Genomic DNA, 72,089 nt, shown 5'->3' on the forward strand with positions numbered 1-72,089 from the left:
CATATATTGAAGAAATATGTGTATTGTCAAGATTTTACCATAATATATCTTTTGCTATTTTCTCAAGATGGACGAGCGCGGCAACGCTCGCCTTAATGATCTAGTGTGTCAATAAGGCACCAGGAGTGTTGATATAGAATGTGGCATTGCTATCGACGGGCATTCTAAGATTGTGTTGCATTTTGTATGCTACGTTCTACTACTTGTTGCTCCTGCTAATACACAGTTCTGTGTCGTGTCATGGAAATTCTATTTGACGCTTAGTGCGTCAAGATGTTGCTCAAACACTAACATTTACGCATGCCTCGTCGGCCCATTCCTAGTTTAGCTGGTTTTTGTGTGTGTTTTTCCTCTTCTTTCAGTTTCTGCTTCCTTCCTGTTTTCAGTTGGTCATTTTCTTTCTTTGTTTTCTACCTTTCATTTTTTAAATGCAAATTTCACTTTTCCACTTCCTTTCTTTGATATATGTTTTGTACTTCATTTTGGACTTGAACTTCACTACACACTATATGAAACATGTATGCATAACTTTTCAAAAACACTGAATTTTCTAGAACATATCTAATCTTTTTAATGCATGAATATATATACTTTTGTATAGATTTTTTTGTGATGTATAGTTAGTTATATACATATGAATCTTTTCTAAATCCATGGTTTTTAGAAAAAAATATGTACAGTTTTAAATACGTGAATATATACTTTTTGCACACACAAACATTTTCAAATAATTACAACATTTATATGTACATAGGTGACATTTCTAATTTACGCAATACTTTTTAAATATTCAAAGTTACTCTAACAATCTTTTAATAATATGTTTTTGAAAAATACATTTTTTGCATAAATGAGAAACATAGCAAATTGATAAAAATAGCGATCTCATTTGGGTCGTGCTAGTGAGCTGGCCCATATAGGAGGCTTCTCGTGTCATTCTTTCTGTCTTTTTCCTTTTTTTGTTTCCTTCCCGTTTTTAGTTAGTCCTTTTTATTTTCCTTTTCTTCATTTATTTTTCTTTTTATGTAAGTTTCACCTTTTTTTACTTCTATTCTTTGATGTATGTTTTTTTTACTTCATTTTGTACTTGAACATTGTTTCACACTATATGAACATATATCCATATATGTTTGAACAACTTTTGTAAACTTTGATTTTTCTAAAACACAGGTAATCTTTTTAATGCATGAATACATTTTTTGTATAGATTTAAGAAACATGTAATGTATATTTAGTTATGTATGTATGATATTTTTTAAATCCATGATTTTTTTAGAAAACTATGTAAACTTTTTAATACGTGAATATAATATTTTTTATACACAAACATTTCAATACACTATGAACATTTATATGTACATAGGTGACCTTTTATAATTTAGGTAATGATTTTTATTATATTCAAAGTTACTCTTACAATATTTAATAAAATATTTTTGAAACAAGTAATTACATAAATGAGAAATAAAACAACTTAATAAAAGAGTGATATCATTTGGGTCATGCTAGTGAGCTGACCCACATAGGAGGTCTCTCGTGTCACTATGCTCTTTCGCCTTCCAGCCTCCTAAATATATCATGTGTTGCATTTTTTCTAGACTAACCACGAGACAATGACCACATCCTCCAGCACGTGCACGCTTGGTACGTGTTTATTATATGGTTGTTAGGGACAAGCTTCACAAGCGTTGTAAATTGTTTCTTGGTTTGAGACTGCACATCACATATGCTGCGCAATGAAGGAATTGTGAAATGTAATCCCTCTTGATTGACGACTTTTATCTGGTAGAGAAGCATAAGATAAAATAATGGTATAGTCAAACCCCCTTAGGCCTCTTCTCTTTAATTAATGAATCAAAAGTGGGTTATGCTTGATATTTCTATCTCTAATAGATGTTATTCTTGGGGAAATAACCAAAACAATCCTATTTTCGATGATAGGGTATTTGCCTCGGTTGATTGGGATTATCATTTCCCCCTTTCTTCTCTCAAAGCACTTCCCACAGATATTGACTCTCCGAGGGTAACCCCCCTAAAGGCTTTTAGATTTGATAAACAGTGGTTTTCCCAGCACCCCTGACTTTTTTCCTTGTATTCATAAAACTTGGGGCATCCCTTCTACACGCTCATGTCCCATTGACACCTAGCAATTCTATCTAGACACTTGAGAAGGGGGAACCAAAGGATGGGCATTTAGAGGTTTCTCTTAAGAAAATTACAAAAAGTCTTGAAAGAATATGGAATCATGGATGTATTTGCGTAACAAAATTGCATCTCTGATTCTAAAAAGGGAATGAAGCATTAAATCTAAACTGGAATCTACTTGGAGAAAGGAAGAAACCATCATATGATAGGAAATTTAAAGAAGGGGTGATGGTCATGTCTACTCCACTGTCGAGATGCTTGAGATAGCTACCTCTTTTTATAACAACATTTTTGGTTATGAACCAAACCTGAATGTTCACCTTGGTGTTGGCTTTGGGAACCCTGATGATATGGTCACTAGTGCTGAAAATGCCTGTCCCAGAACCTTCTCCTCAAGTTGAAATCAAGGAGGCACCGCAAGGTCTTATGCCCATGGGGCCCCATACACTTATGGACATTCCTTCCTTTTATCAAAATTCTTGTAACCTCATGGAAAATGAATTTATGGCCCTTTGTCAAGGACTTGAAAATGGCGCTTTGGATGTCTTTATGTTCAACTTTGCAATTGCTTCTCTTGTTCCAAAAGAAAAATGATGTGACAGAGATGAAGAAAATCATGCCTATTAGCCTTAGCAATTATGCTTTACATACTTTTTTTTACTAAAGCTATGACTACCGGATCTCTTATGTTAGTGATAGACCGATTTCCCCCGACAATTTTTTAACCCGTGATATCTTACTAAACGACGCCTAGTAGATGACATGACTTGCTTATTTTGGAAGGAACTGTAGAATGTGCAATACCTATTAATTGAATTTGTTGCTTAGACTGTCTCATAAATCCTTTATGGTCTATTCAATTTGGATATCGCAACATGCTTGTTTGATTGGCTGCAAAGGAAGAAAATGGGTATATGTAATCCTTTTCGTTTTGCTGATGTTTAGACCTTACGAAATGGACTCTTTTTACAGGCCAGCGTATGGAGAAGTATTTCATGTGTCATTGGGAAGCTAAGCGTGCACTTTACCAATGAAAGATCTCAATGTGAAGATGCTCAACCGGCATTGATGTTGCGGTGTTTATGTCTCCTGAATAATTGTTGGGGGAACTCCAGATGATCAATTTTTTCTAAACAAGATGATCATTTGGGGTTGATCTTCCCGCCAGGTGCAACCAAAGAATAACGACGCCACTGGGCTGCAAATTGATCTAACTTCTGACCTAGGCTTTGTAGCGTTTTGTGCTTGTGTTGCCTTTCCAATTCGGATGGTAATAACTAATAAGCAACAATTCTTTCTGATCAGCTACTCCTTTCATGCCGTTGTGGATATTTTATGCATTTTATTGAAATGTAATGAGGGAAACACCTCTATTTTCTTTGAATAAGAACTTAGATTAGTAATGAAGTCAAGGGTAATACTGATTCGTAGTTCCGTACTGTGATCTAGCTTAATTAGTGACTAACAGCACACCGGATCCGTGGCGCAATGGTAGCGCGTCTGACTCCAGATCAGAAGGTTGCGTGTTCGATTCACGTCGGGTTCAATTCCCCCGATCCTAATCCGGTTCCTTTTTTAATTTACGCCGATTTTAATCCCACCCAAAATCCACCGTCCATCCCCCAAACCAAGCCATCCCAGCCGTCCAAAACCCCCTAATCCCCTCCCCCCCTATCCAGAACCCAGAACCTCTCCCTCCTCGCCGCTGCGAGCTCGCCCCTCGCCATTCCGCGCGCTCCAATGCAGCTCCAGAAACCCATCCTCCATTGACTCCCGCACGACCCAGATGCTCGCCTACCCAAGCACGTCGACCCCGCCGTGGCCGCAGCGCCACCCGGCCGCCGCTTCCCCGCGCCGCGTCGCGGTGGCGGCCGCGCCCGCGGGTGCGCCGGCCAGGGGCAAGCGGCGGCGGGCGGGCGCCGGGGAGGCGGAGGCCGACCCGGCCGCCGAGGCCGCGGAGCTGGTGCGGTTCTTCCTGCGCAAGAGCGACGGCGGCAAGGACCGGCTGGTGTCCGTGCTGGACCGCCACGTCAAGGTGGTCCGCACCGAGCACTGCTTCCTCCTCTTCGAGGAGCTCGGCCGCCGCGATGGCTGGGTCCAGTGCCTCGAGGTGAGCCACCATGCCCTACCCTTGTGCCCAACTCAATCAGGATTACTAGATCATTCATTCATGAGCTAGAGCCAGTGTCATGCTTAATAACTTACATAAGGTGCCTTGATTTAGGATTGCTCAAAAATTCTTGATGAGATTTCAGATGTCCCTGTGGGTTAACAGATTCTGATTTGTGAAGCTGATGTTTGACTGTTTGTTAGATATTTCTGCTCGTTTCTCTAATGCACTGTGCTCTGCTAGATTTTCAGGTGGATGCAGAAGCAGCGGTGGTACGTGGCTGACAACGGCATCTATTCAAAGCTGATATCTGTGATGGGAAGAAAGGGGCAGATACGGATGGCCATGTGGCTCTTCTCTCAGATGCGCAACAGCGGGTGCAAGCCGGACACTTCGGTGTACAATTCCCTCATCGGTGCGCATCTGCATTCACGGGACAAGAGTAAGGCTTTGGTGAAAGCTCTCGGCTATTTTGACAAGATGAAGGGCATGGAGAGATGCCAGCCGAATATTGTGACGTACAACATCCTCTTGAGGGCGTGTGCTCGGGCTAGTGACACGAAGCAGGTGGACATCCTTTTCAAGGATCTGGATGAAAGCATAGTCTCTCCAGATATCTACACGTATAATGGAGTGATCGACGGATATGGGAAGAATGGCATGATTACAGAGATGGAGTCTGTATTGGTCCGGATGAAAAGCAAGCGGTGCCGTCCAGATGTGATCACATTCAACATACTCATAGATTCGTATGGGCGAAAGCAGACATTCGACAAGATGGAGCAGGTGTTCAAGAGTTTATTGCGATCCAAGGAGAGACCTACCCACCCAACGTTCAATTCCATGATAACAAACTATGGGAAAGCAAGGCTTAGAGAGAAAGCTGAGTCTGTACTTGAGAAGATGGGAGAATTGGGATTCAAACCGAATTATGTGACGCAAGAGTGCCTCATCAATATGTACGCATATTGTGATTGCGTCTCAAAGGCCCAGCAGATATTTGATGAGCTCGTAAGCTCACAAAGTACTGTTCCCCTATCTTCATTGAATGCAATGCTTGATGCCTACTGCATGAACCGCTTGCCTATGGAAGCAGATCGGCTGTTGGATAGTGTGATTGAGAAAGGTGTAGTGCCCAGTGCTTCCACATATAAGCTGCTTTACAAGGCATACACCAGGGCTAACGATAAGATGCTTGTCCAGAAGCTGCTCCAGCGGATGAATAAGCAGGGTATTGTTCCGAATAAGAAGTTCTTCCTTGATGCCCTGGAAGCATTTGGCACCTCTCCCAGTAAACCCAGGAGAGTACAAACCTCAAACTCTGCAAGAGAGTCAAGTAGAGATTCTGCAAGTAATTCGGAAATGGCTAGTTCAAGCAAGCCAGTGTTAAGTACTTTGGAAGCAGTTGGCGCTTCCAAGAAAACCCCCAGGATATTACCCAATTCAAACTCTGCAAGCAAGCCAGAAACAGGTTCTGAAAGCAGTTCAGAAATAGCTACATCAAGCAAACCAGAGCTAAGCTTTTCGCAAGTAGCTTCTTGATAGGGCGCGCTGTTCTGAACTGCTTCACAGTAGAACGTGTCCAGTTGCTTGTACCAAGTAATATCCTAGGAAAGGCAATCCATGTGATTGGTTGCTTGAATTCGAACCATCCTAGATGTCAGGTTAAAATTTTAGGAATATTTTTCTCATGTACATTCACCAAAAACAACCGAACCACATGGTACTGGAGCCATCTCATCCCATTCAACTTCAAGATACCCTTCTTCTGTATGTGCTTTGGCAAGGATTTTCTTCTAAATTTCATAGTTGTGTTATAAAATCACAGTAGCATCTTTGTTTCATCAGTGGCCTTGCTATACCTTCTGTTACTAGTGATGGTCTTGGTTGTGCTTCAGAGGAACAGTATCACATGTTATAACAGTTGGTTATGGACTAGATCACTATTTGGAAGAAACCCTCATCCCACACATCTCAGAATTTGGCATTCTGAGGTTTTGGAATTTATACTTCTCGGTGCTTTAGGTAAATTTAATGTTTTCGTTAGTCTACTTTTTAAAACACATGCGCTGCACATACACATTGCTAGTATCGATTAAAAATGCTTACTTTATTAGGAGTATGTTCTAGAAAGGATTGACAACAACTAAAGAATTTACACCCAATCGTCCTATGCTTCCAGGTTCCAAGATGAACTGGCGAACATTAGGGAGACCTCAACACTGGATTTCAAACAATATGGAGCCATGTGAGCTCACCACCTCTGAGATGTCCCCCTTCATGAGACTCCGGCTCTTTCCACTCCAGACTTCAGTGCAGGTGCACAAGTGTTTCCTTGCCAACTTTCTCCCTGCAGCCTTCTCTAGATCCGGCACCCTTACAGCAATCTTCCTGCTTGCAGTGTCAAGGTTGAAGAAGGCCAGGTAGATCTCTCCTGCTCCATGGAAGACAAAGAATCAGCGCAAAGAAAAGGGATGCTTATTCGCCATGTGTGCATTGGCAAAGAAGCATGCTGCTTAGGTAAAAGTACCTTTGTCTCCAGTTGCTGTCCATGCTCGTGCTCCAGTAGTTTCACTCTCTGTTGCATCAAACAAGAGTGCTACTTAGATAAAAAATAGCAATTAATTTGTGGTGACTCGTTATGGAGTAACTTATACCTCCTTCCTTGCTGGACTTCATTGTAGCACACAATCCTGAGTAGCTGCTTTTCAGTTGTCCATTCTCCGTTAGCTCCCAGACCTGCAGTTGTTATGGGCAAATTATGATCAATCGCGGCATAAGTTTACTTCCAAAGTTGAATGAACAAGTGTCCAGTTTTTGGCTGTCGCAACAGGTAAATAGCTAGGCGAATCAAAGCAACTTCATGACAAAAAATGCTCCAAGAAACACTGGAATTCAGCCTCACTCTATATGGATCCCGTTCTCTTACTAGGATACCAATGTGTGTTCTTCAGGTACCTGCTTTGAATGCTGTTCGCAGGTCGAGAACATGGGACTGACAGATGCATCCAAGCAACCATCATTGCTGTCAACACCCACCAGATGAAACTTCGCTTGGTCTTCCTCACTGCTCACGGTAACTCCATCCCTGAAGCACATAATATGTGTGGATCATACATACAAGTGAAAAAACTAGTACTGCTTCCTTTCACGAATTGTTTTCTCGCGAGGCACTTACGATGTTGGAAGAAGTTTTGCTTTGGACATGCAAAATGAGGCATTGTCATTCTGGATTCCATAGCTTCTGCAAATGTGATCTTTTGAGGAACTATGCCATCCACCGGCACTCTTATCGTTGCAGGTACTGAGACCAAGAACAGTTCCACCATTGTTTGTCAGGTCCGAGCGACCAGACTGTTCATCGGGTTCTGATGTCCTTTCACTGTGAATATAACCAAACTGAAAAAGAAATCCACAAGTTAACTCCCTGTTCACTATATGTTGCAGCAGGAATCTCCAGGCTTCAATTAATAATACATTGTTTACCTCCATGTTGTTTTTAGTGTGGTGATTAATCTTCAGTAGAGTAGGGTGGGTGATTAGATCCAATGTATCATCGTTGAGATGCCTCAGGTCACCTCCAAACATGAGGGGGGATTTGGCCATCGACCAAAGTAGCATCTGCAAGGTCATGCCAGTTTGCAAAAATGCGGTAAGACTTTGGGTTGCAACTTGGAAAACAGAAATGAAGTTTCTTCAAGTGCAATGCAAACCTGTGTTAATTGTTCGTCAAATGTAAGGTTAGTGCTTCTGTGAGGGCCCTGGTTAACACCTGCATGAGAGTAATATCAAGCGTTTTCCAATGATTAGTCACCAATGCGCATGGAAGTAGAACAGCTGTGCATTACCAAAAAGGGAATGCCACAAAGTTATGGTATGAATGATCACCTGCATCAGTAAGCCTGCCAAACGGAAGCATGTCCAAGTCAGGCCAAGACCTTCCTTGCAATCCAGTGGCGCCGATCTTATTCGCATCGGCAAATGATCTGTATATCATTATATATATATATATATATATATATATATATATATATATATATATATATATATATATATATGTTTATGCAGGTGAAAAAGAAGGTAGAACAAACTGACTGATTTTCACTAGAGATTACAAGTAGCAGCTACCATACACCCCTAGAATTTATCTGATGCTATCTGGTTACCTGGCAACATCGAAATGCGGGCGAACATCTTTCCAGCTGTCCCAGTCATCCCCTGTTATCCTGTACATATCAACGTGTTGGGTGATGTTCTCGGCCAACGCCGGAGTGACTTCGGTTCCGGGCGAGATGGACAGGATGACCGGCCGCTCAAGCTCTTTCAGGGTCTGCAGTTAACACAACGATGTGTTCATTCGCATGAACTTGTTCCAACAGGTAACCCACCAACTGTGATCCCAGAGTGGATGGCTACATTGCATGCATACTCCTACCTCTGAGACTGCCATGATCTCCTTCGGGCTGTAGTCTGTGCCGAAGATGCAATCTAACTTCACTGCAAACAGAACAGTTTTAGGTTACCAACAGTTGCCTCTGAAATTCAGAATAATGTAAGTAGATGAAAAATACTACTATGAAGTTTGGGCTCGGAGTCGGCTTACCGAAATCGACACCCCAATCGGCGTACTGCCGATAAAGAGACCTGAGGAACGCTCGTCCGGCTCCCGCGTCGGTGTTCACGCTCATGAATCCATTCGACATCCACGCGCACGTCCTGTGGGTGAGGCCTATGTCGCGTGCCGTCCATCGCCGGCCATCCTCCACGTAAGCTTTTCCCTGAAGATGAAACGAAGAAGAACGGTTATTATTATTCCAAAAAAGGAAAAAGAAGGAAGTCGAAGATCGACGGAGAGTGAGTACGTACCGTGTCGACGTCGAGGATGGGGGTGCTGGCGTTGACGGCCTGGGTGCTGATGCCGTTCATGAGGTGGATGCCGAACTTGAGGCCCATGGCGTGGACCTTATCGGCGACGTGCTTAAACCCCTCGCCGCCGGCGGACGACGGGAACCTCTCGGGGTCGGGGAACGGGCGGCCCCACTGGTCGATGCTGTCGAAGCCGTACGAGTCCTCTCCCGAGCCGTTGGCGTTCTTCCGGTACCACAGGAAGTCGATCACCGCGTACTGCACGCACGCATGCAGAGAGAGAAATGCGTGATCCATGCCATGAACTATGAACTTGGTAGCCAGGCAAAGAAAGGGATACAAGAACGACGGATGGCCATCAACGAACCTGGTATCCGTGCGGGAGCAGCTTGTCGGCCATGATCTGCGCGTTGTGGAGGAAGGCGGCCTCGTCGATGGTCCAGGAGAAGGAGTCGTACGAGTTCCACCCCCTCGGCGGCAGCATGGCGAGCCGCCGCCTCTGCCTCGCAAGAACCCCTGAGATCACGACACACGTGCATGCATGAGAAGAAGGTGTTTGAGATGGATAGATAGATACATGGTTAGCTGCGGCATTGCAGCGGCATTGCGCGTCGAGGAGGAGGGAGGCCGGACCAGATAAGGGACGACGCGAGGAGGACGAGGAGGGCGGCGCGGAGGATGCGACGAGGAGAGGCTGCCATGGCCATGGAGATTGGAGACGGAGATGAGGTACGAGGGTGCAAGCTCAACTGTGCGTGTGCGTGATATGTAGGCGGGCGGGCGGGCGGTTTGAGTGGCGTGGACTGTGGAGTGAGGTGGATGGAGATCGGGTCACACGCAGGCGCACGTGGGCAGGGAGGGTTGTTGCACGAGATAAGAAGGAAGGAAGGGCCGGGACTTTCGTTTCGGTGGATAGGGATACGGCCGGTGGTCCGTCCTGGGTGTGTACCGTTGCGTTGTGCTGTCGAAGCTCCAGGGTTCCGTTTCTGCCTTGATTATCTGAAATGAATTTAGTTTTTTTTTTCTTTTGATGAGGGGGGGGGGGGGGGGGGGGGGGGGTAGACCACTTTGTTCAAGCCAAAATGTTGGGAGGGAAGGGATACGGATAATATCTGGTCTATCAGCCATAGCCTTGCATCAGTGAGATTACACGCAATAAGGGGCGTGTTTGGTTGCCTTGCAGCAACGGCACCTGCATTTCATCCCCATCTTAACCCAGCCTAATTGAACAAAAACAAGCAACAAACCAACATATATATGTTGTTTGGTTGCCTGCATTGCATCAATGAGCACTTTTGGGCTTGGTGTTTGGTTGCCCGCATATGTGATTAAGGCCTGAGCAGACGCAAACCATAGTTGTTTGGCTGCATACACGTTTGTGTTCTGCTAACCCTAGGGCTGGAATTCGAGCCGAGTCGAGCCAGCTCGGCTCGACTCGCTAGAGCTTGTTTCGTGAACGAGCTAGCTCGACTCGACTCGTTATTATAACGAGCTCAAATCCAAGATTGGCTCGACTCGTATAACTCGCGAGCTGGCTCGTTTAGCTTGTTAAGCTCATTAAAGATATGAACATAAAACCCTCAAATATTGTAAAAATGATTATGTATATATTAAACATATATATCACTAAACAATAGTAATTTCCTTGTAACGGATGAGTCTCCTATGCGGCTGGGCCTTCAATGGCCAGGCCTTATGTTTTGTGCCTGGGACATAGGGTGATGAGTGGCTGGTCTTTTTTCGTATTGGGAGTGGTTGATTTTTTGTACCGAGCCTAACGAGTTACACGAGTACTCGTGAGATTGGCTCGTTTAACTTGGTCTATAAATGATCTTAAACTAAAGCTCGGCTCGACTCGTTATTCTTCGAGTTCGAGTCGGTTTGAGCCGAGTCACGAGCTACTCGTTTAGCTTGCGAGCTTTTTTTCCAGCCCTAGCTAACCCCATTCAAATATGGTGGCCTTACCACCACATTAGCAGCACAAACAGCACGCACAAACTGATAGAAGGCTAACAACCAGGCTGATAAGTACTATACTAGGGCTATCGTTAAAGACAGCAGGGGCATCCCATGCCCCCTGCTTCACGCCAGGGTGCTGATCTTGGCCAAAATATTAACATCTTCGCATCACAAGTTCACCATCACCAGCAACACTAACTACTAACATTACTAACAGTTCCATACTTCTATAATAAGACAGGGTAACTGATGATCTAAAGAGCCCAGGAGAAGTTGTCGACGCAGCTGTGCTTGGTGCAGCTCACCCTGCACACGATTGAGCTGTCGTGGTTGTAGATCTGCACCTTCAGGCCCAGGCCGGAGATCCACATGACAACGAGGTCGCCGGGGACGATCTTGTGGCATTGGCAGAAGTACTGCCAGCCCCGACAAGCACCATCTCCCCCTGGAACATCTGGACCTGAACCCAGAACTCACACCACTTGTTGGCTGACAGTCTGACAACGCGGAGGCTTGATCACCAACCACTGCTTCATCACCTTCCTGAACTTGGGAGGGAGGACGAGCATGGCGAGATCCTCCTCGTCCTTGATCTGGCAATAGAAACGCAACGGCTCTCGGAACCCCTCCTCATGGCCGGTCCTCGGAGATCGCCCCCTGAACACGACTAGCTCATGAAGGCGACCCTGCTAGGCAGGTCCACCCTCTTGAGCCAGCGGTTCGTATGGATGAAGTCCATGGCGCCCTCGGCGCCGACAGCACCTCAGCTCCTCCACCGGCCCTGTCCCACTCCGTCTTCATCACCTTGTCAGGTTAGATGACATGGGTTAGTAACATGGCATTGGGTTCAAACACTGATCAGTGGCACTTTGCCGAAGAGCAAGTGTCACTTGCTCATGGGCAACAACCACTGATCAGTGCAGTTTCCAAACATGATCAGTGGCCCTTGACGAAGAGCAAGTGTCACTGATGAGTGGCACTTGCTCATGGGCGGCAACCACTGATTAGTTTGTTGGAAATATGCCCTAGAGGCAATAACAAAATGGTTATTATTATATTTCCTTGTTCATGATAATTGTCTGTTGTTCATGATATAATTGTATTAACCGGAAACCGTAATACATATGTGAATATATAGACCACAACATGTCCCTAGTGAGCCTCTAGTTGACTAGCTCGTTGATCAATATATGGTTATGGTTTCCTGACCATGGACATTAGATGTCATTGATAACGAGGTCACATCATTAGGAGAATGATGTGATGGACAAGACCCAATCCTAAGCATAGCACAAGATCGTGTAGTTCGTTTGCTAAGAGCTTTTCTAATGTCAACTATCATTTCCTTAGACCATGAGATTGTGCAACTCCCGGATATATACTGTACGAATGCTTTGGGTGTACCAAATGTCACAATGTAATTGGGTGGCTATAAAGGTACACTACAGGTATCTCCGAAAGTGTCTGTTGACTTGGCACGAATCGAGACTGGGATTTGTCACTCCATATAATGGAGAGGTATCTCTGAGCCCACTCGGTAATGCATCATCATAATGAGCTCAATGTGACTAAGGAGTTAGTCACGGGATCATGCATTACGGAACGAGTAAAGAGACTTGCGGTAACGAGATTGAACGAGGTATTGGGATACCAACGATCGAATCTCGGGCAAGTAACATACCGATTGACAAAGGGAATTGTATACGGGATTGATTGAATCCCCGACATCGTGGTTCATCCGATGAGATCATCGTGGAACATGTGGGAACCAACATGGGTATCTAGATCCCGTTGTTGGTTATTGGCCGGAGAGATGTCTCGATCATGTCTGCATGATTCCCGAACCCGTAGGGTGTACACACTTAAGGTTCGGTGACGCTAGAGTTGTTATGGGAATCAGTATGTGGTTACCGAATGTTGTTCGGAGTCCCGGATGAGATCCCGGATGTCATGAGGAGTTCCGGAGATAAAGATTTATATATGGGAAGTCCTTATTCGGTCGCCGGAAGTGTTTGGGGGTTTATCGGTATTGTACCAGGACCACCGAAAGGGTTCTGGGGGTCCACCTACCCCGGAGGGCCCTATGGGCTGAATATGGAGGGGAACCAGCCCCTAGGTGGGCTGGGCGCCAAACCCCCCTAGGGCCCATGCGCCCAGGGTTGGGGGGAAACCCTAAAGGGGGCGCCCCCCTTGGCTTGGGGGGCAAGCCTCCGCCTTTGGCCGCCGCCCCCCACTAGATCCATCTCGAGGGGGCCGGCCCCCCTCTCCCTTTCCCCTATAAATAGAGGGGAGGTGGGAGGGCTGCCGCACCCTTCCCCTGGTGCATCCCTCCCCCTCTCCAACACCACCTCCTCCTCCGTAGTGCTTGGCGAAGCCCTGCCGGAGAACTGCAAGCTCCACCACCACGCCGTTGTGCTGTCGGAGCTCTACCTCAACTTCTCCTCTACCCTTGCTGGATCAAGAAGGAGGAGACGTCCCCGGGATGTACGTGTGTTGAATGCGGAGGCTCCGTCCGTTCGGCGTTAGATCGGATTTTCCGCGATTTGAATCGCCGCGAGTACGACTCCATCATCCGTGTTCTAGTAACGCTTCCGCTTAGCGATCTTCAAAGGTATGAAGATGCACATCCTCTCTCTCTTGTTGCTAGAATCTCCTAGATTGATCTTGGTGATACGTAGGAAAATTTTAAATTCTTGCTATGTTCCCCAACAGTGACATCATGAGCTAGGTCTATGCATAGATTCTATGCACGAGTAGAACGCAAGTAGTTGTGGGCGTTGGTTTGTTCAATTTGCTTACCGTTACTAGTCCTATCTTGTTTCAGCGGTATTGTGGGATGAAGCGGCCCGGACCGACCTTACACGTACGCCTACGTGAGACAGATTCCACCGACTGACATGCACTTGTTGCATAAGGAGGCTAGCGGGTGTCTGTCTCTCCGACTTTAGTCGGATCGGATTCGATGAAAAGGGTCCTTATGAAGGGTAAATAGCAATTGGCATATCACCGTTGTGGCTTTTGCGTAGGTAAGAAACGTTCTTGCTAGAAACCCATAGCGGCCACGTAAAAACATGCATCAACAATTAGAGGACATCTAACTTGTTTTTGCAGGGTATGCTATGTGATGTGATATGGCCAAAAGAATGGGATGAATAATATATGTGATGTATGAGATTGATCATGTTCTTGTAATAGGAATCACGACTTGCATGTCGATGAGTATGACAACCGGCAGGAGCCATAGGAGTTGTCTTAATTTATTGTATGACCTGCGTGTCATTGAAAAACGCCATGTAATTACTTTACTTTATTGCTAACCGTTAGCCATAGTAGTAGAAGTAATAGTTGGCGAGACAACTTCATGAAGACACGATGATGGAGATCATGGTGTCATGCCGGTGACGAAGGTGATCATGCCGCGCTTCAAAGATGAAGATCAAAAGCGCAAGATGATAATGGCCATATCATGTCGCTTTATGATTTGCATGTGATGTTTGTCATGTTTACATCTTATTTGCTTAGAACAACGGTAGCATAAATAAGATGATCCTTCACTAAAATTTCAAGAAAGTGTCCCCCCTAACTAGCACTGTTGCGAGTTCATTGTTTCGAAGCACCACATGATGATCGGGTGTGATAGATTCTAACGTTCGCATACAATGGGTGTAAGCCAAATTTACACATGTAAAACACTTAGGTTGACTTGACGAGCCTAGCATGTACAGACATGGCCTTGGAAAATAAGAGACTGAAAGGTCGAACATGAGTCGTATAGTAGATACGATCAACTTGAATATGTTCACCGATGATGACTAGTTCGTCTCACGTGATGATCGGACACAGCCTAGTTGACTCGGATCATGTATCACTTAGATGACTAGAGGGATGTCTATCTGAGTGGGAGTTCATTAAATAATTTGATTAGATGAACTTAATTATCATGAACATGGTCTAAAATATCTTTGCAATATGTCTTGTAGATCAAATGGCCCATGCTAATGTTGCCCTCAACTTCAACGTGTTCCTAGAGAAAACCAAGCTGAAAGACGATGGTAGCAACTATACAGACTGGGTCCGAAACTTGAGGATCATCCTCATAGCTGCCAAGAAAGCATATGTCCTAGAAGCACCACTAGGTGAAGCACCCATTTTCCCAACAACTCAAGATGTTATGAACGCCTGGCAGTCGCGTAGTGATGATTACTCCCTGTTCAGCGCGGCATGCTTTACAGCTTAGAATCGGGGCTCCAAAAGTGTTTTGAGCAGCACAGAGCATATGAGATGTTCCAAGAGCTGAAAATGGTTTTCCAAGCTCATTCCCAGGTCGAGAGATATGAAGTCTCCGACAAGTTCTACAGTTGTAAGGTGGAGGAAAACGGTTCTGTCGGTGAGCATATACTCACTATGTCTGGGTTACACAACCGTTTGTCTTAGTTGGGAGTTAATCTCCCAGATGACTCGGTCATTGACATGATCCTCCAGTCGCTCCCACCTAGCTACAAGAGCTTTGTGATGAACTACAATATGCAAGGGATGGAGAAGTCCATTCCTGAGTTATATTCAATGCTGAAATCAGCGGAGGTGGAAATCAAAAGGAACATCAATTGTTGATGGTGAATACGACCACTAGTTTCAAGAAAGGCAAGGGTAAAAATAACTTCAAGAAGGACGACAAGGGAGTTGCCTCGCCCGGTAAGTCAGTTGCCGGGAAGAAGCCAAACAATGGACCCAAGCCCGAGACTCAGTGCTTTTATTGTAAGGGAAATGGTCACTGGAAGCGGAACTGCCCCAAGTACTTAGCGGATAAGAAGGCCGGCAGCACCAAAGGTATATATGATATACATGTTATTGATGTGTACCTTACCAGTACTCGTAGTAGCTCCTGGGTATTTGATACCGGTGCGGTTGCTCATATTTGTAACTCAAAACAGGAGTTGCGGAATAAGCGGAGACTGGCGAAGGACGAGGTGACGATGCGCGTCGGGAATGGTTCCAAGGTCGATGTGATTGCCGTCGGCACGCTACCTCTACATTTACCTATGAGATTAGTTTTAAACCTCAATAATTGTTATTTAGTGCCAGCTTTGAGCATGAACATTGTATTTGGATCTCGTTTAATGTGAGATGGCTACTCATTTAAATCCGAGAATAATGGTTGTTCTATATATATGAGAGATATGTTTTATGGTCATGCCCCGCTAGTCAATGGTTTATTCTTATTGAATCTCGAACGTGATGTTACACATATTCATAGTGTGAATACCAAAAGATGTAAGGTAAATAATGATAGTCCCACATACTTGTGGCATGCCGCCTTGGTCACATTGGTGTCAAACGCATGAAGAAACTCCATGCAGATGGACTTTTGGAGTCCCTTGATTATGAATCATTTGACACGTGCGAACCATGCCTCATGGGCAAGATGACCAAGACTCTGTTCTCTGGAACAATGGAGCGAGCAACCAACTTGTTGGAAATAATACATACTGATGTGTGTGGTCCAATGAGCGTTGAGGCTCGCGGTGGCTATCGTTATGTTCTCACCCTCACTGATGACTTAAGTAGATATGGGTATGTCTACTTGATGAAACACACGTCTGAGACCTTTGAAAAGTTCAAGGAATTTCAGAGTGAGGTGGAGAATCAACATGAAAGGAAAATAAAGTTCTTACGATCAGATCGTGGAGGAGAATATTTGAGTCACGAGTTTGGTACGCACTTGAGGAAATGTTGAATTGTTTCACAACTCACGCTGCCTGGAACACCTCAGCGTAATGGTGTGTCTGAACGTCGTAATCGCACTCTATTTGATATGGTGTGATCTATGATGTCTCTTATCGATTTACCGCTATCATTTTGGGGTTATGCTTTAGAGACAGCCACATTCACATTAAATAGGGCACCGTCTAAATCCGTTGAGACGACACCGTATGAATTATGGTTTGGGAAGAAACCTAAGCCGCCGCTTCTAAAAGTTTGGGGATGCGATGCTTATGTCAAGAAACTTCAACCTGAAAAGCTCGAAACCAAGTCGGAAAAATGCGTCTTCATAGGATACCCTAAAGAAACCACACTACAAGAAATATGTCAACTAGTGACCTTCTGTCAGTGACCCTAGAAGAATTGGTCATAGATCTATGACCATTTGATACCAATTGGTCAAAAGCTGTTCGGCGGGCTCCAAACCCTAAACCATTACGACCATTTTGGTCAGAAAGGTCATAATTTCCTTACACGAAATGGTCACAAAGCAAACAGTGCAGGTCCGCTGCCTTATTTCTAGTTGTTAACGACCAATATAGATGGTCATAGCCTTGTAGATTGTGGTGGGTTGTGATGACTAGGCGCCATCTCATCAGTTTTGCCTATGTGTCATGTCCACGTGTCAATTTTTGCCCTAGGTTGTGAAGCAACCTATATTTCTGTTATTCCAAAGATTCCCAAAAAATTCTCATAAATTGTTTGGATCATATCTTCATCAAATATGTCAAAAACCTTCCTTGCGTAGTTTAAAAATAACTCAACAATATTCATTTTCCTATCTTGTTCAAAGCAGCACTTTGTGAAGGAAGTACCACTTTGGCATGTCCAAATGGTATCCATTTTCTATAGTGCTTTCCTATGCCCAAATAACCATCCTCCACCAAATGCTAGCTCAATCCATTCATTATTTTGAGCCCAGCTTCAACATTCGTATTTATGTCCAGTGTGGTACTTTACAAAGCAAGTACCACCTAGGCTCCTCCTTTTGAGGTGAAAATTTGTGAAGACGGTCTTCTTAGTAACTGATCATCCTCAGCCAAAACTCACGCCCATTAGCCATGTGCATTTCCCGTACCGCAAATCAAACACTTGGCTGCTTATTCATGTTTGAGCATCGATCGGTCTCCTCGTGAGAATCTTATGTTGTGATTTTCTTCATAGCACCTACCTGGGGAGTGCCCAACCCACTAGACATGCCTAGGCCGCCCAGAACACATGGCAACGCCACGGTCACGCGGTGACCACGCGGCGGGCATGCGAGCTTACGCGCTCTAGAGTTGGGGCCCTCGGCCACCGTCCAAACCTCGATGTCTCGCCATCAAACCATGTATTTCTGATTAAATAGATACTTATTTACCTAGAAATGATTTTTGGAAAAAATAAAGAGCAAACTATGAGGTAGCTGCAGTTCAAATTTGACCTGCTTCCAACATTATCGACGGGAATTTATCTTTTCACCACAGGTGGATCAAAATTTTTGACACCCAACCATTTTGTCAATTGTGCATTAAATATGGCCTAGTATTTTATAAAATTGATTAGGTCCAATTTTGCAACAAATATATGGTAGGTCCTTCACAAAAAAAACTCATTTCGGGCACTCGGAAAATGGAAAATGAATTTTCCATGTAAAGAAAATGAAAACTCCCTTAGGCAACATTGTTTGGAATTCCAAGATGCACCCTTGTGCACAATATGAGATCATTTGAACAAACTATGCCATGAATGTGGCTATAAGATTGATCATTTGGCTTGAAAGCCATGAATCTTCACACTTGATAGCTCATTTCTGAGAACACTTTTTTAAAATAATTACCGTATTACAAGTTTATTATTTTTCCTGGAAACTTGGTAACATATAATGACACAATGCGAAGGTTTTCCAATTTTTTTATTTTTTTTGAATTTTTTATGCCCGTTTCAAAATGGGGTCAAAACGGCGGGCTTGACCGTTCCTATCTAGTGGTTGAATCTTGGAATTTTTTTGGTGTTTCTCCGATTAAATAGATACTTATGTACCTAGAAATGATTTTTGGAAAAAATAAAGAGCAAACTATGAGGCAGCTGCAGTTCATATTTGACCCGCTTCCAACTGAATCGACGGGAATTTGTCTTCTTCACCAGAGGTGGATCAAAAAATTTGACACCCAACCATTTTGTCAATTGTGCATTAAATATGGCCTAGTATTTTATAAATTTTATTAGGTCCAATTTTGCAACAAATATATGGTAGGTCCTTCACAAAAAAACTCATTTCGGGCACTCGGGAAATGGAAAATGAATTTTCTGTGCAAAGAAAATGAAAACTCCCTTAGGCAACATTGTTTGGAATTCCAATATCCACCCTTGTGCACAATATGAGATCATTTGAACAAACTATGCCATGAATGTGACCATAAGATTGATCATTTGGCTTGAAAGCCATGAATCTTCACACTTGATAGCTCATTTCTGAGAACACTTTTTCAAAATAATTACTGTATTACAAGTTTATTATTTTTCCTGGAAACATGGTCACATATAATGACACAATGCGAAGGTTTTCCAATTTTTTGATTTTTTTGAATTTTTTATGCCCGTTTCAAAATGCGGTCAAAACGGCGGGCTTGACCGTTCCTATCTAGTGGTTGAATCTTGGAATTTTTTGGTGTTTCTATGGTTAAATAGATACTTATGTACCTAGAAATGTTTTTTGGAAAAAATAAAGAGCAAGCTATGAGGCAGCTGCAGTTCAAATTTGACCCGCTTCTTACGGAATCGGCAGGAATTTGTCTTTTTCACCAGAGGTGGATCAAAACTTTGGACACCCAACCATTTGGTCAATTGTGAATCAAATATGGCCTAGTATTTTATAAAAATGATTTGGTCCAATTTTGCAACAAATATATGGTAGGTCCTTCACAAAAAAACTCATTTCGGGCACTCGGAAAATGGAAACTGAATTTTCCGTGCAGAGAAAATAAAAACTCCCTTAAGCAAGATTGTTTGGAATTCCAAGATGCACCCTTGTGCACAATATGAGATCATTTGAACAAACTATGCCATGAACATGGCCATAAGATTGATCATTTGGCTTGAAAACCCTGAATCTTCATGCGTGATAGCTCATTTCTGAGAACACTTTTCTAAAATAATTGCCGTATTACAAGTTTATTATTTTTCCTAGAAACTTGGTCACATATAATGACACAATGTGAAGGTTTCCCAAATTTTTGATTTTTTTTGAATTTTTTATGCCCATTTCAAAATGCGGTCAAAACGGCAGGAATGACCGTTCCTAGATAGTGGTTGAATCTTGGATTTTTTTGGTGTTTCTCTGTTTAAATAGATACTTTTGTACCTAGAAATGATTTTTGGAAAAAATAAAGAGCAAGCTATGAGGCAGCTGCAGTTCAAATTTGACCCGCTTCCTACTGAATCGGCAAGAATTTGTCTTTTCCACCAGAGGTGGATCAAAACTTTTGACACCCAACCATTTGGTCAATTGTGAATCAAATATGGCCTAGTATTTTATAAAAATGATTTGGTCCAATTTTGCAACAAATATATGGTAGGTCCTTCACAAAAAAAACTCATTTCGGGCACTCGGAAAATGGAAAATGAATTTTCCTGCAGAGAAAATAAAAACTCCCTTAAGCAAGATTGTTTGGAATTCCAAGATGCACCCTTGTGCACAATATGAGATCATTTGAACAAACTATGCCATGAACGTGGCCATAAGATTGATCATTTGGCTTGAAAACCCTGAATCTTCATGCGTGATAGCTCATTTCTGAGAACACTTTTTTAAAATAATTGCCGTATTACAAGTTTATTATTTTTCCTGGAAACTTGATCACATATAATGACACAATGCGAAGGTTTCCCAATTTTTTGATTTTGTTTTGAATTTTTTATGCCCGTTTCAAAATGCGGTCAAAACGGCGGGAATGACCGTTCCTAGCTAGTGGTTGAATCTTGGATTTTTTTTGGTGTTTCTCTGATTAAATAGATACTTTTGTACCTAGAAATGATTTTTGTAAAAAATAAATAGCAAACTATGAGGCAGCCGCAGTTCAAATTTGTCTCGCTTCCAGCTAAATCGGCGAAAATTTGTCTTTTTCACCAGAGGTGTATCAAAACTTTTTACACCCAATAATTTGGTCAATTGTGCATTAAATATGGCCTAGTATTTCAGAAAAATGATTTGGTCCAATTTTGCAACAAATATATTATAGGTCCTTCACAAAAAAACTCAGTTTGGACACTCAAAAAATGATTAAAAATAGCTAGAAAGATCAGAAATGCATACAAATTGGTGCTCATCCATAAAATGTGGTCTAACTTGAGTGAAAATTTGTATAATGCCCTTTTGCAAAATATTTTTGATAGTTGCTTCACAAAATAGCTCTATCTTTAGTACTTGGAAATTATTTTAAATCACAGATTCTCGGACCAATCAGAATACTTCTCACGGATCACCCAACTCTATGTGATCTAAACCGTCCACACTAGACGAATCCAACGTCTCTCGCTCACCTCTCAGCAGGCCAATCAAACCCTAACTCCACTCCTCTCCCCCGATTCAGATCCACTCGCAGCCGCCACCTACCTCCCGCCCCCGATTCAGATCCCGCCGCCCGCGCGCCACCACACTTCACTGACCCACCCGGTCCCTGATGCCTCACTCGCCGTGCTCGTCCCTTCCACCACCGACGTCCCCGTCTCGCATCGTCCCCGTCAACTCGCAGACGCCCCGCATCGAGCCCAACAAAACCTCGCGCGCCCCCACACCTTCTTCACCGACGCGGCCATGACGGCGGTGGCGACCATGAGCTAGGCCGGCATGGCGACTCCGCGCCACACCGCCGCCGCCGCCCGATCCGCGACAGCCAGCTCCGCCGCAAGGATCCTGGAGGACCATCCTTCCAGGTGAGAGATCGACTCTCCCCCGTGCCTCCCCGTCCAAATCCGTGCACAATGCTCGCTGAATTCCACCCCTCGCGCTCGCGGTTCTGCTCGCCCCCCTCGTCCTAGTGGCGAATGCGTGGAAGGAATTCTCGGAGCGCCCCTCGACGGGCGAGCTTGTGCCTGTACGGGCGGGCCTCGCTAGGAATTGAGATATTCCGGCCCCCTGCGCCGCCGTGGTTCCGCTCTGAATTCTATAGCAGAGTCTCGTGCGTGCGTAGGAGCACTTGAATTCCCTTTCCGCGTAGCGGCTCTCTGCGGTTTCGTTATCGCTGGAGATGGTAATACTAGCAGTACTAGTTATAGCATTTTAATGGAGCGTACGGACAGGGGCCGGCCATTTGAGATTTGGTTGAGGAATCAACCTGCTGTACTAGGCCATGCTGCAGACCGACAGAGATGTTGCTGGTTCTCTGTATCGTCGCGTGTGTGTGCTTCAAACTGCTTCTTTGGGTTAGATGGACACTCTGTTGTATATGAAACAGTCTGGTTGGTTCATTCTGCTGCGCCATGAAATAATTTGCCAGTGATGTGGATGTATTGTGTCAAAGCTCACTTTTGATCAAAACTACATATTGCAAGGGAGATGTGCTACAGATTTAAGTGCTATGGAATCTCTCACCTACGCCTGGACCCATTAAAAGCCAGCATATGTGAAAGCTTAGTTCACCTATACTTTTAGTTCAATAATAAATTATTGTGTATGGTATGTTGATACAGTCTTGACTTCTACATGACAGAGAGGCAAGCGTTCACTAAAGGCATGGCGCACGATGAAGCTGTGGCTGCCCAGAAGACTGGGAAATCAGGTTCACCCCCTAAGGTAAGAAATGCTGATTTACAAGTAGCCGCTGACTACTATGATATTGCAGATCGACAGTGATGTTGCTGGTTCTTTGTATGTCGCGTGTGTGTGCTTCAAACTGCTTCTTTGTGTTGAACTGATCAACCCTGAGCTCTATAAATAGGACATAGTATAAATGGCATTGCTCTGTCAACTTATATCAGCACTCTATAAACCTGGGCAGTTAAATATTATTCAAGATGCACCTGTATGATGTGTGTGTGCTTGATGCTCACGTACTAAGTAAGGCTGGTAGTTGTTTTGCGACTGAATTGTGTTTCAGTTTGATACTACTATGCTTTCTCTTGCCAAATTCGTCCCTGACTAGTATAGTTAGTACTATTGCAGCAGGTTGATTGATTGATGGAAAACTCTTGCCTCTCATTAACATATCTAAAATCTAATCAAATTCCTCAACAACATATTTGTTTTTTACACAACAATGCATTCAAAAATCTGACCTATCTATATACTCACTTTGTGGAAGAAATAGGATATATATATGTGCTTATGTTGCTTCTATAGTATAGTTAGTACTCATGCCCGTGACCGACCAGGTCCCTGCTCTGTTTCTTCTTCTTTTGCTTCCTGTATGTATGTATGTGTCTGACGATGAAGGTGGTTTCTTCAGAATTGATCGAGTCTGACAAAGTTGTTCTGAACATTTCTTGAAACAGGGCGAGGCCGGAGATGTCTGTGCGGTGATGTCCCTGGGGTGGCGCCACTGTGTCCGACGCTTGCCCTGGTCGCAGCAGTGGTGCTTCGGCGGCTTCCAGACCCTCTCCTGGATGTGGTGATGGTCACACCACAGCTGTGGTGTGGCTGAGCCTCCGCTATAGCTACAACCTCCCTCTGGTGAGCTCCTCCCAGTTCCTTCTTCTCTGATGTAGCTCCTGCATGGCCTTGGCCATGATTTGGGTTGGATGTGGGGCTCTACTAGTTGCTGCAACCAAGCATCAACTTCTACTGGAGCTCTCTAGTGATAAATTCATGCGGTTCTAGGGTCTGTCAGTAGCTGCCCATGTGTACTTGCTTTATATATGTGCTCCTGTGATCATGGTGGTGTTGATGCTTATCTTGCGTGTCTCTGGTGGTGGTGGTGTTGACAACCGTTACACACCTAGCTTGTAACTAATATCCTTACTGCTAATTTACCTCAAGTTTATCTGAACATGGTTGAAATGAGCGCTGCAAATTTTGATGTCTAAAATCAATTTTTACCTCAAGTCATTAAGTAATTGTTTTCATTACATCACAGTTAGCTGAGAATATTGACTTGAATATTTTATGTATTCCCTGATGCATGTACACATACGGTTGAGCAAATTCCGAGTTGCAGTGGAACAACCTGGAGTTAGATAGGTTCAATTTTCTTTTGTTCTATTTCTAGTTTAAGCATATGCAGATTCTAGTAAGTGTCTATGCATGTAGCCCCCTCGCTCGTGTACTGTTGCTGCTGCTCCTGCTATTTTCTACTGCCTGCTGCCGCATACTGCTGCTGCTCGCCAGATGCCGCAGCTACTCACTGCTGCTGCTACTCTTGCACTGTTGCTGCTGATGCTACTCGTTATGGAATTCATTATGGAATTTGGTGCAGTGTACCATCAGTCACAGCTACCGAGTTAGCCAGTTAGGTAGTAGTACATGACAGTGAACGGCTCAAAAGTATTTCTGTGGTTGATGCATGGCCTATCTTACTTCGTGCTTATACATTCTATTATGTACCTAACTTATATTGGAAGCTGACTATTCTGTAAGATGGATCTAACCATCATTAAGTGCACAAGTTTTTAGGATAATTCGCAACTGCATTAAAAAATTCTAGTGGGAGTTATACATGTTTTCTCATGATAGATTGATCTAGACTGAAACGTGATTTTGCATCCCGTTTTCCGTTGACAAATATACAAGTTATACAAGTTATATCAGCAAGTTACTGTATGTGTTAGAGAAATCAGTGTTGATTTATTTGTTGTTCTTTTCTTTCTTTCTAATTTTTGCATGAGAGCAAACTGGTGTAGCTAGCTGGACTATGCAGCCATGAATTAAGAAGTAGCATATTTAGTTTTGCTAATAGAAAATAAATGTATTAAAAACATTAAAAACTGCATAATAAGTGCTTGTTCATGTTTGGTTTTCTCTAAACTTTGTTTGTATGATTGAGGGCAAATTTACTTGGTTCTTTTCTCTAAACTGTGCTTGGAACATTCGTTTTTATGATCTAAAAATGCCTTCCTGTGATGATGCAGGTGCCCAGTTTGTGCTCGCTACCGAAGGAGCTCCATGTTGAAGAAGATTGAAGACACTTGTAGAGCTACAGGGTTAACACCAGGGCAGCTTGTAGAGCTTGTATATGTATAGAGCTTGTAAATGTATCACGTGTAGAGCTTGTATATGTTAGGGCTTATTATGTGTAGAGCTTGTAAAGTATATGTTATTTGTACAATAGGAGCTCTGTACTGAATCTGGATGATAATATTTGGAGTATTATGTGTGTGTTTTGTTTGTGCCAATTTAAATACTGGTTATTTATTTACTGTTAAATTGAAATATGAAGAATATGAACTTGCTAGCTGGGACCCACGTACCTGAACCTGACATCTGGGACCCATTTGACTAGTGGACCTTTTTTATATTACAAAAAAACTAAAACTTTCTAGCAGAAAAGGCCACGGCCCCAAAATGAGAAGGCTTAATTGTTGGGCTTGGCCCATCTACCTAGCCAAAATTAATATGAGAAAAAAACACAAATAGGCCGAATTGTTGGGCTAGGCCCATGTAGAAAATCGAATTGGACCGGGCTAAATCTTGTGCCACATCAGATTGCCACGCTGGATGCCTACGTGGCCTGGGGAGGTTGCTAGTGACCAAAACGCCATAGTAGACATATTTTGGTCATAAAAGTCTACGACCATTCTAGAAGAAAGGTCGCTATAGTCAGTTTACGACCGCCAGCTTTTAACCTTATGTTTTTGGTCACAAAAGGTCACAAATTGAAAACAGTGACCATTCAGTGACCAATAGTGCTGGTCACAAGTTGACATATTTCTTGTAGTGCCATTGGGTATACCTTCTACCTCAGATCCAAAGGCGAGATCTTTGTCGCCAAGAACGGATCCTTTCTGGAGAAAGAGTTTCTCTCGAAAGAAGTAAGTGGAAGGAAAGTAGAACTTGATGAAGTACTACCTCTTGAACCGGAAAGTGAAGCAGCTTAGGAAAATGTTTCTGTGGTGCCTGCATCGACTAGAGAGGAAGTTAATGATGATGATCAAGGAACTTCGGATCAAGTTGCTACTGAACTTCGTAGGTCCATAAGGGCACGTTCTACACCAGAGTGGTACGACAACCTTGTCCTGGAAATCATGTTGTTAGACGACGATGAACCTTCGAACTATGAAGAAGTGATGGCGGGCCCGGATTCCAACAATTGGCTTGAAGCCATGAAATCCGAGATAGGATCCATGTATGAAAACAAAGTATGGACTTTGCAGACTTTCCCGATGATCGGCGAGCCATAGAAAATAAATGGATCTTTAAGAAGAAGACTGAGGCGGATGGTAATGTGACCATCTAAAAAGCTCGGCATTGTCACTAAAGGTTATCAACCAAGGGTTTGACTATGATGATACCTTCTCACCCATAGCTAAGCTGAAGTCTGTCTGAATCATGTTATCAATTGCCGCATTCTATGATTATGATATATGGCAAATGTACATCAAAACGGCATTCCTTAATAGTTTCCTTAAGGAAGAATTATATATGATTCAGTCAGAAGATTTTGTCGATCCTAAGAATGCTAACAAGGTGTGCAAGCTCCAGCGCTCCATCTATGGGCTGGTGCAAGCATCTCAGAGTTGGAACATTCGCTTTGATGAAATGATCAAAGTGTTTGGGTTTATGCAGACTTATGGAGAAGCCTGCATTTACAAGAAAGTGAGTGGGAGCTCTGTAGCATTTCTCATATTATATGTAGATGACATACTATTGATGGGAAATGATATAGAACTTCTGGCAAGCATAAAGGCCTACTTGAATAAGTGTTTTTTAATGACCTTGGAGAAGCTGCTTACATATTACGCATCAAGATCTATAGAGATAGATCGAGACGCCTCATCGGTCTTTCACAAAGCACATACCTTGATAAGATATTGACGAAGTTCAATATGGATCAGTCCAAGAAGGGTTCTTGCCTATTTTGCAAGGTGTGAAATTGAGCATGGCTCAATGCCCGACCTCGGCAGAAGATAGAGAAAAGATGAGTGTCATCCCCTATCACTACTAGGGAAAAGCCTATACACAGAATCTTAGCAGCAGTGCGGCTCAAAAAGGAGTGCTGCTGCTAATTAGCAGTAGTGCGGGTGGGTAAAACTCGCTACTGACAAGCGTTTAGCAGTAGCGCGCTTGGTGTTACCCGCGCTGCTACAAATATCGACCGACAGTGCCCGCCCAACTCCATTTAGTAGCAGCGCGGTCCCGCGAGCCGCGCTACTGCTATGGATTTAGTAGTAGCGCTCTTTTTATGAGGTCGCTGCTGCTAATTTTCAAATGGGACACACTTTTTGTCCCAGTTAGCAGTAGCGCTTCTGCCAAAAACGTGCTGCTGCTACTTTCGTATCAGCAACGTGTTTTACGTCCCGCGCTACTGCTAATCCGCACCAACCCACCACCTTTTCCCCACCCGTCCCCTCCCCTCCCCCTCCTCTCTTCCCTTTCCCCTACCTCCCACATCCTCCCACTCTCACTCTTCTTCTTCCTCAACACTTCTCCCCCATTACTCTCCCTCTTCTACCTATCTTTCTCTCTCTTCATTACTCCTACCTAACTACACCATCTCCATTAATGCATCTCCTTTCTCTTTTTCCTTCCCCCTCCACTAGTTGAAGTTGTCTCCTCCCAAATTAGGTAGCTAGGTAGATGTAGCATTTAGTTAAGTGACCTATTTGCCCCTAATTAGATCTATCTTTGTCAAGAAGAGCTTTGGGCACTTTTGGTCTCCCTACATCATCATCTCATCACCGTGCTCGATCTCGAGATAGAGGTGATGAAAATTTCATGCTTTTGCAAAATGGAAATATGTTTATGTGTGTGTGATATGTTTGTGGAAATTGTGTGTGTGGCATGAGTTGACGCCAAATTGTGCTTTTGAGTTGCCTATGTTTTTCCAAAATGTCGATTTATTCCCGTTTTGGCGAATTCCGGGCAAACTCTAGATCCATATATGTCCTATTTTTAGGGAAGGTCATGCCGAATTTTTGTATGACTTTGATGCATGCACGCATTTTTATAATCAATTTGTTTTGTTATTACCGTGTAGACGTTCATGATGGTCAATGGAACGATGGTGGACAGGTGGTTGCGGTCGGCGGTGCAGGACATGAAAGAAAATAACCCGACAGAGGTTTTATGTCCGTGTCAAAAATGCAAAGGAATAGTTTGGCTCGACCCCTATGACGATGGTCATGTAGAAGCGCACTTGCTCGTGACTGGTTTTATGGATGGCTATACTCGGTGGATAACTGAAGATGAGGATGATGATGTTGAGGATGCTGATGGGGCAGGCAATGATGACACGGGGCAAGACGAAGAGATGATCGATAATGGCGGCGGGGAAGAGGCCGGACATGGCGGCGGAGAAGGGGCCGGACATGGAGGAGGAGAAGGGGCCGGACATGGCGGCGGAGAGAACGACATGGACTCCACGCATCAGAGTTCATCGGTACTAAGTTCAATCATGCGGGACCCTCATGTTAAAGCATTGCTTCGCAAGGAGACGAGTACTGAGAGAGCTTCTTCTAGAGAGGAGGCTAAGCTGGAGCAACTGGTGGTAGACTCGAACACTCCATTGTATGATGGTTGCAATCCTAAGGTGACCCGCTTGAGTTTCATGCTCCAACTCCTGAAGATGAAGGCTAAAAACAAATGGACCGACACTAGCCTCGATGAGCATCTCAAGTACCTAAAGGGTGTTCTTCCCGTGGGTAATCTATGTCCTACTAGTGTTGATGAGGCCAAGAAGATCGTGTGCCCTCTTGATCTGCCGCATGTTAGATACCATGCATGCATCAACGATTGCATAATTTATCGGAAGGAGCACGCAGAAAAAACAAGTTGTCCAGTGTGCAATGCTTCTCGATACAAGAAGGCCGGGAAGAAATGTCCCCAGAAAGTTGTATGGTACTTACCGATCACTCCCCGTCTCCAAAGGTATTTTGTAGATCCCAAGGAAGCAAAGCTAATGCGCTGGCACGCGGAGAGGTAGAAGCCTGACGATGGAGATGATCCGAAGCTGAGACACGTGAAGGATGGAAGCCAGTGGAGAGCGTTGAACAACTTCTATCGGTATTTTGAATGTGATGCAAGGAACATCATGCTCGGTGCGCGTACCGATGGCATGAATCCGTTTGGCAACCAGAACACCAACCATAGCACATGGCCCATGTTTGTATTGGTCTCTGCAACTTTTTCGACATCATCTCTCGAAAGTCGATCAGTGTGAAGCAGAGACCGCTGTGATACTGAATGAGCTTGAGATGTACTTCCCGCTCGCGTTCTTTGACGTGATGGTGCATCTGTGTGTCCATATTGTGGATGACATAATAGACCTGGGGCCGTCATTCCTGCACAACATGATGCCGTTTGAGAGGATGAATGGGATCATCAAAGGATTCGTTCATAACATGTCCTGTCCCGATGGAAGCATCGTCCAGGGCTATTCGGCACAAGAGTGCATCTCTTTCTGTGAGAATTTTCTATATGGCGCAGACCAGCTGCCTGGTGTTAGTGTTGGTTTGCCCGTTAACAAGCACGATGGGAGGCTCGAAGGAGATGGTCACTGCAATAGCCGCAGGGAACTGCACGTGGCATACTCAGATCGACGCAGCGACTTTGACAGAGCAAACTTGGTAGTGCTACAACACCTAGACGAGGTAGATCCTTTCGTGGCACCGCACAAAGAAATTATCGCAAAGAAGTATCGTGACCGGGGGGTATGCAGGACGGACTCCGAAGTTACTAGAGAGCACAACTCCACTTTCCTACATTGGTTCAAAGAGCATATTATTGCTAATCTCCCGGAGGAGGGCTCTAAGGACGGATTGCTCATATACGCCTTAGCACATGGCCCCTCGCCCAACCTCGTAACCTATCAAGCATATGATATCAACGGATACACGTTCTACACGGAGGCCAAAGATATGGACAGTGATGATCAGAACTCAGGGGTGACGATGGAATGCATGACCAGCAGCGACAACGGCGCAACTGAACGATTTTATGGAAGGGTCGAGGAGATCTGGGAGCTTGACTACTCTGGACTGCACAACACAACGATGTTCCGTGTCAGATGGGCTAAGAATGTCGAAAGAGAAAGCCGGATTTTCACTACCATGGCTATACCCGACGCCAAGAGCGCTACCGTGAACGCTATCGCAAAAAACGAGCCATGGGTACACGCTAAGCACGTGACACAATGCTTCTTCATAACTGACCCGCGCAATCCCTTAGTGCTGACATTTTCGTTTCCTTAGTGCATGGGTCCAATGATGTAATATATATGTTCCTATTTTGTATACACACTTAGCCATTATTATGCATGGGTCCAATGATGTAATATATATGTTCCTATTTTGCATACATATTTAACCATCAAATGATGCAATATATATCGCCCTCCCTTCATTCACTACCCTCGGGAAATAAAAGTGGGATAAAATAAAGGAAAAGTAAAAGGAAAACTAGCAGTAGCGAAGGTAGTAGCAGTGCGTTTTGTCTAAACCGCTACAGCTACTGAAGATAGTAGTAGCGCATTTCGTATAAAGCGCTACAGCTACTGAAGGTAGTAGCAGCGCGTTTTGTCCAAATGCGCTACTCCTACGTCCACTTAACCCAAAATTCTCACTCGCCCTGCTTCATCCCGCCTTTTCCCCCCAAATCCCCACTCTCTCTTCCCCCGTTGCACCGCCGGGCCCGACCCGGCCCCGGCGCTCGCCCCCGACCCCGGCGCTCGCCCCCGACCCGGCCCTGGCCCCCGACCCCGACCCCGTCGCTCACCCCCGACCCGGCCCTCGCCCCCGACCCCGGCGCCGGCGCTCGCCCCCGACCCCGGCGCGCTCGCCCCGACCCGTTGGCCCTCGCCTCCCTCCTCTCCCCTCCCGGCCGTCGTCGGGCCTGCCTCCTCGCCTGCACCCTCTGTAAACCCCCCTCTCTCTCTGCTAGGGTTCTTCGGTTAATTTACTTAGGTTTTAGTTAGGGCAGTATGTTAATTAGGTTATCTATTTAGTTATGAATTTAGCTAGGTTTCAAAATTAGCTGAATTTATATGCAAATTTGAACTGGACATGTGATATGTGCATATGTCATGTTTTGGACATGTCATGTTTGGAAAATGATCCGAGTGGCCTATGTTACGCCGGAATGTTGATTCATTTCTGTTCTGGTGAATTTCAGGCGCTCGATATGTCCATTTTTTAGCAAAGGTCATGCCGAAATTTCCCGTGAATAAAGGCATGATTTGTGCTACATAGTTGGCATATCGAGTGCTGGAACATAGACTTCTTTTTATGTCATTTCTCATTTATTCATACTTTTAGAAATAAATGAGGACACTTAATCATAGGAAACATGTCGAACAACGAAGAAACTGGGCCTTCTGACCAAGATGCAAACGAGATGGGTTATGAGGGTGAACAAGAGTACCTCGACTATTTGACTGGTAAGCAAGGTTTGCAGGTCGGCCTCGATGATGGTACTGACGCCGACATCGACATCGACGGCGCCAGCATCGATGGAGGCACCGAGACCGGTGGGGAAGGTACCGGCGGGGAAGGTACCGGCCCCGATGCCGCTACCGAAAAGAGGAAGCATAAGAAGCAGAGGATACGAAAACCTAACAAACTAGGGATTGGACGACTTGTGATCACAAAGATGGCACCTGGAAATTTTGAGCCGTTAGAGCCGGAAGAACCTCGCAAGTGCTATGGGAACCAAGTAGGATGCATCCTACGGGAATGCGCGAGCATCAACGACGATGACTTAAGGAGTAAAGAACATTTGACGCAGTTGCTCCTAACAAAGTTGCACAAGAGATTCAAGTTCCCCGACCGGGATGATAACATAGAACAACCGTGGGATGATCCGAAGACGAAAAAGATTAACAATCACGCCATGGGCATGTTCAGCAATGATTTGGCCTCCTGGAAAGGGAGGGTGAAACGAGCTATTGAGGCTGATGAACCCCTGTCCAAGATTCTGGAGGAAAATCCGACACTTACGGAAGAGGAGTTCGAAAAGTTCAAGGACACTTGCGCTACCGAGGCAGCCAAGGCTAAGGCTGCGAAATTCAAGAGCCTTCAGCAAAGGAACACGGGGAAGCATCGCCTCGGAAGCCGTGGCTACCTCGGTAAAAGGCCCATATGGGATAAGGAGGACGGGAACGTGAAGCCGCGGGTCTCCCAGACCCCTTCACGAAGTTCACCAACCCCTTGGAGCGTGACTTCATCAGGGCCCGCTACAAGTGGGACAAGGAGAAAAAGGTTTTTTACACGGACAAGGGGGTGCAATAGTACTGGCTGATGTAATTTCTCCTATAGAACAGAGAATGGATGATGAGACGGAGGTCGACCCTATGGATTTCCTCAATACAAATGCGTATGACTGTGACATAGATATGACGAGTCAACCATATGATGAATCGGGCTATCAGCTTGCTAATGAGGATATGGATGATATGCCCGAGCAGGGTCATAGCAGGGATTGCAAAAAGTCTCTCTTCATGAAATCCTCACAGGACATGCCTGAAGATGCCGCCTCAACACAGGCTCAACTAGCCGGGCGCGAGGGTCATACAGTACTTAGCTCGGGAACACTGGGGCAGGGGTTAAGGAAGGGTTTGGAAGGTGTGCCCCAGAAAAAGGAGAGGAAGAGATCGGGGAAGGTAACTGCCTCCAAACAAGCCAGAGCACATAGCAGCCAGACGATGCATTCTGAAGAGCATGTACCCGTGAAAGGTGCAGTCATGTTCCATCTCACGGGCGAGCCGATGCTACCACCGAAACCGCTGGAGGCACTATCAGGGGATCTCAGGAGACTGCATGTCCATGTGCTATCGACTGAGAAAAGCATACTAGCCTCAAAGGATCCAGGATATCCGACATACGCGGCTCGTGTGCCTGAGGGGAAGTGCTACGTCGACACATGGCCCGCGGAGGTGTTCTTCCTGCGGTTTGACCATATCTTTGAGATGTTTCTAACAAGGCGGTTTGATTTTACTATCGTCCGCCTTTTTGCGCTACATATGAGCTCCGTCATGAAGAGTGAAGAAGTCTCGCAAATCTGTGTGGCGGATCCGTACTACATGCACGAGTGTTTCTTGAGTCTCGGTGACTTTGAGCGTGAAACTGCTAGGGAGTACCTCCAAAACTTCATGGTACAGAATAAGGACCGGGAAATTGTCCTCGTGCCTTATCATCCAAAGTAAGTCAGTTCCGGACAACCCTTTCGTACATTTCAATCATTCCTTCTCTCTCATATGGGGAATAATTTGAGGTGTCTTTCCCCGCAGCAACGGGCGCGCCATCCTTATCGTTCTTTACCCGCAAGTCTCCCACGCCGTGTATTTTGACCCTTCCAGAGAGTACGAGAAAAAAGACTACACCCACATAATGAATATTCTAGATGATGCTCTCCAAGCTTCAGCTTTAGAGGTGGCCACGTGCTGATCAGGAAACAAAGGAACAAGAAGATGGGTTTCACGCATAAAACTAACTTCTCCTGCATCCATGTCCCAAAACCAAGCAAGAAGGATGGATTCTACATCGTCCATCTCATGATCCAGTTCAACACGGATCACCAAAAGCTTCGCATGAGAAGCAGAAATGATGATCATATCCACAAGTGGCTAGAATCTCATGGAGAAGCGGATTATAAACTTAGAGATGACTTCTTTCGCATCCAAAGCGACATTGCGACGATCATCATGAAAGAAGTCGTCGATGAGAAGGGGATGTTCCACCACGGCCCTATATCGCGAGCTAACGTCCGGACTCGCATAGGCATGCAACGTCTAGACCTCACGTCGTTCAAGAAGCTAGGGTTCATCCTCGATGATATGGAAGGATGGAACTTCTAGTGATTTATGATGCCGATGATGATGATATGTGTCGGTTGAACTTGTATACTTTTTGTAGCGATGAAACTTTGTGATGTCCACGGTCCCTGCCGAACTTGCATAACACTACTTTGTTAGTTTGCGTACGATGACCTGCGTACCTCTAGTTAATTAATTTGCACACTGTATGTTGCATCCTCCAGTTTGCTAACCCTTTCGTACCTGTTAGAGAATACTGTATGTTGCATCCTCTAGACCTGCGTACCTGTTAGAGATTACATTTGTGGTCTCGCAGGCATTTGTATGTGTATCATGATGACATTTCTATGTGCTGAAGATTCTTCTATAAAGCCTGTTCAAATACAAAACAAATATGCCGAAAAAACAAAAAACTACTTAAATTAGCAGTAGCAAGTGTATAAAAGTTAGCAGCGGCGCCGCGATAGCAGTAGCGCGTCCAGGCAAAGCGCGCTAGAGCTACTAGCAGTAGCGAGCTCCCACAAACCGCGCTACTGCTTCACTTGTGTAGCAGTAGCGTCGGTGAGCATGCGCTATTGCTATGTGTTAGCTGTAGCGCCTTATTAGTAGCGCCTGTCCCCGCGCTACTGATACACCTAAAACCCGCGCCGCTGCTAGCCTTTTCCCTAGTAGTGTATGCCTCAGCCATAGGGTATTATGTATACCATGCTATGTACCAGACCTGATGTAAACCTTGTCGTAAGTTTGGTGGGAAGGTACCAAAGTAATCCTAGCATGGAACACTGGACAACGGTCAAGAATATCCTGAAGTACCTGAAAAGGACTAAGGATATGTTTCTCGTTTATGGAGGTGACGAAGAGCTCATCGTAAAGGGCTACGTTGATGCTAGCTTCGACACAGATCTGGATGACTCCAAGTCACAAACCGGATATGTGTATATTTTGAATGGTGGGGCAGTCAGCTGGTGCAGTTGCAAGCAAAGCGTCATGGCGGGATCTACATGTGAAGCAGAGTACATGGCAACCTCGGAGGTAGCACATGAAGCAATCTAGATGAAGGAGTTCATTACCGACCTAGGAGTTATTCCCAATGCGTCGGGCCCAATGACTCTCTTCTGTGACAACACTGTGACAACCCAATGACCAAGGAGCCCAGGTTTCACAAGAAGACCAGGCATATCAAGCGTCTCTTCAACTCCATTCATGAAAATGTTCAAGATGGAGACATAGATATTTGTAAGGTGCATACGGATCTGAATGTCGCAGATCCATTGACTAAACCTCTTCCACGAGCAAAACATGATCATCACCAGAACTCTATAGGTGTTCGATTCATCACAATGTAACTAGATTATTGACTCTAGTGCAAGTGGGAGACTGTTGGAAATATTACCCTAGAGGCCATAATAAAATGGTTATTGTTATATTTCCTTGTTCATGATAATTGTCTGTTGTTCATGCTATAATTGTATTAACCGAAAACCGTAATACATGTGTGAATATATAGACCACAACATGTCCCTAGTGAGCCTCTAGTTGACTAGCTTGTTGATCAATAGATAGTTATGGTTTCCTGACCATGTACATTAGATGTCATTGATAACAGGATCACACCATTAGGAGAATGATGTGATGGACAAGACCCAATCCTAAGCATAGCACAAGATCGTGTAGTTCGTTTGCTAAGAGCTTTTCTAATGTCAAGTATCATTTCCTTAGACCATGAGATTATGCAACTCACGGATACCGTACAAATGCTTTGGGTGTACCAAACGTCACAACCTAACTGGGTGGCTATAAAGGTACAATACAGGTATCTCTGAAAGTGTCTGTTGAGTTGGCACGAATCGAGACTTGGATTTGTCACTCCATATGATGGAGAGGTATCTCTGGGCCCACTCGGTAATGCATCATCGTAATGAGCTCAATGTGACTAAGGAGTTAGTAACGGGATCATGCACTACGGAACGAGTAAATAGACTTGCCGGTAACGAGATTGAATGAGGTATTGGGATACCAACGACCGAATCTCGGGCAAGTAACATACCGATTGACAAAGGGAATTGTATACGGGATTGATTGAATCCTCGACATCGTGGTTCATCCGATGAGATCATCATGGAACATGTGGGAACCAACATGGGTATCCAAATCCCGCTGTTGGTTATTGGCTGGAGAGATGTCTCGGTCATGTCTGCATGATTCCCGAACCCGTAGGATCTACACACTTAAGGTTCGGTGACGCTATAGTTGTTATGGGAATTAGTATGTGGTTACCGAATGTTGTTCAGAGTCCCGTCTGAGATCCCGGATGTCATGAGGAGTTCCGGAATGGTCCGGAGATAAAGAATTATATACGGGAAGTCCTTATTCGGTCGCTGGAAGTGTTCGGGGGTTTATCGGTATTGTATCGGGACCACCGAAAGGGTTTCGGGGGTCCACCGGGAGGGTCCACCTGCCACAAAGGGCCCTATGGGCTGAATATGGAGGAGAACCAGCCCCTAGGTGGGCTGGGCGCCAAACCCCCCTAGGGCCCATGCGCCTAGGATTGGTGGGAAACCCTATAGGTGGCGCCCCCCTTGGCTTGGGGGGCAAGCCTCCCCCTTGGCTGCCCCCCCTCTAGATCCATCTGGAGGGGGCCGGCCCCCTCTCCCTTGCCCCTATAAATAGAGGGGAGGTGGGAGGGATGCCGCACCCTTCCCCTGGCGGAACCCTCCCCCTCTCCAACACCACCTCATCCTTCGTAGTGCTTGGCGAAGCCCTGCCGGAGAACTGCAAGCTCCACCACCACGCCCTCGTGCTGCCGGAGCTCTCCCTCAACTTCTCCTCTCGCCTTGATGGATCAAGAAGGAGGAGACGTCCCCGGGATGTATGTGTGTTGAACGCGGAGGCGCCGTCCGTTCGGCGTTAGATTGGATCTTCCGCGATTTGAATCGCCGCGAGTACGACTCCATCATCCGCGTTCTAGTAACGCTTCCGCTTAGCGATCTTCAAAGGTATGAAGATGAACATCCTCTCTCTCTCTCTATTGTTGCTAGAATCTCCTAGATTGATCTTGGTGATACGTAGGAAATTTTGAATTATTGCTACATTCCCCAACATAGTTAACATCATGGCCATTGCAAGTTGTGACCACTTCCACATTTGGCAGCATGCTACATTGGTACTAGTACCTAATGAGGAAACACAATGGTCCTACAACGTGTCCGAGCATGCAAATTTGTTCTACCTACCAGAAACTCCATGCACGTAATGAATCAAGCAACAAACCATACCTAAGCCAGCACCAATGTAGCTTCAACATCAAACACAAACCCTACCTATGAACATGTACCAATCTATTGGAAATATGCCCTAGAGGCAATAATAAAATGGTTATTATTATATTTCCTTGTTCATGATAATTGTCTATTGTTCATGCTATAATTGCATTAACCGCAAACCGTAATACATGTGTGAATACATAGACCACAACGTGTCCCTAGTGAGCCTCTAATTGACTAGCTCGTTGATCAATAGATGGTTATGGTTTCCTGACCATGGACATTGGATGTCATTGATAACGAGATCACATCATTACGAGAATGATGTGATGGACAAGACCCAATCCTAAGCATAGCACAAGATCGTGTAGTTTGTTTTCCAGACCTTTTCTAATGTCAAGTGTCTTTCCTTAGACCATGAGATTGTGCAACTCCGGATATCGTATGAATGCTTTAGGTGTATCAAACGTCACAACGTAACTGGGTGACCATAAAGGTGCACTATAGGTATCTCTGAAAGTGTCTGTTGGATTGGCACGAATCGAGACTGGGATTTGTCACTCCGTATGACAGAGAGATATCTCTGGGCCCACTCGGTAAGGCATCATCATAATGAGCTCAATGTGACTAAGGAGTTAGCCATGGGATCATGCATTACAGAACGAGTAAAGAGACTTGCCGGTAACGAGATTGAACGAGGTGCGGGGATACCGATGATCGAATCTCAGGCAAGTAACATACCGATGGACAAAGGGAATTGTATACGGGATTGATTGAATCCCCGACATCGTGGTTCATCTGATGAGATCATCGTGGAACATGTGGGAGCCAATATGGGTATCCAGATCCCGCTATTGGTTATTGGCTCGAGAGATGTCTCGGTCATGTCTGCATGGTTCTCGAACCCGTAGGGTCTACACACTTAAGGTTCGGTGACGCTAGAGTTGTAATGGGAAATTGTATGTGGTTACTGAAAGTTGTTTAGAGTCTCAGATGAGATCCGGGATGTCATGAGAAGTTCCGAAATGGTCTGGAGGTGAAGTCCAGTTTCAGTCGCTGGAAAGGTTTCGGGGGTTATCAGTATTGTACCAAGACCACCGAAAGGTGTTTGGGGGTCCACCGGGTGGGGCCACCTACCCTGGGGGACAAGTGGGATGAATATGGGTGGGAACCAGCCCCCTAGTGGGCTGGTGCGCTCCCCCAAGGGCCCAAGGCACCTAGGGTTGGAAACCCTAGGGGGTGGGGTGCCCCCCACCAACTTGGGGGGCAAGCTCCCCCGTTGGCCGCCGCCCCCCCTCTAGATGCATCTAGGGGGCTGGCCTGTTGGGGAACGTAATAATTTCAAAATTTTCCTACTATCACGCAAGATCTATCTAGGAGATGCATAGCAATGAGAGGGGAGAGTGTGTCCACGTACCCTCGTAGACCAAAAATGGAAGCGTTTAGTAACGCGATTGATGTAGTCGAACGTCTTCGCGATCCAACCGATCCAAGTACCGAACGTATGGCACCTTCGCGTTCAGCACACGTTCAGCTTGATGACGTCCCTCGTGCTCCTGATCCAGTTGAGGACAAGAGTGAGTTTCGTCAGCACGACGGCATGGCGATGGTGATGATGATGTTACCGGTGCAGGGCTTCGCCTAAGCACTACGACAATATGATCGAGGTGTGTAACTGTGGAGGGGTGCACCGCACACAGCTAAGGCAGAACTTGGTGTGTCTTTGGGGTGCCCCCTGCCTACGTATATAAAGGAGGGAGGGAGAGAGGCCGCCCCCCTAGGGGCGCGCCAAGAGTATGGAGTCCTACTAGGACTTCCAAGTCCTAGTAGGAATCCCTTTCATTTTAGGAGTATGAGAGAAGGAAAGAGGGAAAGAGAGAGGGAGTATGAGAGGGCAAGGGGGCGCCGCCCCCTTCCCCTAGTCCAATTCGGACCCATCGGGAGGCGCGCGCCACCTCCCCTTTGGCCCGCCTCCTCCTTTCCCATATGGCCCAATAAGGCCCATTACTTCTCCCCGGTACTCCTAAAAATACCCGAATCACTCGGAACCTTTCAGATGTCCGAATATAGCCTTCTGAAAGTGCAACTATCCCTGGGTGGTTTTGGTAATGATTAACAACATATAGCTCATTGAACTAATGCTATTTCAAGATGAATATTTCAGGAAAGTTCAATGATTGGCATGGCATGGATTAGGAATGTGGACCCCTCAAAATGCTAAGGACAAAGGATTGGCTCAAGCTCTAAAGCTCAAGACTCTACATTTTACTTTTAGTGATCCAAGATCACATTGAGTCCATAGGAAAGCCAATACTATTAAAAGGGGATGAGGTGTTGCTTAATGGCTTGTTGCTCAAAATGCTTTGTGATATGCTCCAAAAGCCCTCAACCACTTTCTCATATCCACATATGTACCAAACAAAAAATCAAACTCGGCCCCACCGATTTGATCTATCCGGTGCCACCGAGTTCATTTGACATAGCCACTGCCAGAAACCCTAGTCACTTCGGTCTCATTGATAGGGATCTCGGTCTCACCGAGATGGGATTGCAAACTATCTCTTTCCCTTCGTAACATTTCGGTCGAACCGAGATGAGCGATCGGTCCCACCGAGTTTGCAATGCAAACTCCCTATTTCCCTTTCGTAACGTTTCGGTCCCACCGAGATGAGCGAATCGGTCCCACCGAGTTGGCCTGAACAACTCTCTGGTTAACTTATTACTAAAGTCGGTCCCACCGAGTTTGTGTAATCGGTCTCACCGAGATTACTTTATGCCCTAACGCTAAAGAAATCGGTCCCACCGAGTTGACATGTCGGTCCCACCGAAATGCCTAACGGTCACATTATGAACTAAATCGGTCCGACCGAGTTTTCTGATTCGGTCTCATCGAGTTTGGTAAATTGTGTGTAACGGTTAGATTTTGTGTGGAGGCTATATATACCCCTCCACCCTTTCTTCATTCATGGAGAAAGCCATCAGAACGTGCCTACACTTCCAACATTCATTTTCTGAGAGAGAACCACCTACTCATGTGTTGAGACCAAGATATTCCATTCCAACCACATAAATCTTGATCTCTAGTCTTCCCCAAGTTGCTTCTTCGTGGACCCTTCATGGGTGGAGCCCTCCATGGACTCGCGCAGCCGTTACCCTTCGTGGGTTGAAGTCTCCATCAACGTGGATATACGATAGCACCACCTATCAGAACCGCGCCAAAAATCTCCGTGTCAACATTGCGTTTGCTCCCTCCAAACTCCTCCCATTTACCTTCTTGCAAGTTGCATGCTTTACTTTCTGCTGCTCATATACTCTTTGCATGCTTTCTTGAATTGTGTTAAGATTGCTTGACTTGTGTAAAATTGCTAAAATCTGCCAAGACTTAAAATTGGGAAATGGCTAGATTTTTATTTGGTCAAGTAGTCTAATCACCCCCCTCTAGACATACTTTGGATCCTACAAGTGGTATCGGAGATACGGTCTCCATTTGCCTTGATTTCCATAGCTTTTGGTGATCATAGCTTGGTTTCACAACCTAGGAGAGTATGGCGTCTAGCGAGGGAAATTACCAACGTAGAGGTCCTTACTTTGATGGTACTAATTTTTCTAGTTGGAAGCATAAGATGAAAATGCATATTATTGGACATAACCCTGCTGTTTGGGCTATTGTGTGTATTGGCTTGCAAGGTGAATTCTTGGATGGGAGAGAACCGAACCGTGAAGCTACCGCGGAAGAGTTGAAGATGCTGCTATACAACGCTCAAGCTTGTGATATCCTCTTCAATGGATTGTGCCCTGAAGAATTCAACAAAATCACCCGCCTTGTGAATGCAAAGGAAATTTGGGATACTTTGATTGATATGCATGAAGGTACCGACTCCATCAAGGAATCCAAATTGGATGTGCTCCAAAGTCAACTTGACAAATTCAAAATGAAGGATGGTGAAGGTGTCACTGAAATGTACTCTAGGCTTGCTCTCATCACAAATGAGATTGCCGGCTTAGGAAGTGAAGAGATGACTGATAGATTCATCATCAAGAACATCCTAAGAGCCTTGGATGGAAAATATGATACCCTATGCACATTGATCCAAATGATGCCTAATTACAAAGATCTCAAGCCAACGAAAGTCATTGGAAGAATTGTTGCTCATGAGATGTCACTCAAGGATAAAGAAGAGCTTCCCAACAAGTCAAGTGGTGCTTACAAAGCCTCATGTGATGCTCCTACATTATCAAGTGAGAAACAAACCTTCAATGAAGAATTGAGCCTAATGGTGAAGAACTTCAACAAGTTCTACAAGAGTAGAAGCAAGGGAAGAAGTTCCAAGTCAAGGTCCTACAATGACAAAAGATCTTCGAGTCGTGAACATAATTGCTACAATTGTGGAAGACCCGGACACTACTCCAATGAGTGTACGGTTCCCTACAAAAGAAGAGAAGATTCACCTAAAAGAAGAAGTAGAAGAGAAGAGTCACCACCAAGAGATAGAAGGAGTAGAGATGATCGTTATGAACGAAGAACCTCTCGAAGAAGCAAGGATTCGGAAAGGAAGGACAAATCATCAAGGAGCTACACAAAAAGAAAAAATCAAGCTCATGTTGGTGAATGGGTATCCGACTCCGACTCCGACCACCACTCCGAGAGAAGTTATCACTCTGACTCCGAATATACTCAAGATGAAGGTGTTGCTGGTCTAGCACTTGTGTCAACCAACTCATACGACATATTTGACTCACCAAATGAAGGAATTGGAAGATGCTTCATGGCTAAAGACCCAAAGGTATCACACCCCGAGTATGTTGATTTCAATAGTGATGAAGATGACTTGCTAGGTGATGACGATTTACTTGTTGACAACTCTAGTGATGAATACTATGATGAAACATCAATTAATCATGCTAAAACAATGACAATGATAAGGAGAAGATTGAGCGTCTAACTAAAGAACTAAACACTCTTAAGTTAGCTCATGAAACTACTTTAGAAGGTCATCGAGAACTTTTAAAACCTCATGGGAAGTTACGCTTCGAAAAGCTCAATCTTGAGAAAGAGCATGAGTTCTTAAAGGCCATCAATGATGATCTTCAGAAAAAAAGTTCTTATTACATTACCAAGCATTTACTCTTGTCTACTTACATGCCACAAGTTAAATCTAGCAACAAAAACAAGAAAGATTCTTCCTCTAGTAGTAACAATAATCATGCTAAATCCAATGTTGTTGCTTCTAGTAGTTCTCTTGATTCCACTAATGATTCTCTTAGCCAAGTTACACTTGAGCAAGAAAATAGTTTATTGAAGGGAATTATAGAGAAAGGTGTTTACAAGAGCCTTGCCAGAAGTAAGCAATTTGAGGAAATTGTACGCAAGCAAGGAAGGCACCGGAAGAATCAAGGTGTTGGTTTTGAATGAAAGTTCAATTCCAATGGAGTTGAGTGGGAAGAAGATCAATACCCCAAGACAAAGTTTGTTCCTCAACAAGAGAAGTATGATCCTACTTCTTTCCAAGGGACACAAGCTCAAGATGATCTTCCACCACAAGACCACAAGCTAAAATGCAAGGACAAGCTTCAAGAAGAGATTGATGCATTTGAAGATGCTCCGGAGGCCTTGGTCAAGTGGGTTCCCAATACTACATCAAGTTCTACTTCATTGAGTACGACTACAACCTCAAGGATTCCCATCAAGATGATGTGGATCCCGAAGAAGAAGCACTAGAGAGTTCTTGAGGGTGACTCCGCCAACACACTTCACTCATATCATTTTGGCAAGGACAAGTGCAATCAACTTCCATATCTTGCACTAGTTCAAGGAGTCACAAACCCTCTTGTTGGTAAGACAAGGGACAAGGTAACATAATGCTTTCATGGACATCATCTTGTGTGTACATCATTCTATGTCTATGGATATCCTTGCTTTTTCCTTGTGGGACTAACCCGTGTAGGTATTGAAAGTGCAACTCACTCCAATGGATTGCTCCAAATGATCAACATCAACATTGAGCGTCCATATCTTCAACACCTACATGAAGTCATAATCGACAAAACCCAAGGTTAGTTCATCCCTCTTAGGGGGGATCTCACATCTAGGGGGAGCTTTACTCTAAGAATTGAGCTAAAGCAACTGAGGGAGTCCCGGATTAGGGGGTGTCCAGATAGCCGAACTATCACCTTTGGCCGGACTCCTGGACTATGAAGATACAAGATTGAAGACTTCGTCCCGTGTCCGGATGGGACTTTCCTTGGCGTGGAAGGCAAGCTTGGCGATACGGATATGTAGATCTCCTACCATTGTAACCGATTCTGTGTAACCCTAAACCTCTTTGGTGCCTATATAAACTGGAGGGTTTTAGTCCGTAGGATGAACAATCATACCATAGGCTAGCTTCTAGGGTTTAGCATCGCTGGTTTGAGACAAATCTACTCTTGTACTACCCATATCATCAATATCAATCAAGCAGGAGTAGGGTTTTACCTCCATCGAGAGGGCCCAAACCTGGGTAAAAACATCGTGTCCCATGTCTCCTGTTACCATCCGCCTAGACGCACAGTTCGGGACCCCCTACCCGAGATCCGCTGGTTTCGACACCGACATTGGTGCTTTCATTGAGAGTTCTTCTGTGCCGTCGCCATCAGGAAGGATGCCTCATCCTGTCTTTAGAGACGACACTGATGCTAAAGGAGCTTTGGCCATCGGCCAAACTCTCCGGCTAGGCGGTTTTCTTATGACCGCCTGTTCGGCCACCGCGCCGACGATGACTTCTCGGGTCATCGAAAGCAACCTTCACATTAACTCAGAACTCGCTAAGCATTTAGATCCGGTGGAGCTCTCTTCCTTAAACGAGCTCTTGGATCGCATCGCCGCCCTGGGAGTCGCTACAGACTACGATCAGATTGGGCCTAAACCCGATCTGAGAGAGATCAACTCTCCCCAGGTTACCCACCATGTTGCTGTGGTTGAGGGACAATACGACAATCCTTCCTCTATTTTAAGGACTAGCTATGTCCGGATTCCCCGATCCCTCCATGCGGGATTCCCGCGGAGGGGAGGACGTCACTCAAGCCCTGAACCTAAAGTCAGGCAGCGGGCTAGATTCATTGGACAACTTCCAAGAACCCAAGCTTCCAAGTTCGGAAACTTCTTGGCCCCCGAGTCTTAGATTGGACGGGGTTCCGAATTTAATTCCACCCGCCTACCAAAACATAAGCGATCTATCCCAAATCCGGCAAGAGCCCGCAGAAACAGTACACCATTACTGGGCCAAATTCCTCCTGGTTATAAATAGGATAAAGGACTGCCGCGAGGAGGACACGATTTCATTCTTCTGCAATAATTGCACGGACAAGGGAATCCTCAACGCTGTAAGTTGTCGTGAAATTACACGCTTCGCTGACTTGGCGTCCATAGTACGAAAGTACTGTGTGATGGAAAGCGCCTGGAAAACCGAAATCAAATTTTGGGACAATCTGGCCCTGAATACAACCCCAGTCCAAAATAAAAGGGTGCATGATCGCTATGCACCTTTGTTAAACACCAAAAAGCAAAAACCCTCTATAGGGCATGGAACCGTACTGGAAGGATGGCTCAATGGACCCTGCAAAATTCATAGTACAGAGGGCGCCACTCCAACTCATAGCCTTAGAGCATGTTGGATACTACGGCAGGTGGCCAAAAGTGGCGAAGAGCTTCTAACTCCAGAGCACCAGCCCAAGGATACCAGTACGGTATTAATAGTCTTCGAGACTTTCGCATCAAATAATATGCGGAAACGAACACTCACAGCCTTGCCGAAGTCTACCAAGTAGCAACAATAAACCCATGGAGTGACACGGCTATTACCTTTAATGCCAGTGACGAACCTAAATTCCGAACAGCCCGAGCACCAGCCGCATTAGTCCTCAGTCCAATAGTGGACGGCTTTCGCCTTACCAAGGTAGTCATGGATGGTGGCAGCGGATTGAACCTCATTTACGAGCAAACCCTCCGAAAAATGGAAATAGACTGGAGCCGCATTGAGCGAAGCAGCACAACCTTTAGAGGAATAATCCCCAGTCGGGAAGCATGCTGTACAGGAAAAATCACACTGGATGTGGTGTTCGGCACGCGGATAATTACAGGTCTGAGGAGGTCACGTTCCAAGTGGCCCCATTCAGCAGCGGATATCATGCTCTATTAGGGCGAGAGACATTCACAATTTTTCAAGCTATACCCCATTACGGGTACATGAAGCTCAAAATGCCCGGGCCCAACAGAATCATCACTCTTGCTAGTGACCCAGACATAGCACTCCACGCTGAAAATAAGACAGCCGCACTGGCCCTTGAGGCACTATCCGAAGCCCTAGCGGCCAAGGAACTCACTGCGCTGCGCTCCACGGTGAATAGGAACGATGTGATACTCGATAAGAGATCCAAGTCCACCTCCTTTAAACCAGCGGACGAAATAGTCAAATTCCAAGTCCATCCAACAGACCCTACAAAAACGGCCTCCATCGGGGCACAATTAAACCCTGATGTAGACGCCGCACTACGAGAATTCCTACGCGAAAATTGGACATTTTTGCCTGGCACCCTTCAGACATGCCAGGAATCCCACGCCGGCTGGCCGAGCACAGCCTAAACATCCTAAAAGGATTCAAGCCAGTCAAACAGGCTCTTCGGCGTTTCTCCGAGCCCAAGAGACAGGCCATGGGAGAGGATCTAGCCAAATTATTGGACCGGATTCATCAGAGATATAAAACATCTGGACTGGCTAGCAAACCTGGTGATGGTACCAAAGAAGGACAAATCCTGGCGCCTATGCGTTGATTTTAAGGACCTCAACAAGGCTTTACCAAAGGATCCCTTCCCACTCCCCCGCATCGATCAAATTACCGACGCTACCGCAGGACACGATTCATTGTGTTTCCTCGACGCATACTCCGGCTACCACCAAATTAAGATGGCAGAGCCCGACCAGGCCGCAACGACATTCATCACCCCATACGGCCCATTCTGCTTCAACACAATGCCCTTTGGGCTCAAAAACGCCAGCGCAACATATCAGCGCATGATTCGGACATGTCTCGCAAACCAGATCGGCAAAACAGTGGAGGCATACGTAGACGATGTGGTCGTCAAAACCAAGCACGTCAAAACTCTAGTAGACGATTTGAGGCTCACGTTCGATAATCTCCGAACATATGACATTAAGCTTAACCCGGAAAAATGTGTTTTCGGCGTACCAGCCGGAAAGCTCTTGGGCTTCATTGTATCCGGTAGAGGAACTGAAGCAAACCCAGCCAAGATCCGAGCTCTGTCACAATTGGATATCCCAAAGGACCTCAAACAAATACAAAAATTGACGGGATGCGTGGCGGCTTTAAGCCGCTTTATCTCCCGTTTAGGAGAAAAGGCATTACCCCTTTATCGCCTCCTCCGACGCACCGAACACTTCGAGTGGACGGATGCTGCCATGGCCGGACTCGAAGAAATAAAAGCCATATTGGCAACAAACCCGGTCCTGGCCACGCCCAACATGGACGAACCAATGCTATTATATATCGTGGCAACTCATCAAGTTGTGAGTGCGGTGCTCGTTGTCGAACGAGAAACGGTTGGACACAAGTTCCCCCTTCAAAAACCAGTTTACTACGTGGCCATTGTCCTAACTCCATGCAAGTCACGGTACCCGCATTATCAAAAGATAGCGTACGCGGTGTTCATGGCATCCCGAAAGCAGCGACACTACTTTCAAGAGTGTTCAATAACAGTAGCCTCCGAAGTACCTCTTAATGACATTATAAACAACCGCGACGCGACGGGCCGGATTGCCAAATGGGCCATTGAGCTCCTCCCGTTCGACATAACCTATAAGCCACGACGAGCTATTAAGTCGCAAGTTTTGGCCGACTTCGTCGCCGAATGGACTGAAGCCGAACTCCCTAAAGAGTACGGCGCATATTCCAACTAGATCATGCACTTCGACGGCTCCAAAATGTTGTTGGGTCTGGGGGCTGGCGTCGTTCTGACGTCCCCAACCGGAGATACGGTTCAATACGTACTCCAGGATAATATATACGGACTCCAACAACGTAGCCGAATACGAGGCCCTTCTACATGGCCTTCGGATGGCAGTCTCCATGGGCATTCAACGCCTAGAGGTGTGCGGGGATTCGAACCTCGCGATATCCCAAATAGATGGAGACTTCGATGCCAAGGATCCGAAAATGGCAGCTTATCGCAACGCCGTCCTAAAAATGTCAGCTCGGTTTGAGGGGCTCGAATTTCACCATATAGCCCGGGATAACAACCAGGAAGCAGACGTATTGGCACGCATTGGCGCAAAGCGCGATGCCGTCCCTCCCAACATCTTCCTAGAGAGGCTGTTCTAGCCATCCGTACTATGGGAGGGGGAATTCGGAAACAACAACCCGGACCCAACCGCACTGCCCGACACCGAACATTCTGACACAATTGGTGGTTCTACCAACGAAGTAACATCCTCAGCCCACGTAATAATGGCAGTCATTGCCCCGTGGACGGAACCATTCCTAGCCTACCTAACCAGGCAGGAACTTCCCGAGGACCAAAACGAGGCCCGCTGCATAGTGATGCGATCTAAAGCCTATAAGGTCCATGAGGGAGAGCTTTACAAGAAAAGCACAACCGGAGTCCTTCAAAGGTGTATCTCCAAAGAGGAAGGGCGGAATCTTCTGGCTGAAATTCATGCCAGACTCGGTGGGCACCACGCCACAACCCAGGCCCTTGTAGGCAAGGCCTTCCATACAGGATTTTATTGGCCGACGGCCCGGGCAGATGCTCAGGACTTAGTCCAACGATGCGTCGGTTGCCAGCTCTTTGCTAATCAAAGCCACATGCCACCCACCGCCCTCAAAACTATACCCATTACCTGGCCCTTCGCGGTCTGGGGGCTTGACATGGTTGGACCCCTTAAAGGAGGAACCCACAAGCAAAAATACCTACTGGTCATGGTGGATAAATTCACCAAATGGATAGAGGCCAAACCTGTTAAGACGGCCGAATCCGTACCGGTGATAGACTTCATATCAGGGGTCGTACACCGTTACAGCGTCCCCCATAGCATCATCACTGATAACGGCACGAACTTTACGGCCGACGAGGTCAAACACTGGTGCAAAAACATGGGCATCAAGCTCGACTATGCTTCAGTCTATCACCCTCAAACTAACGGTCAAGTCGAGCGAGCAAATGGTCTAATCATGAGCGGCATCAAACCCAGATTAGTGCAGTCCCTCAAGGAATCTAACACGCACTGGGTAGAGGAGCTCGACTCCGTACTCTGGGGGCTGCGGACCACTCCGAATCGCACCACCGGATTTACACCATTCTTTATGGTATACAGCGCAGAGGCAGTTCTGCCCTGTGACATAATTCATGACTCACCTCGCGTGCACATGTACAAAGAAAGAGAAGCCGAGCTCGATCGGCAGGACAGTTTGGACGCATTGGAGGAGGAGCGTGACGTGGAAAAAGCCCGTTCCGCATTCTATCAACAGCAAGCTCGAAGATATCAAAGCAGAGAAGTACGGGCCAAAACTTACAACGTTGGCGAGTTAGTTCTACGCCTGCCGGACAAGAAAAAGGACAAACTCAAGCCCAAGTGGGAAGGTCCCTTTATCATCGACCAAGTCCTGACCGGTGGAGCGTACTGTCTGCGAGATGCATCGGATAACCGACTCGAGCCGAACCCATGGAACGCAGCCCATCTCCGAAGATTCTACGCCTAGCGCCGGATTCTGAGTTCGTCTCCTTCCTCCGTCTATATTTTACATATTAGCTATCTTCTGTTTCTGTCCTTCTCCCTCCTTTTCTGTTAGAGCCGTTGAAGGCTCGTTTGCGCGTTGTTCGCACACACTTGACGCGCTATCCGCGCTCATTATACCTGGGGGCTTCTTTAACAGAAGCTTATTTATACGGGCTTCATGCCCAACACATGTGTCACACTTCTGCATGTACCTTTTATTCACCATTATATGCGTAGATATGACTTAAGTTTTGGCCAAGCTGGGTTGCCTGGCTCCTGTGCTTACCCCTACGTTCCCGATTGTTCGGCTAGGTGGTAAAGGGAGCACCTCTGCGATTGTTACAACCGGGTCAGCCGGATGTGTACCTCAGACTGGGTGAAGCCGAAAGCTAGCATTCTTAAGGGAATATTCAGTCGGTGAACTAAAAGCCGATTTCTCATTTATTTATTTATCTGCCCCCAGATGTTTTTTTGCATTTTTCGCAGTCCGGACATGCACTTTAGGGCATGCCTCCCAGGGAAAGGAACCCCTAACGGAACTATTCTCCCTGGAAGATGTTTCTTACTAACCATGTAATATAACATAACTAGTTGGGCACTTGTCTGATAAAGCACTAATGACCCCTACGCCTGGTCTCCATGCATGCCCCGGTTCTTCCATAACTGTGAGGGTATTCAGACACACTCCAGACCATCGGGTCCCGAGGTTGAAGCGAAAAGGTCCGCCATGACAAACGATCTACAATCCGGCTAGAAGGCATTTTACATGTCATCTTAAATTACATAGTCAACTTGACCTGGGCATATTCCTCTTCAATGCCATCCAATAGGTTGTCTAGTTTACAGTCCTGTTGGGAATACTTTGTGGCCAATTCTACTTGGCCGTACACTAAGCTCATAGGGATCTCCTTCCCATCGGGACCCACAGGTCCGACCTCGGCCATGTGGTTTGGGTCAGCCTTCGTGTACCGCATCTTCACCATGGCCCAGGCCTCCCTGGCGTCTTGACGGCAGGCCGATATCTTCCATAAGCGGAAGCGCCGCCGCGCTCCCTGAAGCCTCTCTGCAAGCTCTCCAAGGCCTTCGGGCAGGGAGACAGATGGCCACAAGGCCTGGGCGATGCCTTTCATCACCTGCCGAACTCGTTCATGTAGTTGCAAGAGCTCGGGAAGAAGGTCACCCGTAGAACCGGGCATTTCCTCTGCAGGACGGCCTGTGAGCATACCTACAGACATAACTCTGTTAGTCGACTTCCTCGTCGAACTCTTTTTCAAAGTTCGTTCAAGCACTTACTAAAAATGTTGTGTCGAAGCCGCCGATTCTCCTTAACGGAGTCAGACAACTGGGCACGAACATCCTTTAGTTCCTCACCCAGCTGGGTGTTGGCATCTTGGAGATTATTTTTCTCTTGCCTCACCCTTGTAAGCACATTCTCACCGGCCTTTAACCGGCGCATGAGCTTTTGCTTGTCCGGATCTATCCCGGCGCCATCTGCAATATTATTGTCAGACTTATACACACGCCGCACTTCACAAATTACTTATATTTTGAAGCATATATTACCAGAGGGGGTCTCTTTGGCTTCCCCCGCTGCGGCTAGTGCGGCCTCAAGTTGGGCTTTGCACTCCTCCAGCTCCTAGGGCAGTTGGGTATCCTTTTCTGTAAGATCCTGCACAATAAATGATCCTTAAATCAGTTATTCTAACTATTTCAAGTCTTGGGGGCTACTGGCATATATAACTGTCAAATTTTCTCACCTGTATGTCTTTTACATACTGCTCCGTGGCTCTGGCTAGACCATTTTGAGCGGCACGGAGGTGCGCATCTCCCGAATTGAAGGCATCCAATGCCTTTGGGAAGAAACATGCATCACGAAGAACTGTCCAGCGACGCCTGTGATTCATGGCACTCTCCACCTCGGAATTGGTGGCAAATAACCTATCGACATCCTCTGTCGGAGGAGCATCCGACGCACGCCTCGTGTTCGCCTCCGCTTCTGGACCCGGCTTTGGAGCCTGGCGAGCGGAGGAATGATTGACAACCTCTCAGGATACAGTCCGGCAAGCGCTCTTCTTCCTGAAAAAGCACGAGTGTTAGTATGCCTCCCGGGAATAAAACCTGGGAGTAAGATGACACGCCATACCGTTGCACCGGCGTTTCAATCTAGACTGCATTTCTTTTTAGCCTATTGGGCCTTGCTGCCCCTTGTTGACTAGCCGTCGCAGGCTCGGCCTTCCGCCTCAAGGACTTCCCCCTGCGAAACACCATTGGTATACGGTGATCAAAACAAGCACGGATGGGTCATTTTCAAAGTATTGTGACTTCGCTCTTAGTTACCTGTGAGGCAGGAAGTATTCCGGGGTAATCGGCCGTAATGGCGACCAAGGCATTATCGATGCTCAGTTGGTAAAATACCCCGTCGATCAGCTCCACCGATATGTGCGGATCCTCTTGGGAGGTCGGATCGAGGAACCGTTCCGGATCCTCAGGTTGTGGATGCGGGTTGTTTATATCCTTTATGGCCCGACGCAGCTCCTGTGCCGAAATCACAAAATGAGATACTTGACTATGGGAGTATGGATCGGATAGGCAAAAATAAATGTCCGCTTACCCAGCTTGGAGGATTGTTCATAGAAAATCCGTCCCGTGGATTGACGCGGAGAAATTCCTCCTCTTCTCCCTTGTACAATGCGGACAAGATCTTCATCAGATCGAAAACCGATCCCGGCCCCTTACGGCCGCAGCGGGTGGCATCATCCTCCCCATTGAAATCCCAAATGGGGTGGCCTCTATAATGGAGCGGCTGCACCCCCCGCATAATGCATGTGGCCATGACCCTGATCATGGTCAGTACGGAATGAGCTAACAACCTTATTCGGCTCATCAGGTAAAGGACGTCCCTGTCATTTTCCTTCTGAGGGCTCCGTGGATGCCAGCTTAGGTGTTTATTCAAAGGAGCGTTATTGAACTCAGGGAGGCCGACCCGAACAGGGTCCGACAGGGGGACATCTTCTATATAAAACCATTCCAAAGGCTAGTCTTCGAACGCCTTCTTCGGGGTTCCGGATAGATATCCGGTCCCGGCGATGCGCCATAGTTCGGCTCCGCCCACTTGATATATTGACCCCTCTTGAGAACGGGGCACAAGGCAGAACAGGTTCTTCCACAGCGCGAAATGAGCCTCGATGCCCAAAAACAGCTCGCAATGGGCCACGGAGCCCGCAATATGCAAAATGGAGGCAGGTGTAAGGTTGTGCAACTGGAGGCCATAGAACTCCAGGAGCTCCCGGAGAAACGGACGAATTGGAAATCTGAGCCCTCTTATCAAATAAGAGACAAGGCATACCCGCTCTCCATTGGAGGGGTTGGGGATGCTCTCCGCCTGCTTTCCGCCCTTATAGGTGGCGAGTCCAGCTCAAACCGGAACTAGGAAGGTTGGGGGAAGAAATCCCTTGGTTTGGAGCATCACTAACTCGCTGTGCGGGACGGAGCATCTCTCCCAATCTCTAGGCCAAGGGCTGGGAGGGCGAGAGGAGGAGCCGCGTCAACTGTCCATGATGGAATGGATTTCTGTCAGATGCGCTCTGATGAATGCTCGCAAAGGGAGGATGGTGTGATTCGGATCTAGATCCTCGTCTCTTTTATAGGCAGCTCATTTGCGCAGCTAGGGGGGTAAATGTAAAAATACCCTGGCTTTTCGCATTCGTTCAACACGTGGAAGATGGCCATTATTGGGCGTGGAAGCTGAGGAGCGCAATATTTACAGGAAGCCGGACGCTATTCAACAGGTACACAGGATTTGGAGAAGAACCCGCCTTGCAATGTCAAAGATAATCTACGCGCCGGACTCATCGCCATTGAAGCCTGGTTTGCGGGCTACTGAGGGAGTCCCGGATTATGGGGTGTTCGGATAGCCGAACTATCACCTTTGGCCGGACTCCTGGACTATGAAGATACAAGATTGAAGACTTCGTCCCGTGTCCAGATGGGACTTTCCTTGGCGTGGAAGGCAAGCTTGGCGATACGGATATGTAGATCTCCTACCATTGTAACCGATTCTGTGTAACCCTAAACCTCTTTGGTGCCTATATAAACTGGAGGGTTTTAGTCCGTAGGACGAACAATCATACCATAAGCTAGCTTCTAGGGTTTAGCCTCTCTGATCTCGTGGTAGATCTACTCTTGTACTACCCATATCATCAATATCAATCAAGCAGGAGTAGGGTTTTACCTCCATCGAGAGGGCCCGAACCTGGGTAAAAACATCGTGTCCCTTGTATCCTATTACCATCCACCTAGACGCACAGTTCGGGACCGCCTACCCGAGATCCGCCGGTTTCGACACTGACAGCAACTCTAACGATGTGAACACAACAATGCTTTATGTAAAACTGGTAACCCCACTTGTGCTTAAATGATGAGTATGACCTATGATCAAATGTTCTCATTTGACTCTTAAGTCAATATACTCATATATAGATGACCTAGTCATAGCAAATTGCTTGATAGATGCTAGAGTATTTGTGCATGCTTTGCCACATATTTCATTTGCCATTTTATTGTGTGAGCATGTTGGTTGCATATTTTAATCATTCAAGGACATCCACTTGTTGCTTTGATTGTGTGGCTCTTTCTCTTTTGCCAAGTGGATGGACAAGAATGCCTAAGAACCTCCTCTAGCTATCTATGCTTTTCTCGTCTCAAACTCTATTCATGCTACATCGCAAAGTTTGATCAAGTCAGATTCGAACCACTCTGTGTGAGGAGCACTCGGAGTCCCCGATTCGTCATAGAATTAAACTTCCAAAACCTCTTTGTGCATTTCGGTATGACCGAGTCATCCATTTCGGTCACACTGAGTTCACTACGTTGATCTAGGTTTTCATCTCAGTGCAACCGATTTGAACATTTCGGTCACACCGAGTTGCAGCAACCGCTTGCGATTCTGCATCTCGGTGCCACCGAGTTGTTCCACTCGGTCACACCGACAGGGTTGGGATATATATACTCACGGGTGAGATTTTGAAAAAAAATTCAAAACCCCTCAGCCCGCGCGTGTCCTGCTCTACCTCCTCGGGTCTTCGGATCGTCTCCTTGCCGCCAGCAACCTCCCGCCGCTGGTTTTTGTCGACGTTAATGGAAATCTGCTCCGCCGTTGCCGCTGTAGTGAGATCCCGCCGAACTAGGGTATGTGTTGGGGATATAACTATTAGGTATGACCTACCAGGAGGGGCCGGGTTATACCTATGAGTATTTTTGAAGCCCAATACCAAGGTCGAAGATGACGGTTCAGTAAGGGCCCAAAGCCCAGAGGCGACTTAAGGCCCGTAGTGATAAACCGCCATGTATGCATGACTTGTATTGTAAAACAAGGAATACTAAGAGACCGAGCCGGACACTGTTTATGAGCCGGCCGGGACTCTGTAGAGCCGTTGGGCGTCGGCCTCTGTATATAAAGGGATGACCCGACGGCGGGGCAGGGCAAGTAACATCAACTCCAGAGCTAGGTCAAGCGATTTGCTCCCTGGTTATTGAGAACATAAGAAATCCCACTCAAAACTGGATCGTAGGCTTTTACCTTCACCGTAAGGGGCCGAACCAGTATAAACCTCGTGTCCTTTGTCCCGATTAACCCCTTCAAGCTTCCTAGTTGTGATGGCTCCGCGACTAAGTCCTTTCACTAGGACATCTGCCGTGACAATTCCACGACAGTTGGCGCCCACTATGGGGCTAGCGCACAGTGGATTTGAGTTCTTGAAGGGCAGCTTCGAAGGGCTCAAGAGATACGATGTGGGCCAGATGACCAAGAGTCGTTGCGGCAAGCTCTACATTGATGACTCGGGCTGGGGCCCCGACGCCGGCTCAGTTGAGTATGGGTACTGGGTCCCCTTTGGTGGAATTCACGTCTTCATCGGCAAGATCGGCGAGCTGGGCCCTAAGCCGGACATCTGCACCGACCTCGTCGAGACGGCTCACCGTGCGAGACCCACTCGAGCTCTACCGGCGGTGAAGCGTGCCTTCATGGGATGCATCCACGGAGGACCCTCTGAAGGATCTGCCTCTGGCAGTGAGACGGCCACCTACTCTGATGGTGAGTCGTCCACAGGTGAGACAGATTCGTTGTATCAACTGCAGGATGGCGGGCTTGGAGGCTGTTCCGATGGCAGCAGTATTCTAGATTGCTTCGAGCCGCCGAGCAGGGTTGGGATCTTCATGGCCGTCACACAACCTATCCAAGACTCCACAGCCGCAGCAGCCATAACCTCCGGGTCAGCAGCAGCCGGGGCAGGAGGCCCTGCGCGCTTGCCGGCTCAGGTGTTGATGGATCTCACAGACAAGCTGACCACCCTGTTAACCGTCGTAGTCAACCCGACGGATCAAGCTCGTCATGATGCGGAGGTGGCACAGTTAAAATTGGATATGGTGCAGGCTAAAGAAGACCTAGCAACGGAAGATGTCAGGATAACCACGGAGCGGGCGGCTCTAGATGTTCAGGCTCAGCAGATCCAGGCACATACTTTCTGGCTCACGCAAGACCAGAATGCGGCTAATAAGGTCATGAGGAGAAGGCATTAGAAGACTCAGTCTCGACCCCCCCGGTTTATGATCCTTGAAATCTCTTTCATACACCGGGGGTAGGGCCCAGTAACCCGCCGTGGCTCTCCCTGCGTACAAGTAACCCACCATGGTTATCCCCGCATACAGGGGCGGTTCGTGTTGCATCACTCGAGGACGGCGCACCGGTTCAATCACAAGTGATGGGACCTTCCCGCGTAACCACGGCTCCACCTCAGTATGTACCAACACCTCCGAGTCACTATTCTAACCCATTGGAGAACATGACAGCGGCAGCAGTGTGGTTAGCAGCTCTCCCAATTGATGGTGACTCTCCGGCGGTGGTTGAAACCCGTCGGGTCAAGGAATTTCTTCAGATGGCTTTGGCACAGCAGGAGGCATATTCATACAGCCGGGACAGGATCCATTCGACCCCTCGTCCAAGCCGAAGCCCGAGTTATAGCATGCACATGGATTCAGTGGCCGTTTCAAGCAACATCCGGCGACGTAACCAGCCGGGTGGGCATGACCCGACGCGCCATGAGGCCTGCAACTTGGTAGAGCAAGACAGAATACATCAAGAGGCTAAGCGAGGGCTCAGCAGGCGGCTGAGCAGGCGGCTCGGTTGACGGCTTACCAGCCATATCCGGCTTATCTGACAACTTCTATCAAGGCAGGTGTAGCCACCAGGACCAGAGGAGTCCCCTGTCTGGTGCCGGCTTTACGCAATGAGCGCTTGCCCAAAATTTTTAAGGGGCCTATGAAGGTGCGAATTACACGGCCGACTTACAACCCATGGCATGGATCGAAAGCTATGAGATGGCTATGGAGTTATTGGAGGTCAGTGATGCTGCAATGGCTAAGTACTTTACCATGATGTTGGATGGGACCGCCCGCACTTGCTTGAAAGGCCTGCCACCTAATTCAATCAGTTCATGGACGGAGCTAAAGGCCCAGTTCATCTAGAATTTCAAAGATACGTGCAAGCAGCCCATGTTGATGTGGATCTGACGAATTGCAAGCAAGAGGAGGGCGAGTATACAACCCATTGGGTGCACTGGGTTAAAGCCATAATACATTCATCTGATAAGATGGATGCCGGCTCTGCAGTCTTAATGTTAGAGAAAAATTGCCGTTTTTTGCCTCTAAAACAAAAGCTGGGGCGGCTCAAGCACGATTGTAATGATATGGGCACGCTGATGGCGGCTCTGGTCAAGTATGCCGACTCTGATAGTACCAAGGATCCCGAGTCTGATGATGACAAGGCAGGGAAGGGAAAGAAGAATGGCAATGGCAAGGGCCCTCAGCACAACCCGGCCAATCAAGGAGGTAATAGACATAAGGCTGGCGGTCGTTTGGATTTTGTGGCTAACACCAGTGCGCAGGGTAACAACCAATGGAGAAAAGGGAGGCCACCTCCCCGATCTGGCGGGTCAGGCCCCACACTTGAGCAATTGTTGAACGAGCCATGTCCGAGACACGACAATCAGCAGAAGCCGGCTACCCATTTATGGAAGGACTGTACGATCATGAAGGCCTTCAAAAATTCCAACATGTCTGATGGTAACAATGGGCAGGGCGGCGGCTCAGGTGGCGGCGGCTTTCATGGCCTGGGCGGCGGGTCAAATCGCAATTTCCAAAATTCTCAAGGCAACCAAGGCGGGTATAACCAATAATCTGGCCAGGGCGGTCAGCAACAGCAACAAGGTGGATATCAGAGTAATCCGAAGCAGCTGAATGGTGGGCAGTATCACGTGTTTACCACCAGGTTATGCAAATGAGACCAGAAACTTCATAAGAGGGCTGTGAATGTTGTTGAGCCGGCAGTTCCTCGTTATTTGAGATGGTCCGAGCAGCCTATTTTATGGAGTAGGGAGGATCACCCTCCCTTGGTTGATAATCCGGGTCACTTAGCCCTGGTGGTGGCCCCTCAGGTGGGTGGATATAAATTCACCAAGGTGCTCGTGGATGGAGGCAGCAACATCAATATCCTCTATTATGAGACCTTCCGTCGCATGGGGCTAACTGATAAGAGCCTTAAGCAGTCCAACACTATCTTCCACATGGTTGTACCCAGTAAATCGGCATATCCAGTCGGTAAGATCGAATTGGAGGTGGCTTTCGGGGATGAATATGACTCCAGAGCTGAGAAATTGACGTTTGAGGTACTCAAGATCAAGAGCCCGTATCATGCCCTGTTCGGACGGCCGACTTACGCCAAATTCATGGCACAGCCGTGTTATGTGTACTTGCAGCTCAAGATGCTGAGTCATAAGGGAACCATTATGGTGCACGGGAGCCGGAAGGTGGCCCTGGAATGTGAAGAAGGTGACGCGGCTTATGCTGAGTCGCTCTGTGCGATGGAAGAATTAAAATTCTACAAGGACAATGTTGATCCAGCAGACATGAAAATCTTTAAAGAAGCCAACCACAAAACATGAACCGGTCATGAAGTTTAAGTTGGCTGATGATACTAAGCTTGTTGATTTTGTTCCAGGCGACTCATCCAAATAGTTTAGTATCAGTGCTAATTTGGATCCCAAATAGGAATGCGCGCTCATCGAGTTCATCCGTGAGAATCGGGACATTTTTGCATGGAAACCTTCTGACATGCCAGGTGTACCGAGAGAACTCGCTGAGCACACTCTTAATATTGATCCAAAGTTTAAGCCGGTCAAGCAGTTTCTTCGGCGGGTTAATGAGGAGAGGCGGAAAGCCATTAGCGAGGAAGTAGCCCGGCTCTTAGCCGCTGGGTTCATCATCGAAGTGTTTCATCCATAGTGGTTGGCTAACCCGGTGCTCGTGCTCAAGAAAAATGGCACTTAGCGTATGTGTGTGGATTACATGGACTTAAACAAGGCTTGTCCGGCTGATCCTTTTGCTCTCCCTCGTATTGATCAAATCATTTATGCTACGGCGGGTTGTGAGCATTTGAGTTTTTTGGATGCTTGCTCTGGTTATCATCAGATCAAGATGGCAGTTAAGGACCAGGAGAAGACAACGTTCATTACTCCGTTTGGAGCCTTCTGCTATGTATCAATGCCTTTTGGGCTCAAGAGTGCCCAGGCGACTTACCAGCGATGTGTGCATAATTGTCTTCATAATCAAATTGGGCGCAGTGTCCATGCTTATGTGGATGACATCATAGTGAAATCCAGAAAGAAGGAGACCTTGATTGATGATCTTAAGGAAACCTTTGACAATCTTCGGGTTTACAAGATGATGCTTAACCTAGCCAAGTGTGTTTTTGGTGTGCCTGCAGGCAAGCTTTTGGGTTTTCTGGTTTCTAACAGGGGCATCGAGGCTAACCCAGAGAAGATCAAGGCCATCACATCTCTGGCCAAACCAGCATGTATCAATGACGTTCAGCGTTTGGCGGGTCGTATCGCTGCTCCAACCCGGTTCATAAGCCAGTTAGGAGAGAAGGCCATGCCATTATATCAAATGATGAAGAAGATAGATAGCTTCACCTGGAGTGACGCTGCAAATGTTGCTTTTGAAGATCTGAAGAGACAGTTGGCTGAGCCACCGGTTCTTGCTGCTCCCATTGACAAGGAGCCCTTATTACTGTATGTGGCTGCTAACACGCGTGCTGTCAGCGTGGCCATTGTGGTAGAGCGTAGGGAGGCTGGCAAGGAACACCCGGTTCAACGGCCGGTTTATTACATCTGTGAGGTGCTGATTGAGTCCAAGCAGCGATATCCGCATTGGCAGAAGCTCGTCTACAGGGTGTTCATGGCAAGCCGGAAGCTTAAGCAATACTTCTTGGGCCACCCTATCACTGTGGTTAGTTCTGCCCCTTTGGGGGATATCATTCAAAACAGAGAGGCCACAGGACGAGTCGCCAAATGGGCCATTGAGCTTGGCCCTCATGGCTTAAAATATGTGCTGCGCACAGCTATCAAGTCTCAAGCGCTAGTGGATTTCATCAACGATTGGACAGAGCTGCAGATGCCTAAAGAAAAGCCAGACAACATGTATTGGACAATTCATTTTAATGGGTCCAAGCAATTGGAGGGCTCGGGGCTGGAGTTGTTTTGGCCTCCCCTCGAGGTGACAAATTTTGTTATATGCTCCGGTTGCTGTTTCCCTGTACTAACAATGCAGCTGAGTATGAAGCCTTACTCCATGGTCTCCGGATGGCTAAGGAGATGAACTTAAGCCGGGTAAGGTGCTTCGGCGACTCAGATCTGATGGCTCAGCAGGTATCAGGCAAGTGGGATTCTAAGGATCCTCTCATGGCGGCTTATTGCCATGAAGTTGATACAATTGCGGGACACTTCAAGGGTTATCAGGTAGAGCACATTGACCACAGAAAGAACGAGGTGGCTGATGCTTTAAGCCGGCTGGGATCTCAGCGTAAGCTGGTGCTGCCTAATACCTTTTTGGATATTCTGCATAACCCTTCTGTCAAGCTACCCACAGAGGAAGACTTGGCTGTTCCTGACCCAGAAGCACAATTGGTGGCGGCTCTTCATATCATTCCCGATTGGACGGTGCCATACCTGGCTTATATGATCCTGGGTGAGTTGCCTGAGGATGAAACATTAGCCAGGCAAATAACCCGGCGATCTAAGTCTATGACGATTATCAACGGCAAGTTGCATCATCGCAGTGGTACAGGGGCGTTTCAACGTTGCGTCTCTCCTGAACAAGGCCAAGAAATTCTCCGTGAGATTCATGAAGGGGATTGTGGTCACCACGCCGGGTCAAATCCCTCGTGGCTAAGGCTTTCCGTCATGGATTTTATTGGCTGACGGCTCATGCTGATGCAGAGGGCTTGGTCAGTAGATGTGATGGTTGTCAGAAGTTCTCAAGACGGGCTCATGTGCCGGCTCAAGAATTGAGGATGATTCCAATTACCTGTCCGTTCGCTGTCTGGGGGCTTGACATGGTTGGGCCTTTCAAAAGGTCCAAAGATAAAAAGACCCACCTCTTGGTGGCAGTTGATAAGTTCACAAAGTGGGTTGAGGCAGAGACTGTCAATAAGTGTGAAGCAGCCATGGCAGTTCAATTCATGAAGAAGGTGATATTTCGCTTTGGCTTTCCACAAAGTATTGTAACTGACAATGGCACTGATCTGTCTAAAGGCGCCATGGAGGTGTTTTGCCAACGTGAGCATATTCGGCTTGATGTTTCATCAATGGTTCACCCCCAATCCAATGGTCAAGCTGAGAGAGCCAATCAAGAAATCTTGAAAGGCATCAAGCCCCGGCTCTTGGTCCCCTTGCAGAGGACGCCGGGTTGCTGGGTTGAGGAGTTGCCCTCTGTGTTATGGAGCATTAATACTACTCCTAACAGATCTACGGGTTATACACCTTTCTTCATGGTCTATGGAGCTGAGGCAGTTCTCCCTAGCGACATCCGTCATGACTCGCCTCGCATAGCGGCTTATGTTGAGGCAGACAATGAACAAGCACGTCAGGATGCTCTTGACCCGTTAGATGAACAGCAAACTTGGCAGCAGCTCGCTCGGCGATTTACCAGCAAGACTTGTGCCGATATCACAGCCACCGGGTTAAGTCCAGAGCCTTCCAGGATGGTGATTTGGTGCTCCGGCTCATCCAGGATCAAACTGATGCACACAAGCTATCCCCACATTGGGAAGGACCCTTTGTGGTCAGCAAGAACTTGAATAATGGGTCATATTACCTTATCGATGTTCGAGAGCGCAAAGACTCACGTAAGTCGGAGGAAGAGACCCGGAGGCCATGGAATATTGCTCATCTTCGGCTCTACTACACTTGAGCCATAGGCTCCCCTGATGTACATATTTTGCCAATGTATATATTATGATAAATAATAAAGCAGGACCTCTGTCCTTTTTTCCTTCCCCCAAGGTAAATTTGTCATTATCATTGTCATTATTCTCTCACATGATCACTTGGGGGCTGATCACATTTGATCCAGCTTTACCCATTTGATCCGGCTTACGATCATATTCAAATCTAGCCGTTAAAAATTATGATCACTAGGGGGCTTCCTATTCAAACATAGGTCGTATTCGAACCAAAGAGAACATAGCTGTCGGTACCCTTTTGATTGGCACACTGCCAAGCTCACTAGGGAGCTTCTTGATCGTATTCGAATCATAGCTTAACCCCTTTCGGGAACCGACTTTGATCGTATTTGAATCAGAGTCGTTAAAAAACTCTCAAGTTCATTAGGGGGCTTCCTGTTCAAACATAGGTAGTATTCGAACCAAAGAGAACACAGCTGTTGGTACCCTCTTGATCGGTGCAACGCCAAAGCCATTGGGGGCTACATGATCGTATTTGAATCCTAGCTTAAACCCCTTTGGAACGGTTTACTGATCGTATTCGAATCAGTAGCCTTGCAATTTTTTATTCTCTTTCGATTTAAGTTGTCCTTGGAAACCCCCTTTTTGACTTGAGATTTTTTCTGAGCTTACAAATTTTAAGTATGATTGCTTTAACCCGCTTAATATTGACTAATGAGTCACCGATCCATAAGCATCATTGTACCTTTTGAAATTTCTGGGTATCCAAAGACTGGTTTATTACCCTTACTGACCGGGTCATATAAACCGGCGGTGCAAATTTAAGAAGCCTTAAGCATAGGATCATAGTTGTGTTTTTTACAACAAGCTAATCTATGATTCTTTTTAAATCCTTTTCACCCGCCTGGTTTTCCGATGTTAAGGGATTTTTTGCAGTCTGTTTTCATATGCAGGACAGTTTTCGAAACCTGATCAAGCATACAGTAGGCAGATGGAAAGTAACATGGATGGATACAACACAGCGGCTTAATGATGTTAAACATCGAAACGTGCACGATGGCACGGCCAAAATAAACGTTATCTCTATCCTATTACAGGACTCATTGAGTCCCAATAGTTCACATTGTTTTTTTACACCCCAGGTATGAGCCGCCACGGCAGGTTCACCTTCATGATTGGCCTGAAGCGTCCGGGTTAGCCCTCTCCGCGCCTTCGCCCTGCTCCTTTTCCTGGAAGGTTGACGATGACCAGTCAATGTTGTTCAAAGCTTCAAATTCAGCTTCAGCGTCAACAAGGCCGGCCGGGTCAACTTCAGGAGCAAAGGTATGCTTACGGAGTGGGGGAATCAAACTGATCACGTCATATTGAGGCGTTGGAATTCTCCGGTTCTCTTCATCATAACCCGCCTAGTACTTGGTAAGATCCACTTCATTTGCTATCAGATTCGCCATGGGGCGTGTCTCTTTGACACGGGCGAGAAAGTCTGCGTCTTCAAATGGAGTGCCATCTTCCTTCAGGCTTGGGTAGCCAATGACAATGTCAGCCGGGTCTAGTTCTAGTAACCAAGCCTTGGCCCGGCTTAGAGATTTACCGCTCTAGCTCTTGCAGCTGAGCGTCTTAGTTCATTGATCCGTTGAGGAAGAACAGAAAGCTTCCTCAAGACCTCTACCAGGAGGGTTGACATTTCATTCGACAGAGCCACTGTGGCTATTGCACGTTGAGACCCGGTGTATAACTGTTCCACCAAGGTGTACACTGCCTTCAGTTTGGTCAGCATGTTTTGGTTTAACTTTGAGCTTCTGGGGCCTGTATAAACATGATCAGGTGAGTTAATTCCAGTCTTATGATCCATTGAAAGGCTTAGATATTTAAGCAATTGCAAGGAGACTTACCAAAGATGGCTAAGACCATTTGAGAGACATGGCGCTTTAAACCGGATAATTCACCAGTGACTTTTTCCAGAGCCGCCTCGGCCTTTTCAGCTCGGCTTATCAGTGCGGTCTTTTCATCCGCCCAGGCTTTCTTTTTAGCCTCAAATTCTTTCTTCAGTTTCTCTTGTTCAGAAACACTGAATTTGAACTTGGTATTGGCCTTTTCAAGTTCTGTCTCTTGGATCTCAAGGCAGCTCTTCAGATTAGTCACCTCGGATTCGAGTTGGCTCGTGGTGGCCTATACAAGTGCAAAGTTCAAATCAAGCAAATTGTTTATGCAATATTAAAGTCCCAAGCATTGTGCCAGCAACAACACTTGGCACTTGGGGCTAATGTCCCAAAGAGTTTTCTTTTCCATGGCGGTTCATAAGATGGCGATTTCTGAGAGTAAGTCCCAAGCATTTTGCAAGCAATAATACTTGGCACTTGGGGGCTAATGTGTATTGTTGTTCAAAGAACCATAAGAATTTCTCTATAAAGAACCGGCTCAACCATATTGGTTAAGCCGCCCCTTGGGGACTACATGGTAAGCCGGAAATTTTTTCTTTTCTTTATGTTGCTAAGTTTGTTTCTAAGTCTACAACATAAGCATCATAAGCAGTAGACTTGGGGGCTAACATACTAAAGGATAATGAACAAGCGAGAACGGGTTATACCTCGAATTTGTGGTGCATCTGCTTCACCATGTCAATCTCAAGGTTCCGGCTGCTGTGCACTTGGCTCATATAGCCAGAAAAGATATCTCCAATGCTCATATGAGCATAGTTAGTAACATTCATCTTGACTCGGCGCTGGTCCAGAAGTTCTTCCTTGGCGGGGCATTTGGCCAGCACAGTTGGCCTTCCCGGCTCAACATAGCCGGTTCTGGTAATATCCACATCTGCATTGGAAGGATCATCTGTCCGGACTGGGCTAGGAGCCTCCGGATTCTCTGACTCATCGGCAGCTTGATCAGTGGGCAGGTCGGTGGCAGCAGGAGTTAAGTCTTGAGCTGGTTCAGATGGCGGCTCATGAGTGGTTGAGTCCGATACGCCTATCTCAAGAACCGGCTCAGTCGCAACCCCGTCTTCAACTGGTTTATTTTTTCTGACCCTTTTGCTGGGCTTGGCTTCACCACTGCGTCAAAATAAAAGATCAATACAGATGCAAGGGATTTAAATAAAGGCAAGATGAGCGGGTTAGCATACCCTGGAGCATCTTAAAGGTTGGCATATTGGACTGCAATGACTCGCCGGAGGAAGGGGAAGTATCCTGATAATCCAAGTCAGAGGGATTGAGTGGTTGACGAAAGAGACCCGCCAAGGGGTAAAATTTATTTAAAACAGAAGTGACCTCATTCCGGCGTTTCCTTGGGGTGTTTGGTAAGCCGGAGGAGAGCTCCACATCCTTGCTGGTCAGGGTCTGCCTCCGGCTCTCATGAGTTTGCCGCTTCAAAAGAAATTGAGGATCGTGATGAGCTAAAGGATGAGAAAATCTTACTTTCTGGGTCACTCTGCGGATTTTCCGTCTAGGCAAAGGCTCGGAGTCGGAGGAAATGATAGTTACCTCATCAGCCTTGCTACGGCTTGTTCCTGTGTCCTCCTGCTAATGATCAGTGTCAATAAGATGATTAAAAAATAAGCCAAGGGAGTCAAGGGCTACCTCCGAATCAGAAGAGTCCGCTAGCCGAAGCAGGTCAGAAGCGGTAGCTTTCTTGCCCTTCCTTTTGACAGCTTCTTTTCTGGCGGCTTTCTTTTCTTTTCTGGCTCTCTTGGCAGCTTCATGGTCGTATTTAACTTTCGAAAAATTATCACCCGCCTGAGAAGATTAAGCATATTCATGAGTATGGGTGAACACTAAGAAATTAAGATAATCGTTTCATGTGAGCGGTTTACCTTTGGGGCCGGGTTATCTTTGCAGAAAGGGGCTAGGCCCACCTTGCCGCAGTCCGCCAGACTCTCATTAAGAAGAGACTTGGTCATTTCATCAATGACATGGGCAGGTAAGTCGACAGGGTTGTGGCGCAGAGGATCCTTCTTGGCGCCAGTGTATTCGCACATCAAGCCGGTGCGGCGGCTCAATGGAATAACTCGCCAGGCGAGCCAAACCCGGACCAGGTCAATACCAGTCAACCCATTCCCCAGCAGAGCCTTGATCTTGGCCAAAGTAGGAGCAAGTGATTTACGCTCCGTGGTGGTAATCTTGTCAGGCAGAGGATGATTGGTTTCAAGACGAAGGGCACGAAAGCCGGGCAGAGGATTCTCATCAGCCAGAGAGGTATCCTTGCAGTAGAACCATGTCATATTCCAGTCTTTGGGGTGGCTTGGCGGGTTAGCATAGGGAAAGATCACATCCCTGCGGCGTTGAATCAAAACTCCGCCCAGTTCTAAGCTCTAGCCGCTGGCGCATTCCGTCTAGCGGTTCAAGTAGAACAGTTCTCTAAACAGCAGCAAATTGGGTTCTTCGCCAAGGTAAACTTCGATGAACACTTGAAAGTTGCAGATATTAGACATGGAGTTGGGTCCGATGTCTTGTGGGTGAAGGTCAAAGAAGTTCAACAGATCTCTAAAGAATTTTGAGATGGGAGCAGTAAATCCCTGGTTCATATGATCTGTGAAGACCACAACCTCTCCGTCTTTGGGTTGAGGAATTTCTTCGTTCAGGTTAGGAGCACAATAGGGCATGACTTCTTTCTTCGGCAGATAGCCGGTCTTCACAAAGTCATCCAAAGTGCTGTTAGTGACAATGGATTTAACATAGTTGCAAGAGGTAGGTGCCTTGGGTGCCATTCTGATTGAAAGCCTAAGACAAACTAAAAGTACCGGTTCAAATTTAAGCCGGGAGGACAAAAATATTACTGTGTACATTCAAACGGCGACTTATGAAGGGGCCTAATGGTATAAGGATAACTACGTCCTGGTTAGTTAAGCCGCCACAAGCTGTATAAGCCATCAACTCTATTTAAAATGCCAAGGGTGGTTCAAGTTAATAATTGAGCATTGCCTCTTTAAAGCCGGTGATTAGAGTCACCATGACTAGGTAAATCTAACAAAGTGTGGATTTTGCCTAAGTGTTGTACAAACAGGTTTCACAATTTGCAGATGTCATTTTGGATCAAACAAATGTTCAGAAAAGAAAAATTACTAGACCTAAAAACAGGGCGCAGAGAAGTTCATCTGCTATAATGGGGTTTTCTTACATGGAAAGGAGATCTACTGCTAATCAAAATGGATGCGGAACATGAACCACATCAGATCCATGGGCTTTTTTTGGATCAAACGAAGCCATGGCAAGAAGAACACAAGAACTTGGATGAACTGTGCCCATACAGAGGAACACGCTAGCCCTAGTGTAGATCTATGGCGCGGAAAGGGGAAGTACTCACTGCGGAGGATCTGCGGAGGAGGAGTGCTACCGTTCTCTGGTCAAAATCAGGTCAATGCAGCGGCCAAGCTCGACGAGGACGAAATGCGCTGTGGCGACAGCGGCGGAGCTCCAGTAGCAGATGGGGGCGAGAGGAAGAAGATGCAAAACAGGAGAATGAGAAGAGACCTAGTCGGGTCTATTTATATGGAAAAAACTGTTAAGTGGGCGCGAAAAACGAGGAGGCCAAAAAACATAGTTATCCAACTACAAAGGCGCCTCGATTTTCGGATGGTCATTAAGACAAAGATCCATTGAGATATATTGGACAAAACATGCATTTATGACAGGTGACGTCATGGCAGGTTACCACAGATTCGAAGGATGACGTCATGGCGGGTTACAGAAAACTTCATAAGCAAGGAGCAGAAGACTTTTCTTAAATATCAAAGATTGACATGAACCAGTTCAAATCAATCTGGGGCCTAATGTTGGGGATATAACTATTAGGTATGTCCCGCCAAGAGGGGCCGGATTATACCTATGAGTATTTTTTAAGCCCAAGACCAAGGTCGAAGATGACGATTCAGTAAGGGCCCAAAGCCCAGAGGCGACTTAAGGCCCGTAGTAATAAACCGCCATGTATGCATGACTTGTATTGTAAAACAAGGAATATTAAGAGACCAAGCCGGACACTGTTTATGAGCCGGCTGGGACTCTGTAGAGCCGCTGGGTGTCGGCCTCTGTATATAAAGGGACGACCCGGCGGCGGGTCAGGGCAAGTAACATCAACTCGAGAGCTAGGTCAAGCGATTTGCTCCCTGGTTATCAAGAACATAAGCAATCCCACTCAAAACTGGATCGTAGGCTTTTACCTTCACCGTAAGGGACCGAACCAGTATAAACCTCGTGTCCTTTGTCCCAATTAACCCCTTCAAGCTTCCTAGTTGCGATGGCTCCACGACTAAGTCCTTTCACTAGGACATTTTTCGTGACAATTCCACAACAGTATGAGTTCGATCCCTTGTGCTCTCATTTAACCTCCCATTCTAAGCATGAGGTCAATGCCATGATCTTTGCCATGTATGAAATCTATCTATCTAGAGAAAAATTCCTTTAGGCTTAGTTTGATTTGAAAATTTAGGGTTAAGTCTCCGCTGAACTCATCTCGGACCGACCGAATCGTAGAAATCGGCCTCACCGATTTGGCTTAGGTCATTGCACATGCGCTTTTCGGTCTGACCGAAAAATGCAAATTGGTGTGACCGAGTTCAATTCTCTGTGAAACCCTAGCAATCTCAGTGCCACCGAACTGTGACTCGGTCTGACCGAGTTCACTAGTTTAGGTTCCAAATGTTGCTTCGGTATCACCGAGTTTATCAATTCGGTAGCTCCGAAATCATTTCAGTAGAGAGCTAAAACTAAGTTTTTGACTCATTTGTTTTACAAAAATCTCTGCACTTTGTGATGCTCATCTACTCTACCTCATCTATATTTATTCACAGGGTTTGCTGTCAGTTTGCTTGCCAAGATGTCTGACCAGAGTGATAGCGAGAATAAATCTGAAGAGCAAGTGCAAATGAGTGAGGGCACCAGTACCTCAAGCAGCTATGATGAGGGCAGCAGGAGCACACCAAGTACTTGCCCAAGGCAGCCACTAGAACAAGAAAGAAGAGAACCTCAGACTCTGAGGATGAGGACTATGTTACAGTTGAGGATGAGGCCACCTCAAAGAATAAAGTGATGAAGAAAAAATATGGCACTGCTGCTACAACCAAGCCAGGGTTGAACAAGAAGGCACCAGCAAGGAGAGTCCCAACGTCAAAGCCAAGGAAAATTCCAACAGGAAAAACCATGAAATTCACAATAGAATCAGATGATGGTGAGGCTGTTGGAGATGGCAAGAAGAAGAAGAGGGCAAGTACCACACATGCAAAAGTTCTTGGAAAGTCAACTATGGTGAGAGATTCAGAAGAAGAGGAAGAGGATGCTGCACCAGCACCCAAGTCACAAAAGCTTATGGGAGATGCAATCAAGTCAGGGGCTGCTTCTAAGCCCAAACCTGCTCCCAAAGCTGTTTCTCAAGCCACCAAGCCGGCACCCAAGAGAAGCACCAGAAACATTCCCGCTGAGGAGAGAAACAAGGCCCCAGTGCCTGAGATGGAGGAAGAAGATGCTGAAGCCCAAGTGCTCAGAAAGCTAAAACCGAAGATCCCAGATCAAAATGACACTCATCCAGTAGCAGAGGACATGAACATCAGAAAGGATGCAGGATTGAGACTTTGGAGACAGTCTGATCCATATGCTGTGAGAAGGAGAAATTTTGTGGACTACAGGTTCCACACCAAAGAACAACAAGACTTCTATGAGACCATTCTGCTTGACAAGAAGCCAATTGTCTGTTATATGAGATGGGTTGATTGGGAATATGTTAGAGAGAATGAAGATCACTTTCCAGGTGTATATGACAGCTTCAAATCTTGTGGAGTTGACAAGTTTGTTGGACAGAAGCTCACCAAATGGAATGATGAGCTAATCATGCAATTCTACTCCACTGCTCATTTCTATCCAGATGGAATGATAGTGTGGATGTCTGAAGGTACAAAGTACCAGTCAACTGTTGAAGAATGGGCAAAGTTGATCAATGCTCCAGAAGACCATGAGGATGATTTGGATGTGTATGCCAAGAAGAAGAAAGACCACAACTCCATGGCAAGCATGTATAGGGCAATTCCTGATGAAGCCCTAGAAACTCATAAGCTGGGCTCAGTGAAATACTTGTTGTCTGGTCTGCCTACTATTAACACCATCTTGAGGCATACTCTATTGCCCAAATCTGGAGATCATAGGATGATAAGAGGACATTCAATCAACTTGCTGCATATTTTTCATGTGCCTAAAAAATTCAAGGTCATGAGTCTGATTGTAGAGACAATCAAGAGGACAACTGCTGATCAGCAGAGATCTTGTGGGTATGCTCCACATATTCAGGTGCTCATCAACTCAAAGATGGGCACATGCACTTACTTGTTGGACAAGGAGCATTTACCTCTCCATCCAGAATTTGAAGACAACACAGTTGTAATGGATGAGAATGAACCTTCATCAGTGCAAGCACAAGAGAAGAGAGCTAAGGCAAGGACAGACAAAGCTGCAAAGGTGCCAAGTGCTGAAGAGGCATCTCAAGTGTTCTTGAAGAGCAAACGAGATCAACTTGGATATCTGATCCAATCCACTTTGAAGATTGAGAAGGGCTTGGCCACCCTGACTCAGAATCAGGAAAGCTTGGAGAGGATCATTGACCAAAAATTCTATGATCTTGATCTAAAAGTGATTGAGATACAAACAACAGTAGAGCAGCTCCAGGAGGATGCAGAAGAGAAGAAAGGGAAGGCAACTACAGAATCTTTTCAGCGAGTGCCAAGAGGTCAAAGGTCAGCTGCAGTGCCAGTACCTGATACTAGAGCTACCACATCAGCACCAGCAGCTATAGCTTGAGTGCCACCTCCATCAGCCACTCCACCAGCTCCAGCTACATCGACCGATGCCTTCGTCCTTGGAGTTATCTCTACACCACCTCATGAAGATCAAGCCTGAGAGACGCATAGCACTATGCATATTTGAACTTTTTGGTAACTTGTTGCCAAAGGGGGAGAAATATTTATAGATCTTAGGCTTCAAGAGAGAGTGTTGCTTTTTGTCTCTCTTGATATTTGGTTGAACTTTATTGTGTGCTTGTTTGATACCTTATGTCCATGTGTGAGATACTTGTATGATCATGTGTTTGATCATATGCTACTTTAATGCTTGCTTGGATGATATTATCTCTCATAATCCATATATGATCATTCACTTTGCTTGGTGATGAGTGCATGCTTTTAATTGCTATCATTTTGAGCGCTCCACCAAGATGTATGTGACATGGAAGAGTAACCCATGATACTAATCGATTGTGCATTTGCATTCAAAAGCAAATCTTAAATAATGCACAAATTTAGGGGGAGCTCTTGCTTATCACATACTTCTCAAAGCGACGATGTATTTCAATCTTATTATCATTTGTCGAAGCTTTGATCTATATGTTGTCATCAATTACCAAAAAGGGGGAGATTGAAAGTGCAACTATCCCTCAGTGGTTTTGGTAATGATTAACAACATATAGCTCATTGAACTAATGCTATTTCAAGATGAATATTTCAGGAAAGTTCAATGATTGGCATGGCATGGATTAGGAATGTGGACCCCTCAAAATGCTAACGACAAAGGATTGGCTCAAGCTCTAAAGCTCAAGACTCTACATTTTACTTTTAGTGATCCAAGATCACATTGAGTCCATAGGAAAGCCAATACTATTAAAAGGGGATGAGGTATTGCTTAATGGCTTGCTTGCTCAAAATGCTTTGTGATATGCTCCAAAAGCCCTCAACCACTTTCTCATATCCACATATGTCCCAAACCAAAAGTCAAACTCGGCCCCACCGATTTGATCTATCCGGCGCCACCGAGTTCATTTGACATAGCCACTGCCAGAAACCCTAGTCACTTTGGTCTCACCGATAGGGATCTCAATCTCACCGAGATGGGATAGCAAAATCTCTATTTTCCTTCGTAACATTTCGGTCTAACCGAGATGAGCGATCGGTCCCACCGAGTTCGCAATGCAAACTCCCTGTTTCCCTTTCGTAACATTTTGGTCTCACCGAGATGAGCGAATCGGTCCCATCGAGTTTGCCTGACCAACTCTCTGGTTAGCTTATTACCAAAGTCGGTCCCACCGAGTTTGTGTAATCGGTCTCACCGAGATTACGTTATGCCCTAACCCTAAAGAAACCGGTCCCACCGAAATACATAACGGTCACATTATGAACTAAATCGGTCCGACCAAGTTTTCTGATTCGGTCTCACCGAGTTTGGTAAATTGTGTGTAACGGTTAGATTTTGTGTGGAGGCTATATATACCCCTCCACCCTTTCTTCATTCATGGAGAAAGCCAACAGAACGTGCCTACACTTCCAGCATTCATTTTCTAAGAGAGATGAACCTACTCATGTGTTGAGACCAAGATATTCCATTCCAACCACATAAGTCTTGATCTCTAGCCTTCCCCAAGTTGCTTTCCACTCAAATCATCTTTCCACCAAATCCAATCCTATGAGAGATAGTTGAGTGTTGCGGAGACTATCATTTGAAGCACAAGAGCAAGGAGTTCATCATCAACACACCATCTATTACCTTTTGGAGAGTGGTGTCTCCTAGATTGGTTAGGTGTCACTTGGGAGACTCCGTCAAGATTGTGGAGTTGAACCAAGGAGTTTGTAAGGGCAAGGAGATTGCCTACTTCGTGAAGATCTACCCTAGTGAGGCAAGTCCTTCGTGGGCGATGGTCATGGTGGGATAGACAAGGTTGCTTCTTCGTGGACCCTTCGTGGGTGGAGCCCTCCATGGACTCGCGCAACCGTTACCCTTCGTGGGTTGAAGTCTCCATCAACGTGGATGTACGATAGCACCACCTATTGGAACCACGCCAAAAATCTCTGTGTCAACATTGCGTTTGCTCCCTCCAAACTCCTCCCATTTACCTTCTTGCAAGTTGCATGCTTTCCTTTCCGCTGCTCATATACTTTTTGAATGCTTGCTTGAATTGTGTTAAGATTGCTTGACTTGTTGAAAGTTGCTAAAATCTGCCAAGACTTAAAATTGGGAAAAGGCTAGATTTTTATTTGGTCAAGTAGTCTAATCACCCCCCTCTAGACATACTTTCGATCCTACACCTT

General features: G+C 46.2%; 1 protein-coding gene, 1 long non-coding RNA gene, 1 other non-coding gene and 1 pseudogene across 3 annotated transcripts; 3 read left to right on the plus strand and 1 right to left on the minus strand.

Moving 5' to 3' along the window:
- The first annotated feature begins 3,619 nt into the window (after positions 1 to 3,619).
- Positions 3,620 to 3,691, plus strand: TRNAW-CCA (transfer RNA tryptophan (anticodon CCA)). Its single transcript has one exon. It is a non-coding gene; the product is annotated as a tRNA-Trp (tRNA).
- An 82-nt stretch (positions 3,692 to 3,773) lies between these two features.
- On the plus strand, positions 3,774 to 6,077 carry LOC123138207 (pentatricopeptide repeat-containing protein PPR5 homolog, chloroplastic). The gene is made up of 2 exons (XM_044558139.1): positions 3,774 to 4,255; positions 4,499 to 6,077. Exons 1-2 carry the CDS (start codon positions 3,932 to 3,934, stop codon positions 5,795 to 5,797), a joined length of 1,623 nt encoding a protein of 540 aa, XP_044414074.1. The 5' UTR covers positions 3,774 to 3,931; the 3' UTR covers positions 5,798 to 6,077.
- A 273-nt stretch (positions 6,078 to 6,350) lies between these two features.
- Positions 6,351 to 9,947, minus strand: LOC123138206 (alpha-galactosidase mel1-like; annotated as a pseudogene).
- Positions 6,441 to 7,516, plus strand: LOC123138208 (uncharacterized). Its single transcript, XR_006468897.1, has 3 exons — positions 6,441 to 6,574; positions 6,657 to 7,088; positions 7,210 to 7,516. It is a non-coding gene; the product is annotated as an uncharacterized lncRNA (long non-coding RNA).
- Positions 9,948 to 72,089: the final 62,142 nt, after the last annotated feature.

The sequence above is a fragment of the Triticum aestivum genome, chromosome 6B (genome assembly GCF_018294505.1).
Source record: "Triticum aestivum cultivar Chinese Spring chromosome 6B, IWGSC CS RefSeq v2.1, whole genome shotgun sequence".
NCBI lineage: Eukaryota > Viridiplantae > Streptophyta > Magnoliopsida > Poales > Poaceae > Triticum > Triticum aestivum.

Bases quoted from the DNA above. Each gene is read 5' to 3' on its own strand.
- LOC123138207 (XM_044558139.1), top strand. From the start codon at position 3,932: ATGCTCGCCTACCCAAGCACGTCGACCCCGCCGTGGCCGCAGCGCCAC. The intron at 4,256-4,498 runs GTGAGCCACCAT...GTGCTCTGCTAG, and splicing joins GCTGGGTCCAGTGCCTCGAG to ATTTTCAGGTGGATGCAGAA.